The sequence below is a fragment of the Lepidochelys kempii genome, chromosome 3 (assembly GCF_965140285.1).
Source record: "Lepidochelys kempii isolate rLepKem1 chromosome 3, rLepKem1.hap1, whole genome shotgun sequence".
Taxonomy (NCBI): domain Eukaryota; kingdom Metazoa; phylum Chordata; order Testudines; family Cheloniidae; genus Lepidochelys; species Lepidochelys kempii.
The window spans coordinates 10110362-10171309 of record NC_136382.1 but is presented as its reverse complement, the minus strand read 5'-3'; the positions used below and the strand labels follow the sequence as shown (position 1 = coordinate 10171309).

The 60948-nt window shown below is 47.1% G+C and overlaps 1 protein-coding gene across 1 annotated transcript; it reads right to left on the bottom strand.

Annotated features, from left to right (window-relative positions):
* Window positions 1–3505: 3505 nt before the first annotated feature.
* C3H8orf74 (chromosome 3 C8orf74 homolog) lies at window positions 3506–38065 on the bottom strand. The gene is made up of 4 exons (XM_073335345.1): window positions 38018–38065; window positions 35892–36084; window positions 15561–15961; window positions 3506–3727 (listed from the first exon to the last, which is right to left on the bottom strand). The coding sequence occupies exons 1-4, from the start codon at window positions 38063–38065 to the stop codon at window positions 3506–3508; spliced, it is 864 nt and encodes a 287-aa protein (XP_073191446.1).
* Window positions 38066–60948: the final 22883 nt, after the last annotated feature.

The following is a 60948-nucleotide window of genomic DNA, read 5'->3' as shown; positions in this document are numbered from 1 at the left end:
TATCAATAACTAAGCTGGGTGGTGTGGGGTGCAGAGGGATTAAAAACATCAGAAAGCCAGGAAACAAGTCCAGGCAAAACTTAAAGAACTAAACATAAAATGTGGGAAAATAGGAAATTATAACATTATACTCAGAGATATAATTATAGGTGGCACTGGTAGCGCCACCCACAGGTGCCGACTTTCTCATTTCCCCGGGGGTGCTCAATCCCCACACGGCCCCAGGCCCTGCCCCCACTCTGCCCCTTCCCCCAAGGCCCCGCCGCCTCTTCCTGCCTGCGCTCCGCCTCCACCTCACCTCTTTCCACCCCGCTCCACTCTTCCCGCCCCGTTCCACCCCCTCCCCTGAGCATGTCCCACCTTCGCTCCGCCTCTTCCTGCCCTTGCTCCTCCCCCTCATCCCCCAGCGCCTCCTGCCTGCCTGGACAGACAGCTGATCAGCGGTGGGTGGGAGGCATGGGGGAGGGGGAGGAGCTGATTCGCAGGGCCTGCCAGCGGGTGCCAAGTTCCCACTATTTTTTTCCCGTGGGTCCTCCAGCCCCAGAGCACGCATGGAGTCAGCGCCTATGACACCACCTATTATGAAGGTTACCTGACATTTTCCATTATAAGACCCTATTTTCAATTGCTGATAATTTTGCAAAACTTTAACCATTTGGCCTGAACTTTCCCATACTGGGTATCTGCCACAGTCTGAATTTTTTGGAATGTTTCAGCCAAAGCTTGAATGGCACTCGCGCGAGTCTGTCCAGTGAGGCTGAGAGGCTCACTCCCAGCTGCAGTGTAGACATACCCTCTGTGACTCACCTCCCCGTCTATAAAATGGAGCCCGGGCTCTGAGACCCTCCCCAAGGGGTCTCAGAGCCTGGCCCTCAGCCTGAGCCTGAAATCTGCACTGCAGTTTTATAGCCCTGCAGATCAAACCCCATAAGACTGAGTCAGCTAACCCAGGCCAGTCACTGTGGGTCTTTTATTGCAGTGTAGAGACATACCCACAGGCACCGTGAAAGACAGCGATAAGGCTGCTTCCTGGGTCCTGCCTTGCAAGGGCAGGAGTAGGGGACAGGCCGGGATGTGACCTGGGGGTGTGCTGGGGCTGCAGCATGCATCACTACGCAGGTTCTGGGCAGTGCTTCAGTCCAGGACGGCTGCTGTAATGTAGACAGGCCCCCAGAGGTTTCTAAGTCACACCAGAGGCCTCTCCAGCGGCCCAGACTCAGGGAGGCACAAAGGTGTCTCGCAGCTACCAGAGTCCACATGTCCCCGTGGCTGAGTTCTGTGCTCTTTGTATGTCTGTAGCACCTCCGGGTCCCAGTCATAAGTATTGCCAACCGCGTGAGAGCAAAAAATCCCGAGTCAGCCCCTCCAACATCATGAGATTGACCCTCAAATCACGAGATTTTTCTTAAAAAGTCAAACCATGGTTTTTAATCTGTCTGTTGACTCCCCTCTGTTCCTCTGCCAAAGTCTCTGTGATCGTTGCAAAGGCAGGCCTGGTCTGCACTAGAAAATTCGGTCAGTTTAAGTATGTTGGTCGGGGTGTGAAAACTTCACACGCACCCCGAGTGGCCTAGTTAAACCAACCCAGGTCCCCATGCAGACAGCGCTAGGTCGCCAGAAGAATTCTTCCGTCAACCTGGCTGCCACTGCTTGTGGAGGTGGGTTACCTACAGCGACAGGAGCACCCCGCCCCTGGGTGTCCGCACCGACTCACTGCAGTGCCACAGTGGCAGCATTTTAAGTGAAAACTGAGGGGATGTTTAATGGCACTCAAAAATCCTCACCTCTCCCTGGCTGCTCAGATGGAGTCTCCACTTACCCTCGCCTCACCCCTGAGAATGGGAACTGCCATGCGTTTCTTATTCCTGTCTTGAGCCTGCAACAACACGTCTCTCCCTCCTGCTGCCCCAGAACGTCTCTGCTTGGGACCCAGTAGCCCCAACTTCCCCCTCGTCCCCTGCCTCCCGCAGCCCCAGGACCCTCCCTCTGCTCTAGGGACATACATGAAGGCAGGGCTCAGCGGCAGGGCAGGTCTGTGTCCTCAGCCCTGAGGCTGTTGCAGTCGCACAGAGCTCTGGCCACGTGCCCAGCCCCTCTGGTGTCATCACGACAGCTCCTCCTGTAGGCGCCAAAATCCTGTGACCTGCGATCAGTTCAGGAGAGTTGTCAATGCTGCCTTCCCCTGGCTGCTTGGAGGGGACTCTCCTTCCCCACCACAACCCCCAGGCTGCGGGAGCGGCCATTCCATCCCCTCTTCTCCCAGCCCATCACTGTCTTCTGCAAGCCCTCAGCCTCCCACATTCCCCTGCACCCCTCAGCCTCCCTCCTGCCCCCCATCCCTCTGTAGGTGCCTCCACCTCCCTCCTTCCCTCCCACATTCTCCTGCCCCCCCTCAGCCTCCCTCCTGCCCCCCCATCCTCCTGTAGATGCCTCCACCTCCCTCCTTCCCTCCCACATCTTCCTGCACCCCTCAGACTCCCTGCTGTCCCCACATCCTCCTGCAGCCTCTAAATCTGCCTCCTGCTCCCCCTCACTGTCTCATCCCCCTTTCACAGCATCTCTACTGTTTCTCACACTCCCTGTGTCCTGTCCAGGCCCCTGAACCAGAGTGTGGCAGCCATCTTCTCCGGGCCTGGCTTCAATCTCACTGAAAACAGTGGGAGATGGCAGCCAGCTCTATTAAGGGCTGCCTGCGTGTGCAGATAGGCTGTAGGTAAACAGTGCCCTTTTGCTGGCTTTAGTCCCGTTGACAGTAATTGGGGACAGTGGCCGTTTTGAATATAGGAGTATTCATACACCGGGGCCTTTCATCAGGTTTCATGAAATGGACAAAAACACCCATACTGAGTCATGGACAAGGACCCGTCATGCACCCCTAGAGGGCAGAGTTTAACAGCCCTGAGGCTTCTAGAGATTAAACAATTGACGGGAGTGAGGAATACTAATACTTTGCTCACCTTTCGTGTGAGGGTCTCAGAGTTCCTGCACTAGGTCTCATGTCACCCCTAGCGAGTGGGTATTATTATGATCCTTATCAACCCTCTTTTACAAATGGGTAAGGTGAGGCATAGCAATAGTGAGTGACTCATGCAAGGTCATGCAGCCAGGCCCAACCAGAGGCACTAGATGACCCCCAGATTGCCCGATTCCCATGCCTCAGGGAAGTCAGCGGAATAATGTCAAGGAGAGTCAGGCCATACAGTTGTTAGACGGGTCTCTTGGTCTTTATTGCCAAATTCAGAGGGCCAACGTTGCACCAGGAAGCTGTTAAGAGGACAATAAAGTTGTAGCTCCCAAAGCTATGCTCATTCCATATTAATAGCTCATCAGTCCCACTGACCCATTCCAGCCAGGGAAAGGTGAACTAACAGACCAGCATCAAGCTATGGATCGAGCGTTTAAAACCCAGGGCAGGTGATATGGTCTTCAGGACTGAAAAGCACAATCCACGGTTATTACAGGTCAGTCAGGGATTTCTGCCAAGTGCTACACCAACCTGCATCCCTCACTTCTTCTTTGTTTTCTGCTGCTGAGCTTTGGGTGACTTCTTTGCTCGTTCTTCAAGAGAGGGAGGTGGGGGATAGGGGCTAGGAGGGCTCAGGATCAGGGCCCTCTTCTGGAGTCTCAGCTCCAGGATCTCGAAGGTGGTCTGGATCTCAGTCTGCAGGATCTCATGGAGAGCTTGGATCTGGATCCCGATCACTTCTTTCACTAGGGTCTCCAAAATCTGAAGAGCAAACGGAAGAGGAGGAGGGCAGTGGTTCATTTCATCTCTCTTTTTACTACCTGTATTACATTACAAAGGGGCCATTCCCTTTGAACTGATCCTGGGCCAAGCTGGCAATGAATGAAGGAGGGGGCAGGGGGAGCAGAAAAGGTGGTGAGGTGCCTCCTGTGTAGCAGCATTACCCTTTCCCCAGCCTGGTGGAAAGCTCTTCTAGGCAGCTCGGTGAGGCTTTGGATCTGCTGCTGGAGAAGGTGCGGGCCTGGGCATGCCTGGGAGGTGGCCATTCTCCAGAGCAGCACCCTCCACTTACCACTGCAGAAATTCTCTGCATGTGTCACAGATGACTCTGAAGGCAGGTTTCCCTCTACACTCTGAAACCCCAGGGTGGGGAGGGGAGGGCAAACACATGGGCATACTGCTTCATCGAAGCCACGCTGCCAAGAAGGTTGGGGAGGGGCTCGGAGACAGCACAGAAGGACAGGGTGTTGCATTTATTGTCAGTATGACAGAGGCCTCCATGCAGATGACCCAGACCACCAGATCTCCTGAGATCTAATCAGATCTGTGGACCAACTCCCCCTCACCCCGGCTGATTCCTCAGAGAGGAGGAGCAAGACCCCCACCCCACTGAGAGCCATGAGGAAAATGTGGAGGGAGTTTCCAGTCCTATATTTGGACTGACCCATGTAAGGGACTTGCGGTGCTTAAAGAAGCAGTTAGACCTGCCTTGTTGCTTTTTTCTGGTGTTTGCATGAGTTCAAAAGGTGATTTGGGAAGCTCATTTCTGCTTTACTTGAACTTGCCAACGGAGCAGTTAGCCACCTGCACATTATTGTACATTAATTCCACGAGACAGATGGCCCAATAATAAAAGTGCCTCGTTAGAGTTTAATTAAATTTCCAAAATGATTTGCTCCTGGGCTGAGAACCTGAAGTGCAAGCTGAGGTGGGTTAATGTGCTTTCCCCCCTAAGTGTTACAAACTCTTCACAGCTGGTTATGGAATGAGACGAGAAGTGGCAGCCCAGTACATACCCTAGCCATAAAGAACCTAATTCTGCATTTTTTTGCACACCCAAGACTCCCATTGACATCAGCAGGAGTTCAGTGCTTGGGTGGGAACTGAATGCTCTTGCACCAAAAGACGTGAATGTGATGAATACAGGGTGGGATCAAGAATTAAAGTTGTGGACAAAGCCTCAGGACCATCGCCTCTATTAAAGGGTCACTCTCACGTAGTTTAGTACCCACCAGTTAAGCTTGGTTAAAAAGTGGGGTTGGGACATTCTAACACAGGGGCATTGTGTGAGGGCAGGAAAACAGGGGAGTTGACTCTGATCTCTCCAGATTCACTGTCCAAGCTCAGTAAAACGCGAACAAGCAGCATCAGTGGTGAAATGTACTTTTCTTTTAGCTTTTTCCAAATGGATTTAGTTTAGTGAGGGGTTATCGTTAATGCAGGAGAAGAGGATCTGCTTGTTTAAATACAATGAGCCCAATTCTGCAGCCTTTACTCAAGCAAAACTCCCACTGGGTACGGATCACAGACTTTGGTCCAAGGCTTTTCTCCCTTCCGTGAATACACAGGTCACTGAGGTAGGGAGCTGAGGGCAGCCTGACATAGACCCGGGAGATGCACCACTCCATGCTGAGATGACAAAGTCACTGGAAGATAAACAAACCCAAGTTCCATCACCTCAAGTGCAGACCTCATTCACTCAGCAGTGCCTGGAAAACAATCTGCATGAATATGAGTCAGTGCCACCAGAGCAAGTGGTATCTCAATCTTTTGCATCAGAGCGGATCAGGGTAATATACGTTTTGTTACCTTTGCGTTTCTTTGCTGTGTGCTTTATTTAAAAAAAGAAAACCCTACCATTGCCCCAACGTGTAGAATGCCCTCCCGAGCTCACTGGACCAGTCCCGCTTGTTACTTCTTCAGAGCACTGCACTGGAAGTCAGGTGCCCTGGTTTCTATTCCCTGCTCTGCCACTGTCCTGCTGGGTGACCTCACTTTCCCCATCTGTAAACTGGGGATAATGACCCTGCCCTCCTTTGTAAAGTGCTCTGACTGCCACTGAGGCGAAGTGCTATACAAGAGCGAGGTGAGATTATTCCCATCCTTATTAAAGCCTCTTTTCTCCTGCCAAGACATACATGGTGTTGTCAGCTGAGTAACTGTGTCATCACATCCGTAACTCACGTCCTTCTTTGCCACGTCCCGTCATCGCGCATGTTATACCCTCGCTGGGCTGTCACGTCCGTCCTTTGGGGCTGCATTCTCAAACCCTCACTCACGTTATTATCTTACTCTGTGAGCACTCCCACTGACAGTTGCAAAGGAGCTCATGCAGTGACATATTAGTCAGCAGTGGGAAAGGTGGCTTGTAGAGTTTAAGATTTCCGGGACAGGGACCTGCTCTTTGTGTGTTTTGTATGAAATGACTAACATGCTGTGGATGCCACAAAATAATAACGAGTGGGTCAATAGCATGGCTGCCCCTTTTGGACCCAAGCTGCTGGACAAAGTTTGGAGTGCAGGGGGTGTTCCAGTTGGGAGTAGAAATTGATGATCATCAGGTGTTTCTCTGAGATAGTCTTGTTGATCTACAAAGAATGCAAAGAGTCCTGTGGCTCTGAATGCAGAATGAATCAAATAAAAGGAAACAGCTTCTTTTGTTCACAGCACCAAGCTTTTCAGTCTGCACCCCGACCCGCAAACCCAAAAGGTTTCTTCCAAAGTCATCCAGACACTTACAGCTGCTCCTTCAGGCTCTCTCTCTCTCTCTCTCTCTGTTCTTGCCTGCCTCAGTGTCTTGTGTGATCTCTCTCTCCACACACACACTAGGGTGACCAGATGTCCTGATTTTATAGGCACTGTCCCGATATTTGGGGCTTTGTTTTATACAGGTGCCTATTACCCCCACCCCGTGTCCCAATTTTTCATACTTGCTGTCTGGTCACTCTAACACAGTACCCAAAACAATACTCAGCCAAAAGCTCCTGCATGAGTTGGCATACACCTTTTGCCATAGGTGGGGCTTATATTTATAGTTATGTTAATTGAAAGGTGAGCTCACATCTACAAATCTCCATACAAAACTCAGCCCATAACAAGGTTTCACCCAGCTCATAACAGTACTAACAATAAAAAGGCTGGGAGAAAGTCCCCTGTACCATGCTCTGGTCTTCCATGAGTCCTGGCTTCTCGATGTCTCTGTTTTTGGAGCAGGGAATCTAAGAACATAAGAATGGCCATACTGGGTCAGACCAAAGGTCCATCTAGCTCAGTATCCTGTCTTCTGATGGTGGCCAATGCCGGGTGCCCCAAAGGGAATGAACAGAACAGGTAAGCCTGGGGACTGATGGGAGCCAGCAGCAGGCGCCGAGTGAAGCCAGCAAATTGATTCTGTTGCTGAAACTGGTCTCAGAGGAGGCTTTTCTGCAGGAGCAGCAGTTGCACATCCTGGGGCTGTACTCAGAGGGGCTTTCTAATGTCCCTCCCCCCGAGGAACAGCCCACCGGGGAACCGGCAGTAGACACAGAAGCTGCCCCAGAGCCAAGTAAGCTTCTGGCTCCATTTTTAAGTTTATTAATATAGGAATGGGAGGGATTTCCGTTCTATGAACCAATGCGAAAGTTATTAGATGCTCCGGCTAGCAGCGTGTATCCTCTAATGTCGGATTGTATGCCGGCACCTTGGAATCCCCCTCACGTCTCACCCCACATGGAGTTCAAAATGGTGACAGAAAATGCAAACAATAAAAACGCCTTGAGAGTGAATTTTTACTGGAAAGGCACAGACTTTTGCTCAGGCATTCTTGTTTCTTAAAAATAATAACCTTATGTTTCTAAGCCTGTAAGTACACTCCTCTATAACCACTCTATGGTGTAACAAACTGCCTGGAAACAGTGAACTGTGGGTTGTGGAAATGGGTCTCATTTACAAGTCCAGTTAATTTCAGTTAAAGGTAGTCCATGCAGTCCATAGGTGACAGAATCATTTGTCCCAAATATGACTGGGTGGGGTGGGGTTGGGGGGGTGGAGCTCTGCGTGTTTGCAAGCAGTCATAACAAGATAAGCCAGGTGGAAGCTAACACAGTGTCCTGTTGAGTCCCCCATGAATTCTGACCCAATCACCAGTGCTGAAAGCTGCATACTTTTCCTATAGCAGGAACTCCGGATAGGTAGCCAATTTCAGGGAAGGGTGTATTTTCCAAGGCCACCTCAGTAGCTTACCAGCCCACTCCACTCATAGATGTGCTGTTCAGTCACTACAGATTTGAATACTTCAGTTGCATACGCTGCTGGTTTCCCACCGCAACTTGGAATAACATCTCCCTTTGTCAATCAGGCACCACAAGAACTGTTATGGCCTCCAAAATGTGGAAGGCCTGAAATGATAGAAAAGCCATTGGCAGCATAGCCTCTGACAGCACCCCCAAAACCCAAGTTGATCTGCAATTTTTTTTTAAAAGCAGATTGTATTTTTTAATTCACTATTGTCTCTGCACTTCTTCACTTTGATGTCCAGGGCTCTTCTGTGGTCTGCCGCATCCTTCTCAAAATATACTGAAGTTCAGTTTGGAACAGCAACATTTTATGCCGTTGAAATTCCACAAGGGTTTTTTTCTGTGCTCCTGTGCTGAACTATTTGAGAAAATAACCGGCTATGCCTTGTCCTATTCTAGGTCCCTCGACCTCTACAGGCTGTTGGGTCTCCACAGCTCACCCTCGCTTCATCAAAAGCCTGTGTCAATGTACCTTCATGGACCATTCCAAGGAGAAGCGTTTCTGTGTTGAACTGATGGTCACAGTTCTGGACAGGGCCTTATGGCAAGAGGAAATGCTGAGGTTGGCTGCACAAGCTTGAGGACAGGGTTTCAATATTTGGTGATATTGAACTTTTGAGAGGAGGTCCAGTACAAATAACCTTAAGAGACAATGCGGAACCATATAGGGTATATATACCTCTGAGGATTCCTATCCCATTACTTCATACAGTGGAAAGGGAGTCTAAGAGAATGGAAAGGATTAGCATAATCAAGAAAATCTCTGAACCAACAGCATGGTGTGCCCCAATGGTAAGAGTTAAAAAGAAAACATCAACCTGTGTGGATCTTAATGAAGCACAACGGTGAGAGAAAAATCTAGACTCCCAACACTGGATGATTCCCTCCCCAAAGTGAAAAGAGCTACAGTATTCTCCAACCTAGATACCTGGAGTGGATTCTGGCCAATTCCTTTAGCCAAAGAAAGTGCTAAACCGACTTCACTTATCACATCCTTTGGGAGATTCTGCTTTTGAAGATTACCTTTTGGGATTACCAGTGCTCCTGACATTTTCCAAAGAAAGATTCCAGAACTGTTAACAAACACAAATGGAGCTGTAGTTTTCATGGACGATATTCTGATATATGGCTCTTCAGTGGAAGAACACACCAAAACCCTCAGTGAAGTCCTAAGCCTAATCAGTCAGTCTGGTCTGCAGCTCAACAAGGGAAAATGTGTTTTCTGCCTACCCAAAATCAAGTTTTTGTGACAGACAATAAACAAAGAGGGAATCACTCCTAGCCATGAGAAAGTAAAAGCAATTTGAGAATTGAAAGCACCAACTACTGTACAAGAATTGAAACATATACTGCGGATGGTAAATTACCTTGGTCAATACCGACAAGACCTTTCTACAGTGACGAAACCATGGAACAAACTGGTAAAGTCCAACACATCTTGGCTATGGGAGTCAAATCAACAAATTGCTTTCAAAAAAGGTAAAATAAATTATCTCAACAGCTCCAGTTCTCAAGCACTATGATGTGAACAAGCCCACCACCGGTCAGTGCAGATACAAGCAGCAATGACCTAGGTGGTGTATTGTTCCAGCAGCATGACTCTGTGTGGAAGCCAGATGCATTTTGCTCTCGAACAGTCACAGAAGCAGAAAAACGATATGCACAGATTGAAAAGGAGTGCCTGGCAAGTGTAGGGGCAGGTGGAAAGTTTAACAGATATCTGTGTGGACTGGATTTGTTTACACTGATAACAGACCATAAACTGCTTGCAACCCTCATTATCAGAAAAGACTTGGATCAAGCACTGCTGAGATGCCAGTGTCTGTTGCTATAAGGTTAAGGCAACTTAAACCAAATTGCTAAATACATTTCTGGGAAAAATCTGGTAGTAGCAGACTCTCTGTCATGGAGCCCAGCGTCACAGTCAATTACCCATGAGCTTGAAGGTGATGTAAAGGTGTATGTGGACACATACAGACCAGTGTCAGAAAAGAGATGACTCCAGCCACAAAAAGCAACCTCAATGGACATGCAGCTTCAGGAAGTTCTAAGTTACATCGGGGCTGGCTGGCCCAAGTATCTAAAGGACACTAAGAAAGTGACAATAGACTACTTTGCAGTGCATGGACAATTAAGTGAGTCAAATGATTCATGATTAAAGGCAATTTCATTGTAATTCCAAATGATATGAGAGGAGAAATCCTAAACCTCATCCATGAAGGACATCAAGGGTTATCTAAATGCCATGAACAGGCCAACTAGTGAGTGTGGTGGCTGGGTATCAGTCCAATGAATGCATCCGAAGAAGTGAGCTGTAGCTCACGAAAGCTTATGCTCAAATAAATTTGTTAGTCTCTAAGATGCCACAAGTCCTCCTTTTCTTTTTGCAAATACAGACTAACACGGCTGCTACTCATAAAGAATAAGGTACCTGCATGTGAACATTGCAGAACTAATAGATCAACTACAACACAAAGTACCTTTAATAACAACACCTCTACCAGACAGACCTTTGAAGATACAAGCTGCAGATCTATACAAATTCAGAGGGCAACATTACCTGGTTGTTGTGAACTATTTTTGCTCACTTTGGTATTCCAGAACAACAAGTGAAGGACAATGGATCATAATTCACTGCAGCAGAATTTGTCATTCCAAATAAATGATTTTGATCATATTACTAGCATCCCACATTATCCACAAGCAAATGGAGAAGCTAGAGGTTGTACAAACAGTCAAGAAATCCTACAGCAGGAAGATCCATTCCTTGTTCTTCTAAGTTACAAATCAACACAAATAGTGGCTACTGGATATAGTCCAGCACAATTCCTGATGGGATGACAACTCAGAACTACTGCTCCAACTTTGGAAAAGAACCTATCTCCAAAGTGGCCAGACACGAGAAGAATAGCCAAAGCAGATAAAATGGCTAAAATACCTTATGAACATTTTTACAACAGATGTCACTCAGAGGACTGCCAGTCTAGAACCATGTTCATGTCAAACTGGATGGAGAAAAAAGATGGACAACTCCAGCTGTCATAAAGAAAAATAATTTAGCTCCCAGATCATATGTGATAGAGACTGACAGTGGAAAGTTCAGCATAAACAATTGAAATCTACAGTTTGTTCCTCAGGAAGAATAATCAACAGAGCAAACTCTAGAGATGGCAGATGCAGAACAAGAAGACTCAAGGATTCCAAAGCAACAACATCCAGTTGTTGCACCTAATGGACAGCCCGATGACCAAGTTATGTGTTTGGGTCATGTACTTAGAAAACCAGTACAATTCAGAGACACTTAACAATCTGATATGTACTGAATTTCAGTGATAGTGTAAAAAGAAAAGGAGGACTTGTGGCACCTTAGAGACTAACCAATTGATTTGAGCATGAGCTTTCGTGAGCTACAGCTCACTTCATCGGATGCATGCCGTGGAAACATGAGTATGGAAACACGGCATGCATCCGATGAAGTGAGCTGTAGCTCACGAAAGCTCATGCTCAAATCAATTGGTTAGTCTCTAAGGTGCCACAAGTACTCCTTTTCTTTTTGCAAAGACAGACTAACACGGCTGCTACTCTGAAACCAGTGATAGTGTAAATATCGTAAATGGTAGGAAAGTAGAACTTAAAGGGGGAGATGTAATCAAATGCCTACTGTATTAGGCTGTTCTACCATTAGGTGGCTTTGTGTGTAACATTACCTTATTTAAAGCTAACTTTAGCCATACCTGGCAGAGCATTAAAAGATCTTATGATGAATACATCTGCTGTGTATAAACAAGCTCTGCAGTACAGAAGTAAATGACACACACCATGGTCTAAGTGTCCACCACGGAGCCCTGTGCTGTAGTCCAGACACAGCTTGGATAACTCCATGGCTGCGTGGCTCATGCAATCGGGCCCTATGAGTGGCTGGGCAGAGCAACTTTGCCCCCTGCAGTTCTCCATATCGACTCCCCTCTTATGTGGATGCTTCCACCCCATTTTCCTGGCGCCAAGGGTGCAGCAAATATGGAAGGAAGGCAAAGGACAAGGGCGGGAGGGGGAGAGGAGAGACATGAAGCAGTAAGTGGTTTCTATCTTATATATGGTTTCACTGTTTGCACTTGTTCATGCACATTTTAAAAAAAGGTTTGTTGTAACACTGTGTTGGCAATGGATTAATGTACTCTTCTAATATGTGTGTCATAAATATAAAGGGAAGGGTAAACCCCTTCAAAATCCCTCCTGGCCAGAGGAAAAATCCTCTCACCTGTAAAGGGTTAAGAAGCTAAAAGTAACCTTGCCGGCACCTGACCAAAATGACCAATGAGGAGACAAGATACTTTCAAAAGCTGGGAGGAGGGAGAGAAACAAAGGGTCTGTGTCTGTCGGTATGCTGCTTTGCCGGGGATAGACCAGGAATGGAGTCTTAGAACTTTTAGTAAGTAATCTAGCTAGGTATGCGTTAGATTATGATTTCTTTAAATGGCTGAGAAAAGAATTGTGCTGAATAGAATGACTATTTCTGTCTGTGTGTCTTTTTTGTAACTTAAGGTTTTGCCTAGAGGGATTCTCTATGTTTTGAATCTAATTACTCTGTAAGGTATCTACCATCCTGATTTTACAGGGGTGATTCCTTTACTCCTATTTACTTCTATTTCTATTAAAAGTCTTCTTGTGAGAAAACTGAATGCTTTTTTCATTGTTCTCAGATCCAAGGGTTTGGGTCTGTGGTCACCTATGCAAATTGGTGAGGATTTTTACCAAACCTTTCCCAGGAAGTGGGGTGCAAGGGTTGGGAGGATTTTGGGGGGAAAGATGTGTCCAAACTAAGTTTCCCAGTAAACCCAGTTGGAGTTTGGTGGTGGCAGTGGTTATTCCAAGGACAAAAGATAAAATTAATTTGTACCTTGGGGAAGTTTTAACCTAAGCTGGTAAAAGTAAGCTTAGGAGGTTTTCATGCAGGTCCCCACATCTGTACCCTAGAATTCAGAGTGGGGGAGGAACCTTGACAATGTGTTTATAAATAAAGCCTTTTCTTTCATCAAGAAGTCGTACGGCTATCACTGCGTCACATCAGACAATGTATATTTCAAATAATAAAGGTAAACACATGGCTCATCTCTGCCTTCACAAAGATTGCGAAGAGCACAGCAAGCCACAGTAATGCACACAGCATTGATGACACTGGCATTCAAATGGGTCTGGAGACCTCTCCAATGAGATTTCAGTCTGCCAAATGCACAGACAACAACCATTCTACACCAGCTGAGCATATAATTAAATCTTCTTTTGCCAGAGCCTCTGATACCAGGATAAGTTTCATAAGCCAATGCAAAACGGAGTATGCAAGATCCCCCAGAACAAGGATGGGAATGTTGTTTTTGACAATGCCATTTGGCGGGAATAGCATCCCAGCTTGTCCGTGAATGTTGACTCCCTATTGGCAAGAAATCCTGGTATCATGAACTTTTCTAGTGCAGTCCACGTTAGCATTCATAAATCAAGTGCTGTCATCTATGAGGACCTGCTTACTAATGGAGTAGTACCCTTTGAGGTTTATGTATTCCTGTGCTCCTTGATGAGGGCAAACGATGGGCACGTGTCCCATCAGTGGTCCTGGTTTGGACACCCTATTCTCTCAAAGCCAGCAGTTGCTGCAGGAATATCTTTTATGCCGGCCACCTTGGGGTAAACCACACCCCTGGTTGCCTCAGAAACTTCCACCACTGCTTTACCTACAGTCGACTTTCCAATACCAAACTGGTTGGCCACAGACCGGTAGCAGTCAGGGGTAGCCAGCTTCCAGATGGTTATAGCGACCCACTTCTGAACTGGCAAGGCTGCCCTCATGCGGGTATCTTTATGCTGGGGGTTGGGGCAAACCACTCATAAAGCTCCAAAAAGATAGCTTTCTTCATGCAAAAGTTCTGGACCCACCACTGGTCATCCCAGGTCTGCCAGAGAATACAGTCCCACCAGTCTCTGCTTGTGGCCCTGCTCCAGAAGTGCCAGTCTATGTAGGAAGCATGAGCGTCTCTACCGAGTGTGGTGAGCAACATCACCAGTGCAAGTCAGCCATGTCTGTGTTCTCCTTCTCCTCCTGCTCCATCAGAAGGTCCGTTAGGTGCCTTCGGTAGGTCAGAAAACTCTGCCAAAACGTCCACCAGCATCTCATGGAAGCCCTGCCTGTTTCCTGAGCCAGGAGTAAAGCGCAAGCGAGACGACTTCTTCACATTGCCGGCTCTGGTGGGTGGGAGCACACAGACCAAAATGCCTGCTTGGCAGTATGTGTTGGCAGGCTGTTCAAGCTCTCTGTAAAGTGCAGGGTGGACTGCCAATTTTTATCACGTGGCACCATGGTCAAAGAGCTAGAGCGGCTAAATTTTGGGAGGATGCTAGGGAGTCTGGGATATGGATGGTTTGACTCAGGGCTGCATGCTGCAGTGTAGACACCAGAGCCCCAGGTTCAGTGTGAGTTAGAAAATTCTTAACCTAGGGTTGACAATCAGTGGAGACACTCAAGCATTGATTTCTCTAACCCAGGATCCACTGACTCAAGTCCCGCTAACCCTGGGCTTGCATTGCAGTTTAGACATACTCTAAGTGAAGCCTGACCTTGTACTGGGATAGGCAGGGTTACTTTGCAGGAGCAAGTCACGTGCCCAGCACCTCTTGCGCAGGAGTCAACTACTCAGAGGAGTAGAGGTAACTCCACTTCCCATAGTGCATTACTCAACTCTTGCTCAATCCCAACAGCTCCTGCTACGCGTCAGGTTGCAGGGGAAAGGCATGCAATGTGGGTAGACAGTAGGTGTATCAAGGCCCAACAGGAATACTCTACATGACATAGTCCCAAACCATCCGCTCTGTAACCGTTTGGGATTCCAGCTCTTACCTCACCTCCAGGCCAGGGGGAACTGTTACTATTCTTTGTTAAGATCCAGTAACATACTTGTGATAGGACCAGGGAGAGGTTGACAGGAACACGAGAAGAGACTGCCAAGAATAAGGGGCATCGTGCACTAAAGCATGAAGAGGATAACATCTATGCAGGGTTTTATAAGGTTGCCCATCAGTGTGGTATCTGGATGCCTTCCACTAATCATCCTTTATAACGGATACATTGAATCCACATGCCAAATCCGAACTCCCCCAAATTAGAGGTCTGGATTATAAAACCCCCATGCTCAGGAGGGTTTGGAGATGGGGTTTTGGTTTGCGCCCATCTCTGTCACTTGCAAAGTGCTAGAAATAAAACTTCCCAACTCATGTCAAAATACCTAAGAATCATCATAAATAGGAAGAACCTCCATGCATGTGCCACGGATTCCTGGCCACCCCAGACATGTCTCTGGGGAACACTGTCCCCGGGGCAGGTGACAATTGAGGCCACAGAAGAGGAAGTGACATGCCCAAGGTCACAAAGTGAATCAGTGGCAGAGCCAGAAGCCGAACCCAGGCCTCCTGACTTGTAGTATCCTCGCGTGTGGAGCACACTGCATCCCTTTCAGTATGAAGTGCCCATTTCTCTACAGCTACTACAGAGTTACCTGTCTGTCTAGGATCCCTGCTCGCGATTTCAGATCATCATCCGCTCTTTGCAACATGTGCTCCCTCTCCAGGTGTAGCATCTCTCGGAGGAGCAGCACGTTGGTACGGTTTTGGACCTCAGCGGCTGAGAGGGCAGCCAGCTGCTGCTGATAGCGCCAGACTTCAGCATCAACGCCTGCCACCAGCGGCGGAGGCTGCGGTGGCACACAGATTTCTAGGTGGGCAGACGCCTGTTCAACGTCTCTCCCCCGACACAGCACAAACTGGTACAGCTCGTAGTGCCTGATGAGCGTGTTATAGAAGTATTCAAACAAGACATACGGTTTGAAAGGGCTCAGCTTTGGCTCACACGCCACGAGTTTATCCTTTAGGAGACAGATGGCCTGAGAAACGGGCAAACCTGGAAAGAAACAAAATGAAAATATTTCCTAAGTAACCCCTACCAGGTTCTTGTAGCAATCAGAATGCCATTTTGGTACCATGCTGTTTAAAGGATGAGGTGATTAGCACCAACCCTTGTTTGTTTGGGGGGAAAATAAACTGATATTATCCCACACTGTTCATCTTTAACCTTGTCACGGGGGAAAGATGGGAAGCCACTGTTTCTTGAGGGCTGTTGTTTAGAAAGATGTGTTAGATCCACGTGGCTGCATTTTACAGGACATAACAGCTAGGGTTGAAGGATTATACTGAGTTTTACAAGAAGGGCTGCCACTCAGCCCGGAAGCTTACAACAAATGAAACTGTTTGACAAATGTTTTTAGCAGACAACGATCCTATTGGGATAACCCCACTCCGGTATTTTACACTGTGATGGTGTTGATATGCACTTGAATCAGCTACATGAGGGAAGGGGAATTTTTGTGACAGACGCATATAACGGCTCAAGGGCTGGTTCTGCACCTACTGATTCTGCAGTGCACACTCACACCTCTTGTTGAATTGCCTTTGTGGTCACACTGAGTGCTGCTGCTGTTGTTATTTATTACATGTGTTACCATAGTGCCTAGGAGCCCAGCCAGGGACCAGGGCCCCATTGTGCCAGGCGCTGTACAAACGCAGAACAAAAAGATGATCCCTATGTGATGTTATTGACCTGAACTGTAACCTTATAGATCATTGTTGCAACCGAGGTCCTCTAGTTGCACAAAATCTTTTACAAAGTAGGTCAAGTAAGGTGTCTACGAGAAGGTTATGATTTGCTGTTTATGATTATGCTATCTGTATGCAGGTATAATTTTGTATTTAAAGTTATAAGTATTGGCTCTATACTGTCTGTAGTTCAAACTTGTGCTATGCTTCTGGCTGACACCCCAGACAGTTTGGCAGCAGCACTGCCTAGCCTGCTTGATGGCCCATTAAGGACCATCAGCTATACAATTGACCCATTGAGAGAAGGCAGATACACCTTGTGACTCAGCAAGGCATGAAGGGACATGCCTACTGAGAGGACTCTAAGGCTTTCAGGCAATGTGCTGGGCAGCTTATTTTTGGAACAAAGGAAGCACAGGCCACATGTCAAGAGACTATAAAAGGCAGCTGCATCTCCTCCATCTTGTCTTCAGTCCTGCTTCTTACCTTTGGAGGAACTTTGCTACATTGAAGCTCTGAACAAAGGACTGAATGACCCATCCCAGCTGTGAATGTGCTCCAGAGACTTGATTTGAACCTGCAGCTTATTCTATCACCGCTACAAGCCTGAACCAAGAACTTTGCCATTACTGTATGTAATTGATTCCATTTAACCAGTTTTAGCTCTCATCTATATTTCTTTCTTTTTATGAATAAACCTTTAGATTTTGGATTGTAAAGGATTGGCAACAGCGGGATTTGTGGGTAAGATCTGACTTGTATATTGACCTGGGTCTGGGGCTAGGTCCTTTGGGATCAGGAGAACCTTTTGTCTTTTACTGGGGTATTGGTTTTCATAACCATTCGTCCCCATAAGGAGCAGTGCCGGTGGTGATACTGGGAAACTGGAAAAAAGAAAAGGAGGACTTGTGGCACCTTAGAGACTAACCAATTTATTTGAGCATGAGCTTTCGTGAGCTACAGCTGAGCTCACGAAAGCTTATGCTCAAATAAATTGGTTAGTCTCTAAGGTGCCACAAGTACTCCTTTTCTTTTTTGCGAATACAGACTAACACGGCTGTTACTCTGAAACCTGGGAAACTGGGGTATCTGAGGGAATTGCTTGTATGATTTATGGTTAGCCAGTGGGGTAAAACTGAAGTCCTCTCTGTTTGTCTGGTTTGGCATGCCTTAATAGTAAAGGAACTCCAGCTTTAGGCTTTAACTGCCCTGCTCTAAGCAATTTGTCCTGAATTGATACTCTCAGTTGTGTCCTGCCAGAGGCCGCTTCGTTACACCCTGCCCTAGAGAGTTTACAATCTAAGTATAAGACAAGAGACAACAGAAGGAGACAGAGATATCGAGGAGGGAGAAAAAGGAAATTATGACACAATATTGGTCAGCAACATACACAGTGGTCTCTGCACACCAGTGGCCTAACTGTATAGGCCTAATGTTCGTGCCAGACTGCTAATATTATATAAGATGACTACAGACTTATCTGGAGGGATCTATTTCTGTGTTTACTTGTCACAATGCTTTGGAAGTGACAATCTCTTTGAAGACTTTTTAGTTCCTCTTAGACCATTTAGACCCTGAGCCTGCTCACACCAAAATCAAAGACAAAACTCCCATCATCCTCCACTGGAGTAGGACTGGGCCCATAATACTCTTGTGACTGGATACAGAGGCTCTACCTATTTCCTGCAAGCGGTAGGGTTGCCACCCATCTGGTTTTTGGCTACTGGGTCTGGGTGCCATTTAGGGTTGACAGGTGCCCAGTTTTTGACTGGAAAGTCCAGTCGAAAAGTGGAGCTGGCAACCCTAAATGGCACCTGCACCTAAAGTCTGGTTACCATGGGGCGGGGGGAGGAGCCGAGTCATTAACCCATGCCAGCCTCTGCTCAGCCGGGGCTGTCTCCTACCTTCAGGCAGGCACCTTGAGATGATCCAGCAAATGATGGGGGATGGGGGAGAGAGGAGTGAGTGATGGGGCGGGGCCTTTGGAGGAAGAGGCGGAGAAGGGGCGGGGCCTCAGGGATCCAGTTACCAGCAATTAGAAAGGTGGCAACCCTAGCAAGCAGGTAGTTAACTGCCTGATCATACCCCCTATTGGGCAGAGTAGTCAAGGCTGGAGACTAAAGGCCCAATCATCGTCTCAGAAGGAATTCAGGAAACTCTGGTAAAACCTTAAAAAAGGCAACAGTGAAACTTATAATAAGTGACCCTCTCCAGGTGCCCACTCAAATGAGATGGTTGACTGAGATTAGGCAGAATTTTTCTCACCCTGTTGAGCAATATTTTGGGGGCAGTCTCACTGGCTTAAAAGGGTGGTCTCTTCTACAGTTTCAGTTATTTGTGTTCAGAATGGGGAAAAGTCTCTGAGAAGGCTGTACCCCACAGCTAAGAACATAACAATGGCCATACTGGGTCAGACCAAAGGTCCACCCAGCCCAGTATCCTGTCTACCGACAGTGGCCAATGCCAGGTACCCCAGAGGGAGTGAACCTAACAGGTAATGAATGATCAGATCATCTCTCTCCTGCCATCCATCTCCACCCTCTGACAAACAGAGGCTAGGGACACCATTCCTTTCCCATCCTGGCTAATAGCCATTAATGGACATAACCTCCATGAATTTATCCAGTTCTCTTTTAAATCCTGTTATAGTCTTCGCCTTCACAACCTGCTCAGGCAAGGAGTTCCACAGGTTGCATGTGCACTGTGTGAAGAAGAACTTCCTTTTATTTGTTTTAAACCTGCTGCCCATTAATTTCATTTGGTGGCCCCTAGTTCTTATATTATGGGAACAAGTAAATAACTTTTCCTTATTCACTTTCTCCACACCACTCATGATTTTATAGACCTCTATCATATCCCCCCTTAGTCTCCTCTTTTCCAAGCTGAAAAGTTCTAGCCTCTTTAATCTCTCCTCATATGGGACCCGTTCCAAACCCCTCATCATTTTAGTTGCTTTTTTGAAGCTTTTCTAATGCCAGCTGTTGGTGAAGGGCTGAGCTGTAACCCAGGCTGTCTGTTTCTCTTATTGTAGCCTTTGAACTCTATAAACCTTAAGAAGGGAACTTGCTGACCAAAAAAAAATCATTCATTGTTTGCAGAGCCAGATGACTCTGATCCGGCACAGCCGGGACAATGATGGTAGGTGGTTATTGAGAGGCACTGTAAAGTTAAACCCCAGCAAAATTATTAAAAAGGGAGAGATTCCACTAAACTCCTTCACTCTTCAATGAATATTATTAATGTCTTTTTTGTGGGGGTAGAGGGAATTGGCAGCAAACAAAGACAAATATTGAAATACACAATCATACAGAAGTAAATATTAAATAAAAATGCAATCCCCCAAATTACTAGAGAATTTGGGAAAAGCCATGCATTGGATGTGGTTATAAACAGAAGAGCAGAGCTGGTCAAAAAATGTCCATTGAGTCTTTTCCCCAAAGAAAATGTCTTTTTGACTAAAGCTAAAATTATCCTTTTAGTAAAAATATGTTAGGGGTTTTCATGAAACTTTTCTAGACAAATATTTTTGTTTAATTGCATCAGGAAAATCCCCACTTTCTGGCACTTTTTAACTTTTCTCCCCTTTTTCCAAGGAATAAACACAAAAAAGAGAGAGCGAGAAGGGGGAGTGTAATTTGCACACTAAAATGAAAGTTTGGGGAATTCTTAAAAAAATGTTTCAAAGTTCAAAAATTTCATATTTCACTGAAAACCCTCACACTTTCACAAACAAATATAAAATACAATTTCTTTTGATTTTTGTGTGTGTAAAATATGCTTCCCTTTTTTCAATCAGCTCTAGCGAAGGGTTTCTTAACCAAATGCTAATGCTAATAATGTGGTTCCCTCATTTTGGGGGACAGTTTATTTATAGTGTGTAAAGGAGAAATTCCACAAAAAATATAGTGTCCAATTATCAAGCTTTCTGGTCTGACAAACACCCGCCAGCCCTCAGCAGTAACATAAAAACAAATGGACTTTAGAGTTAATAGCCTGTGCTAATTCTTTATGGATCCGTTCGTACATGTGATGAAGAATATTTTTGTTATTATTACATTACCATTATGCAGAATCCCACAACACTGGCCACAGACTCAGGGGAGACTGAGTTCAATTCCTAGCTGTGCCATAGACTTGGTGTGTGACCTTGGGAAGTCACAAAATTTCTCTGTGTCTCAATTTTCAGTGTGTAAAATGGGGATGCTTCCCTGCATGAGAGATAATGAGCATACATTGAAATAATGTTGGTGAGGTGCTCGGATACTATTGTGATTAAGACCTAGCTAGCTAGTTCGTTTCTGCCAAGCTGCACTATGCATGAATCCTGGGAAGCAGTGACTGTGAAAGAAATTGGGGGGGTCATGGTGAATAATCAGCTGAACATGAGTTTACAGTGCAAAACTGTGGCCAAAATGGCTAACGCAATCCTTGGATGCATAAGCAAGGGAATCTCAATTAGGAGTAGAGAGGTTATTTTATCTCTTGTATTTAGCACCGTTCTGATTGCTACTGTAATATTGTATCCAATTCTGGTGTCCACAACTCTAGAAGGATATTGAAAAGGGTTCAGGATAGGATTCAGAGAAGAGCCACAAGAATGATTAAAGGATTGGAAAACATGCCTTATAGTGATAGACTCAAAGAGCTCAATCTATTTAGCTTAACAAAGAGAAAGTTAAGGGGTGACTTGATCACAGTTTATAAGCACCTATATGGAGAACAAATATTTGATAATGGACTCTTCAATCTAGCAGACAAAGTTATAAAAAGATCCAATGGCTGGAAGGTGAAGCTAGATAAATTCAGACTGGAAATAAAGTGAGGGCAATTAACTAATGGAACAATTTGCAAAAGGTTGGGATTGGTTCTCCAAGACAGGCAATTTTTAAGTCAAGATTGGAATTTTATTATTTTTAAAGAGATGCTGTAGTTCAAACAGGAATTATTGTGGGGAAGTTCTCTGGCCTGTGTTGCACAGGAGCTCAGACTGGCTGCTCACAGTGGTCCCTTCCAGCCTTAGAATCTAAGAATAACACAAAGAGCCTGAATTTTAAGTGCTGTAACCTGGCCTTCAATTTTGTCAGTAGAATTTTGCACTCCCAAGTAACTCTTCCCACAATTTTGCACCACAAAAATATTTGTGGGTTCAAATGATTCCACCGTCAAGTCACTAAACTACCTGACTAGAGCTCCTAAATCAGTTTAATGAAAAATGTTGAAAATTCAACCTTGTCTTCCTTTTGAAGATTTTCAAACAGAATCTTTTTGTTTGTTTGTTTTACCATGTTTTTTTTTTAAAAAGGAGGACTTGTGCCACTTTAGAGAGTAACAAATTTATTTGAGCGTAAGCTTTCGTGAGCTACAGCTCACTTCATCGGGTTTTTTTGTGATTCCGCCCCCCATTTTAAAAAAAAGTATTGAAAACACTATCAAAATGGTTACAGAATTTTTAGTTCTGATTTATGTTTACCAAAAAAAAGGTTTTCAGGAAAATAAAAAATTTAGTTAAGCTTTCCAAGCATGTTTTTGATCAGGGGAAAAAAGATATCAGAAAAGGTACAATATTTCACAAAAATGAAAACATTCAAGGGTTGACAATTTTTATAAACATTTTTTTTAAACGGCTTTCTTTTTAAGAAAAATTCTTTAGTTAAAAGTATTGCCAACCCTTCACCCTATACCTGACTGAGCATGCAAATCAGGTAGTTAATGGTGTAATACTGTCATTTGCACCTGTATTTAATTGTGGGAATAAATTATGCCTCAAAATTGGAGTCTGTTTCTGAAAATCAGGTCCAAAAGAAAAATTTCTGGAGAAAAAGCCCTCTAATAAATTTACAGTCTGTGCAAAGTTAACTGAAGACAATAACTACCATCAGACTAGAAGTTTGAGCCATCCTAGGCAGAAGTCATTATGGTCTGAGCAGGGGACTGGGAGTCAAGACTTCCGGGATCTATTCCTAGCTCTGCCACTAACGGTATGCCTACACTTAAAATACTACAGCAGTAACACTATAGTCCTTCAGTGCAGGCAATACCCACGCTGACGGAAGGGCTTTTCCCATCGGTGTAGGTCATCCACCTCCATGAGAGGCAGTAGCTAGGTTGACAGAAGAATTCTTCCATTGACCTAGCATAGCCTACATTGGTATGCTGCACCACTGCATCATTTTAAGGGAAGACCTGCCCTCAGTTAGCCTATCTGCAATACAAGGATGGTAATTCCTACTTTAGGGTGCTGTGAGGCTTACTTAATTAGTGCTTGTTACACTCTCTGAGATCTGGAGGGGGATGAATGCATGGCCTTATTATTTATTGGTACTTCTGTAACACCGAAAGACCCCGGTCGTCGGCGGGCAGGATAAAACCGGGGACCTTTGGAGCTTAGTGCATGAGCCTCTACCGCATGAGCTAAAAGCCAACTGCCTGTTAGCTAAGGCTGTAGAGCCGACTCATTTAACTCTCTCTCTTGAAGGGGTCTTGGTGCCACTAGATGGGACAGACCACCACACCCAGGATGTGTGTGGGATACACTTCCTCAAAGTCAACAATGACAAGTCTGAGAGTGAATGACACCATCTGAGGTAAAAGTAGGTGGAGCCCAGGGAAGTAAAGTCCTTGGGGTGAAGAGATCTGGCTCATGAGATTCACAGCCTCGCCAGCTGACTCAGGCACTGCACAGCAAGACTGTAGCCAAGCGCTTCAGGAACCTGAGGTGAGTCTGTGCTGAACTGGGGGATAGGGAGATTAAATACACCATTGGCCCAGCACTTAGAATGAGGAGTGACTGCGCGTTATTCCTTGACAAAGGTTTGAATTGCAGTGGCGATAATACCAGCAAGGGCTTTGACTGCCCAGATGCCTCATGCACCCATGAATGGGGCCATGTGCAAAATTGGCTCTCTTGATAAAATGGCCCTAATGGGAGTGTATCGACCTAGATCATTTGTGATAGTGATTATATCTGTCAAGGGAGAAGCCAAATAATGAAGAACACATCAAACACAGAAGCCCTCGGCATAGATTTCATTCCACCGCAAGCAGGGAGTGGGCAAAATGTGTATTAATATGACAGTAGCAACTAGAGAGTCCAGCGGTAACGTTAGGGGCTGCATGCATGTTGAGGCCTGCGCTATAAAACGTAGGTTGACCTAGGTATGTCGCTCAGGGGGGTAAAAAAAATCACATGCCTAAGGCTATGGCTACACAAGAGAGTTTACAGCAGCACCCACGGTGCCGTTATAAGCTCTCTAATGTAGCCGCTCTAAGCTGACGGCAGGGAGCTGTCCCATCAGCTTAACTACTATAGCCCCTGCGAGCAGCACTCGCTATGCAGCCGGAGAAGCTCTCCCGCCGGCACGGCACTGTTCACACCGGCGCTTATGTTGGTGTAGTTTTTGTCACTCAGAGGGGTGATTTATTCACTCGCCTGAGCGACATAAATTATGCCGACATAAACTGCAGGGTAGACATAGCCTAAGGCCTAGTTAGGCCAACCTAAACCCAGAATAGCAGTCTTCCATTGACCTAGCTACTCCCCTAAGGAGGTGGATTTACTACAGCTACTATGGCATGGCGGCATTCTAGCTGTGTCGCTGTAGTGCTTGTAGACAGATCCCTAATCAGTGCCATAAAGCACTCAGAATTTAAATAGACAAGACAGACAACAGGTGAGAGAAAGGAAGCATTGTTGTTATGCCCATGTTATACAGGCATAGAGGGCCTAGTTCTCATTTACACTCAGACCCCTTTACCCAGTTCTGGCAGGCAGCTGGTAACGTGACTTAAAAACCACTTTCCACTACCAAAGTGGTGTTAAATGCTCCCAGTCTAAATGAGAACCAGGCTCTGTTGGAGAGGTGTGGTCACTTGCCCAGCATCACACAGGGAGCCTGTGACAAGGTCTGGAACTTGAACCCAGATCGTTGATGCCCCGATCAGCACTTTTACCACAAGATGATCCTTCCTCTCAGAGTGACCATTATTATGACAATTATTATTATTTGTATTGCAGCAGAGTCTAGCACCACAGTCATGGGCCAGGACCCCACTGTGCAAGGTGCTGTACAAACACAGAACAAAGAGACGATCCCTGCTCCAGAGAGCTTACAATCTATGTATTCATGAAGTTGAAATAACATGTAAATCAGGCCTGTGATCTTCTTTTGGTTTCATACCAGTATAACTCCATTAACTTCAGTGGAGTTACTCCTCACTTACTTACACTGGTGTAAATGAGTTCCGAATTAGGTCCATCAACTTCAGTTAAAGAGTGGATTTAGGGTTATTTCACAAGCACATAGGGGGCTCAGTTACACCGCTGTAAATCTGGAGTAGCTAGTGGAGTTACTCTGGATTTACATGAGTGTAACTGAGAATAGACTCTGATCACATCGTTTCTGGATCAAGACCTTCAAGAAAACAGCAGGAGTGGAGAGGCCAAAGTTTTACTGTAAGGGAAGTCTATATTTAGGGCCAGGGATTAATAGCACCAAGATGCTACCGGAAAAGGAAAGCTGGATTGCAAAGAGAACGGGAGTCAGCACTGACCCTCCCAATCATCCCCCCTGCCACATCTGCCTGGGCAGTCCTGCTGCTACCAAAGTTCTCTCATTTGGACTCTCAGAATCTGGGGGAACTAGCAAGTTGTGGAGTATCAGCACCTGTCCATAGAGGATCTGGGCTATTCCAGCTGGGATATGCAAGAGTGGCAGCTCCCTACGGACACAGAGGAGAGAGCACAGCATGTCTGTCTATGAGGGGCCAAATTCGGCTGTATGTTAGGTCTGCGTTGTTCTTCTCATTAGGGCATAGACAGCTCGTGTTTAACCATGCTCTGATTTCTATTTAAATGTTCCATCACTCCAGCACAATAGCAATTACAGCCAGGCGCTGACTGCAGCCTGCTGCTACCTTAAGTCCGGTGCCCCCCCATGCACGATGGAGTCTGCCCACTGGTCTCTGCAGCCCCATCCAGCACCCGTACACCACATTAGCAACCTCTCCACACAGCACCCAGGCACATTAGTGGGTATCGGGCACCCGGGACCGGATTCTGATGTCACTTACATGGGTGTAAATCTAGAGCCACTCCAGTGAAGCCAATGGAGTTACACTGGAGTAAAACTGGAGCGAGAGGAAACCACCACCACCTCTGCCACCATCTCTTCCTCCTCCTGCGAGTAACTACTTAGGAACCTGAGTCCAGAAGATGGGCTCCTCTTCATGGATTGCAAACAGAGATAGGCACTTCCTTGCAGCCTGGACTTAGGTGCCTATCTTGGTGAGAGGGGAGCAGCTTAGGACACACCTCTGGTGTTGGCATCTCTCATCGGCTAGCAAGGTGGCTCTCTGTCTAGCATGCTGGCTTTTGTGGATCGCATTCTCAGGCTCCTCACTCTGGCCATTCATTATACAGGGAGCCTAGGTCAGTGCCTAACTCAGGCTTTGTGGATTGCATTGTTGTTCCTGTGATTAGCAAGGTGCCGTGGTGGTCAGTGCTGCAATGCCGAAGTCCCCTTGTATGTCTGGGCCCTAGTTCTAGCCATGTCCACCTGGAGAAATACATCCTTGTACAGGGAGCAACCACTGCCTGCGCAGGAGGTGTGATCTGGAGGAGAGAGGGAGCCATGCAATGCACGGCAGGCCTGGGGGCAGAGGGAGAGCTGCAGGTAAGTGGAGAGCTACGGAAAGTGTGGGGCTCTCCTGGAGAGCTGCAGGGGAGCAAGCTGCAGCCATGGTAGAAACTGGGAAGGGTAGAGGATCCTTAGAAGTTCTGAGCTCAGAACATACCACCTGATCCAAAGCCCATTGAAGTTGATGGGATTCTTTCCATGGACTTCAGTGGGCTCTGGCTCAGGCCCATACTGGGGTGGGGGATTGTAGGGGAGAGATGGTCACTGTGAAGTGGCAGCAAAGTGACACTTACAAGGTGCCAGGTGGCCAGGAGTCTGCCCTGAGGAAGCCTAGCCTGCCTTTGCAAACTGTGCCTTGGTGTAGGATGGTGTCTCTGCCCTTCTCTCTCCTGCAAACCTTCTCTCCTCGGGTTTGTGTGCACAGCCCTAACCTTTGTATATACAAGAAAACAAATAAGCCTTTGTGTTTTTCATTTCAGAGGTTAATGGGGATTTGGCTGGGATCTCAAAAGAAGGCAGCCGACATTCCCTTTCCCCTAGCTACCGCAATTGCCTCCTCTCTTGCCACCCCAGCTCTCCCCTTTTCAAAGATTCATCGATTCCCAGGCCAGAAAGGGACCATTGTGATCATCCAGTCTGACTCCCGTCTAACACAGGCCAGAGAACTGCACCAGAGTGATTCCCAAAGTATATAGTTAATAAAACATCCAATCTTGATTTATAAATGGCCAGTGATGGAGAATCCACGACGACCCTTGGTAAGTTGTTCCAGTGGTTAATTACTCTGACTGTTAAAAATGTATGCCTTATTTCCAGGCTGAATTTGGAATTTCCAGTCTAGCTCCAGCTTCCAGCCATTGGATTGTGTTACACCTTTCTCTGCTAGACCGAAGAACATATTATCAAATATTTGTTCCCCAGGTACATACTGATAGACTGTAATCAAGCCAACCCTTTGCCTTCTCTTTGTTACGCTAAATAGATTGACTTATTTGAATCTATCACTATACAGCAGGTTTTCTAACCTGTAGCGGGATGGTCACCCCGCTCCAGCCCCGAGGGGGTTAAAAACAGCTCTGGGGAAGGGCTGCCCTGGGGAGCCAGTCATGGGTGGGCTTGAGGCAGCCAATCAGGGCCCGGCTGGGCCAGTATAAGAAGGGCTCCTGGGGAGAAGGCAGAGAGTCTCACTCTAGCCTTGGAGGTGGGAAGGACCTAGCTGCCTGGGAGACAGGATACCTTAGACAGAGCAGTGCTGGGGAAGGGCAAGAGGAGCTGGGGAGCTCCAGCCTGGCAACTCCCCGAGCTGAGGCCTTGTTAAAGGCCCAAGGAGGTACTGGGGCCACAGAGGTGCAGCCCAGGGATAGGCAGAGGCAGCTGGTCCAACCCCTTTGCCAATGATGAGTGGCCATTATAGACTGCAGTTTGCCCCAGAGAAAGGGGGCTAGATGATGACTGGCAGTAGCCACTGAGGCAAGGTGAAAAGAAAAGGGTGACTTGTGTCACCTTAGAGGGCATAGGGGGTGGGGATTCCCATGGGAGGGGAGACCCAGAGTATGGGGACTACTGTGGGGCAGAATCCCAAGATAAGAGGGCACTGGGGCCTGCGGCAGACAAGACACCAGCCAACAGGGGGTGCTCCGAGGCTGGAAAAGAACTAATTCCTGGATGAACAGCAGGAGGCGCTGTGCTGGTGAGTGCTTGATCTGCTACATAACCCTTTAATAATTTTTATGGCTCTTCTCTGAACCCTCTCAAATTTATCAACACCCTTTTGGGGGATTCTCCCAATCCATCTTGTATGCTGTCTCCACAGTCTTTCCTCTTGCCAAGCACATCACATCCCATCCCTCTTCAGATCTCTCTGTTACCTTCCCAACCTTCCACTCCAAAGGTATGATCCAAAGTCCAGTGAAGGAAAGACTCCCATTGACTTCTGTGGGCTTTGGACTGGGTCTCTAGTCCTTGCCTTATGGCCATGCACAATGTAACACCTCCCTACCTCTCTGCTCTTCTCTCTTTTCACTACCCCTTAACCACTCCACTCTGCCTAAGGCTGCGTGAGGAACCAACCCTTCACTTTCTTCTCCCACTCCCATCTGCGTGCCTGAGTCCAAGAGGCCTGCTCTGCCTCTGACCCTGTTCACCGTACCTCTATCTTTTCCTTCATCCGACCCCATCCACCACACCTCCACCTTCAAATCCCCCCCAACCCTTCTTCCAGGTAGCCCATAATCCTGAATCCCCCTTGAAAGAAAAGTTAAAAAGACAATAGAAAACAGGAACAAAACATATGCAACTAACCAAACAGGCATGAAACATCATTGCTTTGCTTTTTAATGTACCATCCTTGGCCAGTAAGCTGGCTATTTAGATCAGGGCAGAGGACCCTGGGCCTGCTTCTCCACTGCCTTGCACCTTGAGCAGTCGTTTACACCTGTGCAAACTCGGCAACACTCCCATCTCAGAATTCTCCACTCACACCAGCATTTTACACCCATGTTGCCCGGCATTGGTGACCTCACAAAGGAGCAAGGCAGTGCGGAATCTTCTTGCTGTCATGCACATTGCACAATATTGGCACTGTACAAATAACAACAAATATAGTTAAGCTTTTGCAGCTAACATACTGATGGAAATGGTTTGAACAATATTTCTCAGTCACTAACACAGTCTGAGTTTATAAAAGCAGCATTTTCCATCAGTGTCAAAGTTTGGCTCCTCACTCTGAAATGAGTTGTTTGGGTTTTTTTCCACAAAGATTTAGTTCTGGAGATTAACTCCTGGTGCACTCTGGCTCTTTTGAAAGATTTCAATCTATCATTAGCTCCCCATCCATCATGCAGCAGGGCTGATTGTAAACTACACAGCATAGCTCCTTCCCCTGTGAATTGGCAGGGCAAACTGAGAATGGGTTGCTACTTTATTATAATATTCCCCACCCTGCAAAGGAAAATTTAATTTCTTTGTGATGTTTTAATTAAACTTTAAACTAATTGCTAAGAAGCAATGGATGTCTCAAATAGATTCTGTCTCATAAGGCTCGCTTGAGAATCAATATGATCCTGGGTGTTGTGTGGCAATAACTAGGACACCATTGAAAGGCAGCGAATTCTGAATGAATTACTCAAACTGGAAACTCCTTGGGGCAGGGACCATCTTTGTATGGCCTCTAGCACAATGAGGTCCTGGTCCATAACGGGGACTCGCAGGTGCTGCAGTAATACAAATAATAAAATTCACTCATGCACAGAGGAATCAGAAATGGTCTATGTAGTTCTTAAGTCCTCAGCATATGTGGGTTGCAAGCCATGCATAGGCCTGGAGCTGGTCCCTGCTCGAGGTGAATTTCACCTTCTGTGTGAAATGGTTTTGCTAGGCTGTCATTCACACTATGCTACCCCAAAAGTCCAAACCCGGGTGGCTTGCAGAACTTTCTTCAAGCCCAGAGCAAATGTGCAGAATAAACCTGTAGTGCAAACAAGTTGGCTACTATGACAATAACGGCGAGGCCTTCAAAACCAGCATTATACAAACATGACCGACCTCAAATGATGTGAACCAGTTTGATTAGCTCATAAGTAAACAGCTAGCAAACTCTGGTTGTCCCCATACTCCCTGTCACATGGGGATGTGCAGCGCACCCAGAGCTCCCACCTGCTCATTGGCGAAGGAGGCTGCTCAGCTACTTACTATGCTCCTTGGAGGTGGTATTCAGCACCCCGTGGGCCCTAAATGCCATACACCCAGAGGCATCAGCTTTACAGTCAGTCGTACAAACAGGCAATTATTTAGTGAGTTCATTAAAAACATAAACATTCTAACGCCCAACATTGCAAAGCAGGGAACGCAACGGCCATGCTTTGTAGCTGGTAAGGGGAGGAAGGGTTGTATCCTATCCAGGCATCCCCAAGGGAGCTCTGTTCTCTCTTTCATCCCAAGGCATCTGGGTGGGCTCTGATCACCTTGAACGGAGGGGAGAGGGACTATAACTGACTGGAAGGTGAGGTGAAACACCCAGGTGCCCCCTCCCCAGACCCTTACCGCTGCACTTCCCAGAATGGAAGGTAGGAAAATTGTCCCTTTGTCTGACTGTCATGTAATGACATCCTCTCGAACTATGTCACTGTGGCTTTACCACCCAGGAACACTGGAAGCTCCCTAAAAGTGCGGGGGGGCAGGGTAATGGTGCCCAGACTGTGGCCCCACCCCTATGTTGCCCTTCCCGCCAAAGTCTCGCCACTGCACCATCCCTTCCCCTGAGGGCCTGCCTCCATGCTGCCTCTTCCCTTCCCCCCTGCAAGACCCTGCCCTGCACTCGCTCCTCTCTGCCCCCCCATCACCCTTACAGCTGGTAAAAAGTGGGGGGCATGGCCCCCAGCCCCCCATTCTGGCACCCCTGTTACCATCCTTTCCTTCCTTCATCTGCTGCTCTTCATTACAGGGGCATGAAGGAGGAAGGGATCTGACACCTGCCCCTCTCAGCTTATCTTAGATCTGATTCCCCTTCTTACGTATGCTGATGTGAATCAGAAGCAACTCGACTGAAGTCAGGAGAGTAAGACTGGTATAAAATCAACATGTGAGGAGAATCTGGCCCTTTACAGCCTCCAGAGTGGGAAGTGGGGGATCACTCATCGTTTACGTGGATGAGTGTAGGACAAGCCCTAGAACTAAAAGGGATGGAATTCAACCCTGAAACCCCAGAGATAGAGAGGATTTGAGAAAGTTCAAATGAGATCCGGATCCAAACTTTGTGGCCCGAGTCCATCTCTGTTTAAATCTTGTGCTAAATAAATATGACGACACGCCTAAATGGCGTGAGCTGAATGTATTATCTTATAAGCAAACAAGGACAGTATTAGCTCTAATTTGTTTCTTGGCAGCAAAGTGGGGGCAAAAAAAAAAAAATGATGTCACCAAAATAATGCGTGTAGCAAGAGGCACCGTGCACCTTTCAGGGCAAGGTAGCTTGGCTGAAAAGCTCTGCCTGAAAGACATGCATTTGCATGTTAAAAGCAAGGTGGGCAATGGATGGGACTGACAGATGACAACAGGGCTTGATCCTGCGAAGAGCTGAATGCCCTCGGAGCACACGGACGTCCATGGCAGTTGAGGGTGCCTTTTAGGCTCAGGTTCTAGAGGTCCAAGCCGAAACCCGTTGTAACACCTCATTGTCTTGGGTGGAAGATGCATCAAGCCCTAACATGGTATTTTACATGCACTGGGGTAAATTCTCCCCTCAGCTACACCAGTGCAATGCTGGTGATCCTAGAGGGGACCCCCAGTGGGATTACACCCGTGTAAATGATGGGACCAAATGGACCATTAGCTGATTGATCTTCACTCTTCTTGTTCGGTCAATATCCCTGTTTTCCAGATGAGGACTCAGACAGGGTGACTTGCCAAAGGCCACCAGAGGGGGCCAGCACCAAATCTAGACACTTGTGTGGGAAGAAAAATAGTCAGGCAATGTTTACACTAGGGGTTTGTGCCTGTGAGGCAGGAGTAAAGACCCGCAGCGAGCTCGCTAATCAGAGGCAGTCTAACGAGTTCAGCAGGGCCCCACCTGAGCTGCTTGATTGGCTAAACCCCCGCTTGGCTGAAGGGGATCGGCAGACCTGCTCTTCAGCTCAGCAGGGCACTGGCTGCACAAAGCATTCGCCCACGGCTGCAGTAAGCCTTGCGTCTGCTTGTTCCTGGCCTCATTCTAGCCTTGGACCCTGCCTCACTCCGGTTCTGGCCCTCAGCTCTGATTCCTGGCCTCTGACTTGAGTTCTGCCTGGGGGCTCTGATTCCTGATGTCTACCTCCTGCTCTAAGTACTAGGCATGACCGTCCACGTCCCAGTCCCTGACGCAGTGCAGCGTTGGTGTAGCTAGGCATGAACAGCCCCTTTTCCAAAGTGCAGGCAAGCCCCTAAACACAGGGGTTCCTGGCTCCAACTGCTCAGCAACACCTTATTTCTGAGGGGTAGGGGGCAGATTACGGTTTCAGTATCGCTGGTGTAAAACAACGGCGACTCCAAGAGCTTTTATGGGAGTTAGACTGGTGTAAATCCGCAGTAACAGAATCTGGACCGAGATCACTTGACTAGTTTTATCTCCGCATGTGGGCCCCCTTAACCAACTCCTTCCCTGTGCCTTTTATTCTCAGAAACTAATCTCAGTGGGAGGAAAATTACAATACCTGGGAGAAGGGGCTACTGGCGATCAATGTGGCTTTGAGGAGTAGCACCATTTCTTAGAAGGAGCCCAATTCCTGTTCCAAATCCTGATGGGCCACAAAAACCTGGAGTATCTATGGGTAACTAGATGCCTTAACCAACTTCAACTTTGTGATAACTTATCACCCAGGGACAAGAAACAGGAAGCTGGATGCCCTATCCCACAAAGGTGAATATCTCAAACCTGATAGAGATGCACATGCTCAAGGTGCCCAACTTTATCCATGAGACGATCAGCAGTGGTCTGGCATCCTCCATCCACTCCCTGATGATCCGTACACAATCCAGATCTGCCAGACTCTGAATGATGTGGGTAGCCAACCTGACTCTGAGTTCCAATTACAGAATGGCCTTCTCTATCACAAGGGTTGTATTTATGTTCTGGAGGGACAACCTGGGCTTCAGGTATTGAAAATATGCTGCAATTTGCTGTTTGTGGGCCCTTTTGGTCAATTCAAGATCTGGAACGTGGTCTTGAGGAGCTTTGGGTGGCTAGGCCTATAAGAGTATATACATCAAGGAGTATATACGATTCTGGAACCTCACCAATCATACCAAGAACCCACGATCAAACCCTTAGGTCTCCTCCAGCCTCTGCCCACATCCCCACAGCCTTGGTCTACTATATCAGTGGATTTCATCGTAGAACTGCCCCGCTTGTAGGGACACTCAGTAATCCTGGTTGCCATTGATGTCCTAACAAAGGTGGCACACTTCATCCCACACTGTACTTTTCCTAACACATGTGTGACGGCTCGGCTCTTCTTGGAAAATATCTATCACTGCCATAGGTTACCGCCAGACATTGTATCGGACTGGGGACACCCATTCACCTCTCAATCATAGCAGGACATTCTCAGACTCCTTGGCATCAAGTCTAGCCTAGCACCCACAGACAAATGAGAAAACAGAGAGAGACAATCAAATCTTGGAGCAGTATCTTCACTGCTTTCTAAATTTACCACTAGCACAGCTGGCTCCCCCTGCTGTGCTACGCTGAGTTCACATATAACAATGCAATCCATGCCTCAACCCAACAGAGCCCATTCTTTGCAAACTATGGATTTCACCCTCACTTCCACCCAGACCTAACTGTAAGGTCTCCAGTACTAGTTACCACGGATTTAGTGTCCCACCTACTCTGGGAGCTCAAGGAACACTTGCAGTCTGCCAGAGAAGCCTATAAACACCACGTGGACCAAGACCATGAGGCTGCCCCCAATCTGTCTGTAGGGGACCAGGTATGGCTTTCTGCTCAGAACCTTAAATGGAGTCAGCCATCTGCCAAACTAGACCACCAATTCCTGGGCCCCTTCAAGATTAAAGAATGGGTAAATCCAATTGCCTTCAGGTTATGGCTACCCTTGAAGATCCACCCTGTCTTTCACATCTCACTTTTAAAGCCCTACAAAGAAAACCCATACCCAGACCATTCCAACTTGCCACTGCCACCCAGTCTACGGACAGGAGGAGTGCTTTGTCCACCTAATCCTCAACTCTTGGAGAATTAGGGGAAAGCTCTAATACCTGGTGGACTGGGAAGGCTGTAATCTGGTTGAGCAGTCTTGGGAACCGGTAGAGAAAGTCCAGGCCCTGGCCATATTGCAAAACTTCCATCAGAAGTACCCAGAGAAACTGGGCCTTGAGGTCCCCAGGAGATGCCCTCAGGGTGTGGGGGTTAGTGTCAGGAATCGGGGCCTGCAGAGGAGCCAGTCTCCAGGCAACCTAACAAGTGCAGCTGGGCTGTAGTAGGCTGCCTGATTTGGTGGGAAGAGTCAGCAGACCGGCTCTTAAGCCCAGCAGTAGCAGTTCAGCATCTGCTCAAAACATTCACCCATGGCCGCAATAGATCCTGCACCTGCCTTATTCTAGCCCTGCTCCTGCCTCAAACCCAGCTTTGTCCCTGGCCTTGCCTCACTCCAGGTAACCTGACTCTGATCCTCAGCTCCTGTTCCTGACTTCGGACTCTGGCATCTGGCCTTTGATTCCAGCTTGACCCTGAGCTGCTATTTCTGGCTACTGGTGCTTGCTCTAGCCACTAGGCCTGACTCCTTGTTCGAACCATGAGGCAAGATCACCCATGTCCTGATCTCCAACAGTCACACAGGAGACCTGAGGTAGAGTCCTTGACTGCTAGTGGGGAATGCTCAGAAAAGTATGTATATAAAGCTGGTATGAATTCACAGCTGGGTTTGAACTTGAGCCCATAGCAGAGATCTATCCCACTTGAGCTAAAGGAGTAACTCCATTATCTTGTAGAAGCAGTAGGTTATTATCCTCCAGGCTGACCACCCACTAGAGGGAGCTGTGACAAACTGTGGGCTGCATGTGTTGAACCTTAAATGGGTGTTGCAAGAACAAAGTGTTACTTACACTTGCACACCTAGGTGTTAGAAAGTTTAAAGTGGGCGTGCTGGTGTTTTCACCAACAAATCATAGGCACACCTACATCACATGGGAAGTTTACAGGGACAGTCCTGATATTTGGGGCTTTTTCTTATATAGATGCCTATTACCCCTCACCCCCACCCCAGCCCCATTTTTAATACCTGATGTCTGGTCACCCTACATGGGAGCCTAGTTTTACCTGTAAGGCCCAGTAATGTTTGTTTGGGGGCTGTTGTGAGGGGAAGCTCATAAGTGTTTATCCAGTGCTCTCAGATCCTTGCATGGAAGGTGCTCTATACATGTGGCTGCTGTTATGACACCAAGATTCAAGTGTTCGCTTCTCACAGTCTCTAATAGAGGTAGGGCAAGGGCCTGATTTCAGCTCTTGCAAACGTGATACATATGCAGACCTCAGAGTAACAGCCGTGTTAGTCTGTATTCGCAAAAAGAAAAGGAGTACTTGTGGCACCTTAGAGACTAACCAATTTATTTGAGCATAAGCTTCCGTGAGCTACTGAGCTGTAGCTCACAAAAGCTTATGCTCAGATAAATTGGTTAGTCTCTAAGGTGCCACAAGTACTCCTTTTCTGTTTGCAGACCTGTGTCACTTGGTCTGCGGGGCTGCACTCAGACAGGTCAGCCCACAGTTAAGTGGAGCGCATCTCCTGTGTGCGTCCCCACTCACTACAAGAGCAGGGCTCTTTGCATGCCTGGACAGATCTTGAAATAATGGGCCTGATTCTGCTCTCCCTTACACTGGTGTAACTCATGCACCCTCTCCTGGAACGCTGTGTTCATGCCTCGTCATGAGGGGGCTGCATGGGGACAACTGACCCACTGACTATTAACATCCCTTCCCCCGAACAGTTAGGACTTGATTCTCTTTGCACCAGTTTTACCGCAGTGTAACACCATTGCCTTCCATGCTTCTGATTTACACTGAGGGGAGAGAGAGAGGAGAAGCTGGAGGCAGTTCCCATTGCTAGGACGCACCTTTGGTTTCGTTCAGCAGCTCTTCCGCAAGCTTTCCCGCTTCCACGACTGCAGGCCAGGAGAGCCCTTTCTCCACGGCGAACACAATGCTGCTGTAAAGACTGTCGAGCTCTATGCTGCGCCTGAGATCCCTCACGTCATCAAACTCCTCCCATCGCAGGAGCGCTCTCAGACACTGGCGCCCTTCTTCCCTCTGGCAGAGACATAAACACGAGTGACATGGGAGTGGTGGGGGATGCAGGCACTTCGCTTGCAGATGCAGCATCTTCTCCTGAACAAGAATGGGCCAGATCCTCACCTGGCTGAAGTCTGAGTAATTCCCTGGAAGCCAATGGAGTAATTCTGATTTATGCCAGCTGAGAATCTGGGCCAGCAAGTGTCTCAAAATATAGGAACCTCGGGCCAGATTCTGATCTCATGGTTGTTTTACTCCATATGGTTCGTAGCGCCTGGTTTTCCCAGGCGTGAGAGAGAGCGGAATCAGGCCCTTAAGCGTTTCCACTGGGTCCATCTCATGCAGTGTCCTGCTTGGTCTGTCATGTCTGATATCCCGCATCAGAGGGGAGCAAGCAGCTCTCAAAAAGTGACTGTGGGCTTTACTGGGCCAAGTGGGGGAGTCACAGCCACCCACCCCCATGTCTCCTCCAGACCCTTGCTTGGCCTAGCTGGGTTTTAGGTCTCAGTCTGGTGCAGCTCACAGCCTCTGCTCTGTGGAGGGGTTGGAAGTGAGTAGAGCCTTGGCTCCAACCCGCATCCCTCCTGTAATAGGTCGGCTTAGCCAGCCTGGTACAGGTTTCAGAGTAACAGCCGTGTTAGTCTGTATTCGCAAAAAGAAAAGGAGGACTTGTGGCACCTTAGAGACTAACCAATTTATTAGAGCATAAGCTTTCGTGAGCTACAGCTCGGCTGTAGCTCACGAAAGCTTATGCTCTAATAAATTGGTTAGTCTCTAAGGTGCCACAAGTACTCCTTTTCTTCCAGCCTGGTACAAGCACTCTTTCAAAACTCTGTGAGGTACTTTCTCCCTGGAGTGGGGTAGTAATTGTGCCTCAGGGCGATCCCTGGGTTGGTGCAGCTTCCACCCCACTCCTTGCTCAGGAATATGTCTAAAGGTGCAATCATGGAGGCGGCAAAGTTCCTTCCTGACCTTTATAGGGTTGGCCCTGCAGCATAAGAGATTTGCCTCATCACTGCAACCACCCAGCAACAGGCTGCATCCCAGTGACTTTGTGGAGTCAAATCCATGGGACCTAATTCTGCAGGGTGCTAAGTGCCCAGTGGGAGTGAAGGGCAGGATCAGTGTATTTCCTCTTGTCATCTCAGTTCTACCTGCCATAAACTGCCCTGTGGTTTGGGGCCAGGTGTACAATGGCCAGTCATAAACTGCCAACAGCTGATATAGGCCATTTCAGCAACCCTTCTAATTCCCAAATGCTTAGGAGGAGGTGTGGGCATTGTAAAGGTGTGGCAGGCAGGGATCTAACCTATTGTTCCCCTGACCCATGCCATGTGGCTGGGGTCAGTACGTGCTTACTCACTATTGCAGTGGGAACGGGGTATAAACCCTCATCTGATTCTGAAGGTGAAAAGAAGAGAAAGAGAGCAGGCCTGGGGGTCAGAAAGAGGCAGAGGGAAGGGACTGTCAGCATCACAGAGATGCCTGCTGGGTCCTATGCTGAGGTTCAGAGCTAACTCCGCCGAGCCCCAGCTATGCTGTGGCGTTAAAGACCCAGCTCCTGAGCTCAGAGAGGTAAATCTGGAGTTGCTCATCTAGTGTCAATGAGGTTATCTGGAATTTCCACCAGTCTCGGGTCAGGTGATGCACTATTCACCAAGATCTTAAAAATCTGTCTCTTTGGAGTCCTATGTTTTAGTGGGGGAGAGGGATAGCTCAGTGATTTGAGCATTGGCCTGCTAAACCCAGGGTTGTGAGTTCAATCCTTGAGAAGGGCCATTTGGGGACTGGGGCAAAAATTGGGGATTGGTCATGCTTTGAGCAGGGAGTTGGACTAGATGACCTCCTGAGGTCCCTTCCAACCCTGATATTCTATGATTGCCTAGAGTAGGATTTGACCTAATGGCTCTGACCTCTCCCTATTTCATGAATGAATGATAGCTATCTTTACCTGAAGCTGACAGACTCTCCTTACCCCCTCTGCTGATAAGGCCGCCATCCTTATCAGAACCCGTTACTAGGGGGCACAGCTTGTCTTATACAATCACAAAGGTGGCAAAGTTCCATTGCGTGGTAATGTTCTAGGAGCCAATCCAAGCCCTCCCAGCCCAGGCGGGACTCTCCCCGACAGCAGATTCCCTAGAGTTGTATCATTTGCTGTTAAATGTCCCAACTGATGGGGCTGCTATCCCCGCCCCATTGCACAGTCTAATAGATCTCACTGCCAGGAAGCTTTTCCAGTTATTGGATGCAGCCACTGAGGTTGCTAGAAAAGCAGCTTGACTGTAGTGTGGGCAGAAGCGGGCCCCTTTCTGCATAAATGGTCCTTCCCTTTGTTTCGTTCCAGGCCTCTTCCTTACAATACCCATTTGTATTTCACGGTTGTGACCGATACCTCTGCTGCCTAGCAGCTGTGCACTCCCAACCCATGGGCTCTGTTTAGCCAGAATGTACAGAGTCAGGGCCAGATTGTGATCAGTCCTCATGCGGAGCCTGAGGTGCAAGAAACCTGCCCTCCCTGCCTGGACCACTAACGGGGCTGATTGCAATAGCAGCCCTTAGGAGCAGGGGCTGCTCAGTCCCTCCTCCCACCACCAAGAAAATTGCTCGAAGGGTCAGGGCAATGGGGACATGAGGCCATAGCCCTGCCAGCCCTCTGCACTGGCTCCTGGGGCAGGGCCAGTGCACTAAGGGGAGCATCCACACACGGGAGCTCCAGGAGGGCACAATGTGCCAGGGCTTTCCCGTGAGCAGAGAGGCTCTGCACCATCCTGCACACAGGGATGGGGACAAACTGCACAGTCTAGCACTTAGCCATGTCTGTCGATTTTTCTCTTAACTGCCTCCCATTTTTTAGCCTACATCTTTCTCCTACTGAGAACTGGGCCTGGTGTTCCAGGTAGAGCATCACTGAAGGGCTAACCGCCTTCCTGACCTCTGACAGCATGACATGGCTTCCTCAACCAGCAGGGCATGTACACAAACTCCTCCTGGTGCGTGAGTCACGTTCTGCCATTGCAGCTGCACCTACTCCTCTCCCAAAATAGTAAATGCAAATGTTTGTGAGAGCAACTCAGGGATTGGTAACCACCAATCAACCAAAGAGTCAGTGGCTGGTTTATGGCCTGAAGCATGAGGGAATAATCCTGTCTCTCTCGCCCACTCATACACACGCTCCACTGTGTAGAGCTGCAGCGGGGGTTGAAAACGCATGGTCCTGGGTCATATACAGTATACTCCTGATTTTCGGAAACCCTATTGTCTGACCAGCCGCATTATCCAAATCGCTTCCTTGTCCCGCAGCATGCTGTTAATTTTGTTGATGCAGAAGCCAGACTATGATAAAACATAGTTCACTCCCCCATAGCATTATCGGCTCTGCAGAGCCAACAGGACAAATTAGTAACTTTGTCTTTACTCAGATCCTGGACCGTAAACCACCCAGGAAGACTATTATCTTCAGAAGCATGTGACGGTCACTTTACAGAGCAGAGGCCCATTAAGGATTTTTGCAGACCCCCTTCATTTGTCCAACATTTCCTCAATGGAAATGTAATGCTGACGTAGGCCATCAATGTTGTTCCCAGGGGCAGAATCTCAACAGCCCCAGGAGGGCTGGAACAATTTTTATAGTGGGGGTGCTGAAGATGGAAACCGTGTGTTTGGTGTGTGTGATTACTACCTCAAGCCAGTGGGGGCGGAAGCACCCCTCCTTCCAGCACCACTGAACAGCCCCACATCATTTAGGGTACACACATTTTTACAATCTAAATGTATTTCGAAGATTCGGCTGAGGCAAAAAGACCAGGAGTCGCTAGACTCTATGTGTAGAAAACTAGTGCAGGGAAGGGTCTGAGGCTTCTACACAAGGGAGATAAGCTGGCACACTGAGGGTTTCTGTCTGTGATAAGGGTAGATAAGAAAATCAGAACAATGCAACTCAGCAGCTGCAGTGGTGAAAAATGTCTAGAGGCAGAGACACGTGTTTTCATTTGGGGAAGAACAACATTCGTACCATTCCGGGACTGCAGCCTACCTCAGCCCCGCAGAAGGACTGAGGTTAGAGTGAGAGGGTGAGAATCTGCAGTCAAGAGGCCACACAGCAGAGTCAGAGCCAAGTGGAGCTGCTGCTTGCTTTTCGCTCCCATCTGATAAGCAAGGCAGATTGCACACCCAGACAGGTCTGAGGGAACTTGGGCAGCTGTATGAGACAAGGAATGCATTGGGATAATGCAGAGGTTCGGATAATAGAGCAGAGACCTCCTGGCTGTGGGGGAGGCCACCCCGCTGTGCCCTTCCCTGCTCCTTGCCCCTGCAGGAGTAGGGTTTTACCTGCCGTGGGCAGCACAGGGAGCCCTCTGCATCCCCGCTGTCACGGGAGGGAGGGAGCGGGGCTGTGACAGCCGAGCTGCAGAGGGCTCCTGGCTGGGGTCTCTGCTCTGCCCCATCTGCACCATACCCTTCCCCTGCACCTTGCCCCTGCAATAATGGGGAGGACTCCCTGCACTGCCATTCCTGCCCTGGCAATTCTCTAAACTCCCTATTATTTGAATAAAACCAGAGTCCTCATCGCTAGCTGGATACTCGGGGGTACGCTGTGTGTGTTAAATTCTCCGCATGCTGGTCATTTGCTGCCATGAGTGTCTGTGTGTGTGTAAAACGGTGCCTGGTGCTTTAGGTGTTCAGGCCCTAGGTCTTCCGGCTAATCGGGATTTCCGCAGAGGTGAGCTGGGTCGCTTGGTAAACTGAGCACAGCACACCCACTGCGTTGGATACAGCTAAACGTAAATGGGTACACCTGGGAGCAAAGAACGTGGGCGGTACTTACACGAGGGGGGACTCTATCGTGGGAAGCAGCTCACCTTGAGGTCCCAGTGCGACGCTGTGGCCAAAAGAGCTAACGTAATCCTGGGATACGTAAACCGGAGCATCTTGAGTAGAAAGAGAGAGGTTATTTTCCCTCTGTATTTGGCTCTGGTGGAATCCCGGGTCCAGTCCGGGTGCCCACAATTGAAGAAGGATGTTGATAAATTGGAGAGAGTTCAGCGAAGAACCACAAAATTTACAAAAGGATTAGAAAACCTGCCTTGCAGGGATAGGCTCAAGACGCTCACTCTAGTTAGCTTAACAAAGAGAAGGTTAAGGGGTTCTTCATCACAGCTCCCTAAGTATCTACATGGCGAAAAATAACGTTTAATAATGGGCTCTTCAGTCTTGCAGAAAAAAGTGTAGCACGATGCACTCGCCGGAAGTTAGATTCAGTCTGGAAAGAAGGGGCGAATGTCTGAAAGTGAGAGTACTTAACCACTGGAACAATTTTCCATGGGTTGTGGCGGATTCTTCATCACACGCAGTTTTAAAATCACGATTGGGTGTTTGTCTAAAAGGTCGCGAAAAGAAAAGGAGTACTTGTGGCACCTTACAGACTAACCAATTTATTTGAGCATAAGCTTTCGTGAGCTTAAAAGATCTACTCTAGATCTTATTGCGGGGAAGTTCTCTGACCTGTGTTAGACCGGAGTTCAGACTAGGTGATCAGAATGGTTCATTCCGGCCTTGGAATCTATGATGCATGATTGTGAGGGAGAAATTCCAAGCCTGGCAGCAGGGGCATACATTAATGCATTCAAAGCACCTGACAGGGCTTTCACACAGCCTGGGGATAGCAGTGACTCTGACATCAGATTCAGCAATAGCCCCAGCCACAGGAACGATGCTCTCTGCAAGCACTTTGCCATAGGAGAAGGCTGCTTTGCTGCTTGAAGAGTGACTTTTGTGTTGCGTGTCTCACCCTGTGCTGTTCTGGCTGGGGCCAGGTCCTGAGCTCCTAACTCAGGGACAGGTGGATTGTTCCTCGGATTGCAGGGGCCTTCTGCGCTCAATTCCTCCCCCGCACTCCACTCCCGTTCTGTGAATGCTCTGTGTGTGACTGTGTGCAGGAGAATGGATCAAAGCAGGGGGTAGCCTCCCAGCAACCCCTGCATTCTCTCACCGTTAGGACTGCATTCACTTTTCCACAAAGCCTCCCTGCTCTGCAGAATCCACGTGACAATGGCTGAGCTGGTGCACATTGCCACCAAAGCAGTGTTATTGCGTGGCCACAAGAACTGGCAACGTCTGTTTCCAGAGCCCCCTGGTTCCAGGCCAGAGCATCCCTGCTAGGAGCATGAATAATCGAGGTGGGAGTGAGGACATAGCCCCGGCTCAGCAATGAGAACTGTGTACACACTACCCCGCTGCACAGGTGTCCCTGGCCCTCCTGTGTCACCCTGCCCCAAACCTCTGTGACTCGTGTCTCACGGGGTCTGTAGAGCAGCCTTTCAGCCAGGTGCCAGGGGAAGCTATTACCAGGGGAGGACATTACTGCCCCATGCTCCCCCTCGGCCCACAGGGTTTCTGGCTTGAACTCGGAGCTGCAGAGGCAAATGTGCAGGTGGTGGTCTGCCTCGCTCCGCCTGGCCCCGGCTCGTGTGCTCTGTTCTGAGAGGGGAGATGGAACGCAAGTATAAGTAAGGAGACCTGGTGCCTGATTTTGAAACCTGTCAGCCTCACGCCACTGAAGTCAAACCTGCTGCGGAGGTTGGAGGCAGGAGAATGAGGCCTTCAGGGTTGCTGTGCATTAGCTGCCTTCCAATAAAGGGCCAGATTCTAATCTCAGAAGCTGATCCTAGCTCCACGGTGCAGACAGCAGGGTAGCGGATTTTTTTCAAGCTGTGCAGCGATACCCTGCTGTGCATCTGCAGTCACGCTCTGGCTCTGGGTGTTGAACTGCTGAGATGAACCTGTCAAGATATGCAAGAGGGCAGCTTCCAGCAGAGATCAGATAAGCTCAGCACAGCTCCCGAGGCTGCAGTTCGCCTTTGGGCTCACCTGGGGAGCTGCTGTTCATGGAAGGGTTCCGGTCAGATTCTCAGCTGTGGTAAACGAGCTACCCTCTGTTCATCATCAGAGAGGCAAAACTTTGGCTGGGGAAGGTGTTTCAAAATCTGGCTCACGATTTCACAGCCGGCTCTTATCTCTATAACAGCCCAACCAAGACACACCTCCCCCCATCCCTGCCACTAGTCAAACCCGGCTGAGCTCTGGGTGGTTTGAAATTCAGACCTCGATCTGAGTCTTGTGGTTAGAGCGCCCCTCCATTAATGCTGGGGAAAGGTTGGCAGAACTGGGCCTGTGTAATCAAGAGAAGAGAAGGCTGAGGGGGAACACGAAAGCAGATTTCAAATATGTAAAAGATTGTTATAAAGAGGACAGCAATCAATTGTTCCATGTCCACTGACAGCAAGAATCATCTTACTCTGCAGCAATGAAGATTGAGGTTAGATATCAGGAAAATATTTCTAACTGAAGGCTAGTTAAGCACTAGCCCGGGTTACCTAGGAATGCTGTGGAATCTCCATTATTGAAGGTTTAAGAACAGGTTAGACTAACACCTGTCAGGGGTGGTCTGGGTTTACTTGGTCAGTGCGGAGGAATAGATTAGACGACCTCTTGACGTCCCTTCCAGCCCTACATTTCTATGGTTTCCATGTTTTATTTTTCCATTTATGGCACAGTTTTCAAGCGTTCCTTTTTTATTATAATCAATTATTTATTTTACAATTTACAGACTCGTAGGTCACCTTCACGCAAGACCTTCCCCCAGAAAACAAAGTCAAGATATATTCATCTACCTCTATCTGTAATAGAGGGCCCCATCGCTGTAGTATCTCAGACCTTCCCAACTATTCACAGATTTATCCTGTGTGGCAGGGCAGTGCTATTATCCCCATTTCACGGAAGGGGAACTGAGGTACAGAGAAGCGAAGCTCCCGCTTCAGCAAAGCGTGACCTGAATGGGATTGAAGCATGTGTCAAAAGTTAAGCATGTGCTTATGGGCTTTGCTGAATGGAGGCTTAAGGGACTTGCCCAAGCTCACATAAGCCTTGAACTCTGATCTCCTTGTCATTGTTAGATCTATCAAGCTGGGCAGTTTCGGTTTTAAAATAAAAATGGGTTAGAAAAAGTTGACAATCAATAATCCTTAGGGAGAGATAATGGGAGCTAGATCTCTAATTGCCCTTTGTGCCTCAGAAAATCTGGCCCTTAGCTCTTATAGAGCACTTATAGCCAATAGAATGATTACTTTAGACTAAGGGACAGTGTGTTGTCTAGGAGTTAGAGACGGGGACTGTGAGTCTGGACTTGTGGGTTCTGTACCTGGCTTTGCAAATGGTGGAATGTTGAGCCCCTCTTTCCATATATATAAAATGGGGATAATGATACCTCCTTATGGCACCAGGGGGTCGTGTGTCAACTTCCGTTAATATCTTGAAGTGCTTTGAGATCTCCAGATAGATGGGCTCCAGAGAACAGCAAAGTGCCATTAATAATAGTAATACCTAAACTATTAAAAGGTCTCTGAAGAAGGCTAGAGAAAAGGACTGGAAATCTCCACTCCAAGCAACTTGGCGTGTCATCTCCTTTTGGAAAAAAACACCAACCAAAAACAGATACTTCTGCAGCGTAAGGTAAAGCTGATTTTGTACAGCTTTAACTGACACAGCCCTCACTTCGTACAGGCTAAAACTTGAGGGATTCCCTTCTTTTCCTCATGCGGATCAGCAAGCAATCCCTCAAGAGCAACACCTGCTTACAATCACACATGCCATTATCCTGAATATCATTGTACACCTGCTTCAGATTCCATGGAGTGCAGAGGGGAGAGGGATGCTGGGGAGAGAGAGAGATTCCATATAATATAGGGCAATTCAGTTTGGCCAGGAGAAAAGCAAGAGGAAATAAGACAGAGGTAGATAAAATCACAAGGGATGGAAAAGGTCATTGAGATGTTCCTGAGTATCCCAGACCATCAAACAAGAACAATGAAAAGGCAACACATAAAAGGAAAACCTCTTTTCACACAATTATCCTCATGGTCCAGGGTATCAAAGAAATGGCGGGTTGGAAGGAACCTCGAGAGGTCGTCAAGTCCAACCCCCTGCACTCAGGCAGGACCAAGTAAACCTAGACCATCCCTGGCAGGTGTTTGTCCAACCTCTTTTTATAAACCTCCAATGACGGGGATTCCACAACCTCCCTTGGAAGCTTATTCCAGAGCTTAACTGCCCTTAGAGTTAGAAAGTTTTTTCCTAATATCTACCCTAAATCTCTAAGTTAGACAAATCACTTTGGATTGATATAGTTATGCACACTGAGTAGTACCTTACTCCATGAGTAGTCCCACTGAAACCAATGGGACTACTCGCATAGGCTACAATTTCCCCTGGAGCAAAGGATTGCTCAATGTGAGTGAGGGTGAGAGAACTGGGCTTTTAGCGAACACTTTTAAATAGGACACATCTGAAAATAGTAGCATCTGCAGACACCCTAGCTAGGAAAATAACTAAGGAACCGATACTGCTCCCTGTTACAGCACTGTAAATCTAGGGTAACTCCGCTGAAGTCAGTGCAGTCACTCAAAATCACTACTGTAACTTAGAATGGACTCGGTCTTTAAGAATTATCAACTCATGCTTCAGGGCATAAACTGATCAGCTGTAGGGCAAGAAGGCATTTGCCCTTAGTATGGTATTATACATTGCACTTGGATTGTAAGCTCCTTGCAGCTAGGACTGTCTTTTTGTTCTGTGTCTGTACAGCCCCTAGCACAATGGGGTCCCGGTCCATAACTGTGGACCTAGACTCTAGTGCATTACAAATAAAAATGATTGTACGTGCCTAGCAGCTTTCCCTCGAGCATATCAACATGCTTTAAAAATTTGTTACATATTATGACTCCCATTTTATGGATGGGGAATTGGAGGTACAGTGACTTGTGTGATGTCACATGCTGAGTCAATAGCAGAGCTAGAAATAGAAACCTAATCTCCAAACTCCATCCCCCTGGGTCGCGTCCTCATTTTAATGGGGTCATCAGGGCTGGCTTAAGATTTGCTGGGGCCTAGGGCCAAAGCCGAAGCCTGAGCCCCACCGCCCGGGCCCGAAGCTGAAGCCTGAGGGCTTCAGCCCCAGCTGGTAGAGCTCAGGTTACAGGCCCCCTGTCAGGGGCAGTGGGGCTCAGGCTTTTGCTCTGGCCCCCTCACCCGGGGCGGCAGGGCTAGGGCACCTCAGGCTTCATCCCCCCTTCCTAGGGTCATGTGGTAATTTTTGTTGTCAGAAGGGAGCTATAGTGCAATGACATAGTCTGACCTCCAGCCTAACACAGGCCATAGCATAAAACATATGGCTTATTTTCATCTAGCCTACGGAAGTTTTTTCCACTGCTCATTTAATAGGAAGGAGCCAACTCTTCCTCTGTATTCAGGCTTCTGGCTCCGGCTGAGGTGAATGAGATCTGTGCATCCACGACCCAGGGAGAATGCGACTCTCAGTCTGCATCTCTTTGCAGGGTGCCATGGCGGGGGAGACCAGGTAAATGCATTCTTTCCAGGCCTTCAGTGCAACATTGCCCCAGTAAAATGCATCCATGTGAACAGCAAGACAAACAGTCTTCACAACCTCATTATCTGTGCTGCAGATGGTGCCCAGTCCTAAGCCTCTTTGTGCTCATCCTAATCCAATTCACAGTGGCCACACAGGTGACCATAGCCCATTTATTCTGTGTCTGCAGAGAAGCGGTTCCCAGGGTGAGATGAGAAGGCTGCCCAAGGGAAGAGATGTAAAGATTTAGGAACCAATGCCAGGGCCTTTTTCCGGCTCTCTGGACATCCACCAGTTGATGGGAAAGTGCTTCATTAGCACACAAAAGAAGAGGGAAGGATCTTTATCTTGACCTTCGATTTTCTATGCCAGGGCTCAGGAGGGACGGGCACTTCTCTGGATTATTGGCCTGAGCAAAGCGATGTTCCTGGATTGCTTTCGGCGGGGTAAGTTGAGGAAGATATAGATATATATATATATATATATCTTTTTTTACTCTTAAGGCATATGCCTTTCCAACTGTGGAGGCCCAAATGTAAGGCTGAGTGTGGGACATGGAGCCAAAAGGGGAGACACATTCGAAAGGCAATAATGCAGGAAGCTGGAATGGATGCAAGATCAATGTCAGTCTCGGTCCTGTTTTTCAGTAGCTTGATTGTCCTCCCTTTGGACGCCCATCATTTACAGTAATAAAAGCGAGGCGATGATGGGGTCGCATGGGGCAAGCACGAACTTGCTTTTCAAATGAGGGCCGTGCCTCTGAGGGGAAGACGCTTGAGACGAATGATAGATTGGGCCAGAAGTATTACTGATGAATGTCTTTTGAGCTGTTTAGGGTCTTCAAGTGGGAAGATTTCCAAAGATTTGATCCAAAGCCCATTGAAATCAGTGGGCATCTTTGCCATTGAAATCCATGTGCTTTGGGCCACAATGCCCTAGTGAGGCATTTCAGATGCAAAGAGTTTTCCTGTTCACCTGCCACTGGGTTGAACTTTCCTGATCTAACCTGTCACAGCTGGTTGAAATCACAGGTGACATTCAGGGACAGAAGCAGATTAAGAGCAGATCAACCAGATAAGCTGATATGGGCTCCCATGCACTGAGGGAGGTGCCCAGTGCTCCCAACTGGTCCTATCTGTTTTTAATAGCATTCCCCTCCTTGATTAGATTGGCTGATCTTGGGATCCCTGCTGTCAAGTCAGTGTCTGATGGCCCACGGAGCATGTGCCTTTTTCACCAGCACCCCTTACATTACCTACAGAGGCTGAACCGGGCCTTCTGCTTGAAAGGGGTCTCTGTGTGATCTGACCAGACCTCAGAACCTTTTTCAGTCGCGACCCTCAACTCCCATCCCTGCCTCTAACTGGAAGCAAGTCTGTAGATTTTTGGCCTGTCCAAGCCACAGGTCATTAATTCGTCCCTGCACCTGGGTGACTTATCATGGAAAATGGATTAATTATTTGGACTGAACATAGACTCAGAGAATAACCAAATGTAAAGCCAGAAGGGGCCATGATCCACATTTCAGAGTTATGAACAACCTCCATTCCCAAGGTGTTTTGTAACTCTGAGGTTCCACCGTACTTATTTATTATTAGCATTTATCATCATCATCATCATCATCATTCTTTATATAGTGCCCAAAATGCATTAGGTGCTTTTCAGGGCAAAGAAAAGGTCATGATATGGTCCTTCCTCCACCTCCTGGTTTTCCTTGTTGTATTGGGCTGCCCTTTGATCCATTGTATCCGTGGGAACTCTTTATTGTTTTTTAATTATGTTTTATTCTGTTGTGAAGAGCCCTGAGATGCTTGGCCAAGTGGATGCACTTTATAAATACCATAATTAGTAGTATTTGTGCCTACAAAATGTGTTCACACCCCCTTTGCCCACACGCATGTTGAAAATGGGAAAACTGCACGTGTGAATTAGCAATTCTGTGCGGGTCTGTTCTGAGGGCACAGATGTTCATACACGCAGGTGCAATTTAGGCATTTATATTTGAAAAGGTGGCCCACTCCATTCCCCTGTTAATGCAAAAGTGTTCCCTCTGCTCTTGCATCCAGTCTATTCTCCACTCTTGCATCCAGTTTAATTGTATATGACCCACTTCATTTGGTGGATTATCCCAGTCCAAATGGCCTCAATTTCCCTTCACTCACCAATACATCATTGTTCCCTATCGTGCATTTAGCAGTTTTCTATCCAATCTAATTTTAAATGTGCCAAGTGATGCGTCTTCCATCTTTTTCCATCGAGCCGCCACTGGCACTTTTTAATACTTGCAGACTATTTTAGTTTCTCTTACACACTGGTAGGCCACGTAATGTATATTTAGTTCTTTTACTCTTTCTCATATGTACAACACCTTCATCTCCAATATGTCTCTCAAAGTCTTTCTGGCTTGCAGATAGCCTCCACTGTATGCAATATTCTAAGGCCTTGACCTTGCAAAGCACCTAAGTACACGCATCAGTTTACTCACATGAACATTTCCATTGCTGCCCGTGAGCAAAGCTACATGCATACTTCAGTGGCCTAAGTATACAGATGGAGCATAGCAAATAACTCTGTGCAAAATAGTCGGGGGAGGAGGGTTCAGAAAAAAACCCATTTGAAACCATGCGTGTATGTAGAAAATTGGCGATTTTGTGTGAGGCCATATTGCCAAGTGAAGAAGACACTGGGTTGAGACCTGGGAGACAGGAGCACTGGCTTGCGGGGTGGCCTTGGACAAATCACTTCACCCTCCTACTTTTATCAGTCCTGTCTATTTAGACTGCAAACTCTTTGGGGTCGGGACTGTCACTCATTATGGCAAATGCAGCACCTAGCACAATGGGCCCCCAATCTCAGCGGGAACCCCTAAGCAGCACTGTCATACAAATAAGTAAATAATAACGCTATATAAAAGGGCATCTTGCTCAACAGCGGTACTACATGGCTTTGTATTTTTGCCTTATGTCTCAGCAAACAAATTGTCAGCTAACTTCCCACAGCAGAATCTCCACTGGGGTGATCATGTAAGTGGCAGAGAGATTGTGGCTTGTGTTTCAGATCCCAGGCTGAGTGATAGAAAAAGAATCTCCTGGTGTATAAACTGAGAAAAAATTGATCTAGAAGTCTTTGGAAAAAATTAATACCTAATTTTACAGTCACCTTTTGGACTACAGTTGCACTTCAAAATTGCAAAATATCATGACTATAACAGATAGCAGCTGGTAGAGCTGAATCAATATTTTGTAACAAATAATTTAGTTGGTTAATTTGCCTTTCACCCCCCCACCCCCCATGGAACCTTCACGAACACATCACAATTGTCTGGAATTTGTTATTTGAAATGACGTGATTGAAAACATTTGCAAATTTCATTTATTCCGTGGCCAGACCTGAAATCTAAAAATCATGCTGGGCTGGTTAGTTGCGATCGGTCACAGGCCTCCTGTGATAGCGTTCCTGCTCCCTGACAGCACGAACGTAACTCATACCACCAGGATTTTGGTGTGAAATCCTGTGGAAAATGAATTCCGAATTGCTTTTTACGAGTACCTGTGCAATCTTGACATTCACATTCTGCAACGATTCATGCTAGTAGAAATGAGCGTTCATGCAAAGTGAATACAAATGGTTTGCAAATGCAGCTTGAAGCCAATTCATTTAAAAATTTGAACAAATGTTCCTCCATATTTTTGCTGTATTCTTCCAGCTGCATTAGTCACTGCAAGCTTGTGTGTTTACTTCCTAGACTCATAGACAGTATATTATTTTAAGCCTTTCCAATTGCACCCAAAGCCTCTTAATAACTAATCTCAATTTTTTTTTTTGCCCATCTGCCTTTGAAGTGGGTATAGGGAAAAGGGGGCAGTGGTCAAACCTGAATTCAGGTCAGGATCAAGTATCGGCTGGGGATTGGGGCCGAGGAAGATCCCTGAGATGAGCTCAGTGTTATTCAAGCTTCATGCTGGCTTCTATGTATGTTTTTTGGAAGAAGTGGGTTTTGAGGACAGGTTTACGGCAGAGAGAGGCTGCATGGTGCACTGGGTTATGGAGGACTATCTATCCACTTAAGTTTTTACAAGGTTACCCACAAACATGATATCTGAGCACCTTCCATTAACAATTCAGGCACATGAGAGGAGGTGTGGAATCAGCTAGTGTACATTAAAGAGTGCTGGCCAAGTACAGAACACATACAGGGAAGCAAGGGGCAACTAGAGATGAGGTGGAAGCCTGGACAGAGCTGTACATGGTGCTGGATGTGAACATGACATGGAAAGAGATCAGACTCAAGGAAGAGGGGTGCCTCTGATCTGGTGGCAGGCAGGGGATATAATTTTAGTGGCAGAATTTTCAATAGGAGTGAGGGGAGTACTATGGAAACTTGGGGGAACACAGAAAAAGTTTGCAGTAGTTGAGTCAAGATCCTCAAACACTGATCAGGATTTTATCAATAACAGATGGAGAGAGGAAGGAATAGATCTTGGAAAGATTATAGCGGAGGAACCAGTAGGAGCAATGACCCACATGTGTGAGTTCGGGGAGAAGGACAGAGAGGAGATGAATATGACACCAGGATAATGAACTTGGGTTGAATACAAGGAGGGTGGGCTGATTATTCACAATGGAAGAGGGTAAGTTTGTGGCGGGAAGATGTCCAAGCAATCTTCTCTGAGATCCTTCTGTCCTGTGAATGAAGGAAGACAGAAGGCAGAAGATTCTGGAAGTGAACCTCTGGCTAGGTAAGTGGTGTAGAGTAGAGGGTTTGGGTGTTGCAGAACACAGGTCCATTCTCTATTGAGAGAGGGGGCTGTATAGTTTAAATGGCCTCTGTAGGAGGGGAACCACTCTCCTTGGGGACAGGCTGGTTAGAGTAGTCAGGGGGGCAATAACTAATAACAAAAAGGAAAGGTAAAAAGAGGAAGGATATGAGTATTCAGCACAGAATCAAGATGTTAAGAACAAAATTAATCAAGGAACCAAAGGATATGAAGAGAAGAAATTCTTGAATTGCCTATACACCAATGCTAGGAGTCTGGGTAACAAACAAGAGGAATTGGAATTGCTCGTTCATGAGCATACATGTAATACAGTACTGAAATATGGTGGAATGGTTCACACAATTGGAATGTTAACATCAACGGTTATAACCTATTTAAGAAGGATCAACTGGCCAAAGGGGAGGAGGATTAGCACTCTGTCAAAAATGGCATTACCTGCTTCAGAGTCACCAATAACTAGAAGAAAATGATCTGGAATGTGTATGGATCAATGTCCTAATAGATAAAGCATAAGATAAGGTATTAGTTGGTGTCTGCAACAGAGCACAAAATCACACTAGGGAACAGAATGACCACTGCCATACACACATACTATAGTGTGTAGGAAAAAAAGCTGTGTGAGTGACATATGCTGGATGTCTCATGCTGCTAGAATTACATCATCCTTGGAATTTCTAAATATTATAGATGACAATTCCCTAACTAATGAAGTGTTGAAACCAACACGGGGGAATTCTATGTTAGATCTTGACAGCTAAAGAGGAACAGATCAATGGTAGATTAGGTACAAGTGCTCATGACTTGATCACATTTATAATGTGCAAAGAGAACAATATTCAAACCGGTAATACATATGCAAGGAATTGTAGAAAACTGATTAGGGAAGCAAAGGGATATGAGGAGAAATCTATGGCCAGCAGAGTTAAGGCTAATAGCAGTTTTTAAAGTATATTAGGAACAAAAATAATCCTAATAATTATATTGGTCCATTACTAGATGAAAAGGGTAAAATTATCAATTATAACGCATAAAAGGAAAAGGGTGATAGTGAATAATCAGCTGAACATGAGCTCCCAGTGCAATGCTGTGGTCAAAAGGGCTAATGAGGTCCTTGGATGTTGATAAATTGGAGAGGGTTCAGAGAAGAGCCAGGAGAATGATTAAAGGATTAGAAAACATGCTTTATAGTGAGCTCAATCTAAGCTGACTATCTAATCAGTCAGCTTAACAAAGAGAAGGTTAAGTGTTGACTTGATCACAGGCTATAAGTAACTACATGGGAAACAAATATTTAATAATGAGCTCTTCAGTCTAGCAGAGATAGATATAATATGACCCAATGGTTGGAAGTTGAAACTAGTTAAATTCAGACTGGAAATAAGGAGTAAATTTTTAACAATGAGGGTAATTAATCATTAATCAATGGAACCATTTACGAAGACTCATGATGGATTCTCCATCACTGACAATTTTAAAATCAAGATTGGATGTTTCTCTAAAAGATCTGCTCTCGGAGTCATAGGAGGTCAGACTAAATGATCACAGGTTCCTTTTTGTCTTGGAATCTATTAAAATACAAAAACTATTTTTTCAGTCACATATGTATAATTTACTTATGAAATACAAACCTGAGAGAAACTGGAGAGCGATTTGGTGGTTGCTGTGACATTCTCTAGGGCATTAGAGTGAGCCACGTCCAGAGGTAGACATCGTATACATCAATTTGAGGGAAACACTTTATCTGGTCTCAGGCGAAATGTGGACTGTGATTGCCAGAGCCACAGCTCAGGATGAGAGTCTGTGGAAAGTGAAAAGAAAAGGAGGACTTGTGGCACCTTAGAGACTAACCAATTTATTTGAGCATAAGCTTTCGTGAGCTACAGCTCACTTCATCGGATGCATACTGTGGAAACTGCAGAAGACATTTTATACACAGAGATATATAATGTCTTCTGCAGTTTCCACAGTATGCATCCAGTGAAGTGAGCTGTAGCTCACGAAAGCTTATGCTCAAATAAATTGGTTAGTCTCTAAGGTGCCACAAGTACTCCTTTTCTTTTTGCGAATACAGACTAACACGGCTGTTACTCTGAAACCTGTGGAAAGTGAGTAAGGTTTCAGGACATCATGTTCTCAGCCCCTATCACTAATTCAGGAAGAAGCTCAGAGCCCTAGATGGGATTTTGTTTAAAGACACCAGCATGGTGATCCTTAAAAGTATTACAGAAAAACATGTTAAAAAGGACATGTGAAGGCCATTTAGGGATTGAAAAGTCTACAGGAAGGGCTAGAGATGTATTATACTGGCCTCAAATGAACAGCAACATTGAGGCAGCTGTCAAGGTTTGTTGCATTTGCCATACATACAGGCCAGGTCAAACAAAAGAACCCATGCTGTTGGCACAGGAAAAGTAGGCATAGATTTGTTTACAGGGAAAAAAATGTACTCAGTCTAGACTATTATTCTCACTTCCCTGAGATAGCTTTACTGGCAGATACTACCACTAAACGGGTGATTGTATATGACAAGTCTATTTTTGCTATACATGGTATATCTGACATAGCAATGTTTGACAATAAGCCGCAATTTAGTAGACAAGCAGTTTGCAATGAAGCTTTGGTTTAGACATGTAACCACTAGTCCCCATTATCCCCAGTCCTGCAGGCGGGTGGGAAATGATGTTAAAATAATAAAGCACCTGCTTAAAAAGGTTACAGAGTCCAACTCTGATCCATATTTACTGTTGCTAAATTACAGGTTGGCACCAATGCAATATGGTTTGTCACCTGCAGACAATCTGTTTAACAGAAAACTGAGAACTAATGTACCTGTAATGGTGGGAGCTGATGTCAGAGGAACTGGGGATGTGCAAATGCATAAAGAGAGAAATATAGCTAAACAAAAAAGCAATATGATTTGGGAGTCCCAGGAGATGCCACCACTTCATGACCATGATGCAGCATGCACCTATGACGGAAATCAGTGGTGGCAAAGAGCGCTGATGTCATGTGAGTTTGCCCACAGTTTACTAGGTGGCCATCCCAGACAGATACAAGCTGAGGAAGAATAGGGGACCCCTTCTCCAACTTCCAGAAGGGAGGGAGATAAGGGGCACCGAGTCTGCCATTTTGCTTGAGAAGGTCTCAGTTAGGCAACAACTGCAACAGGTCAAGACAACCAAGCCCCAGGACACAACACTGCCAGAACAAATGGACTTGCAGTCTCCTAACAGTAGTATTCATATTTCAAGGGAAATCTGCAAGTCCAAGTGACAGCAGAGGGCACCTCAGGGATTAATTGAACACTGCTAATGAGCTTAGTTAGTAGTTTGGCTATAAATTGGCCATAAGTTTTTGGAAGGTGTGTTATATCAGAGTTATATCATTGTTCTTTAAGCGTTATTAAGTTATGGCTGGGAAAGGAAGATGTGGGAAGTGATCGAGCAGATCGAGGGAAGTGATTATTCCCCTCTATTTGGCACTGGTGAGACCACACCTGGAGTACTGCGTCCAGTTTTGGTCCCTCCACTACAGAAGGGATGTGGACAAATTGGAGACAGTCCAGTGGAGGGCAATGAAAATGATTAGGGGGCTGGGGCACATGACTTACAAGGAGAAGCTGAGGGAACTGAGGTTATTTAGTCTGCAGAAGAGAAGAGTGAGGGGGGATTTGATAGCAGCCTTCAACTACCTGAAGGGGGATTCCAAAGAGGATAGAGCTCGGCTGTTCTCAGTGGTGGCAGATGACAGAACAAGAAGCAATGGTCTCAAGTTGCAGTGGGGGAGGTCTAGGTTGGATATTAGGAAAAACCTTTTCACTAGGAGGGCGGTGAAGCACTGGAATGGGTTCCCTAGGCAGGTAGTAGAATCTCCATCCTTAGAGGTTTTTAAGGCCCAGCTTGACAAAGCCTGGCTGGGTTGATTTAGTTGGTGTTGATCCTACTTTGAGCAGGGGATTGGACTAGACGACCTCCTGAGGTCCCTTCCAACCCTGCTATTCTATGATTTGATGTGGCATTGGGAACTGGACCTTTAAGTCCGGGGGAGGATCACTGCAAAAGCCTATGTGCTGTTACACAGAGGCAGTTGGAATTTCATCACTGGGTACAGAGAATCTCTGTCAAGCACCCAGGTCCCAGAGTGGTCAGTGGACACCACACCAATTCTCAAAACACAAAAGGAGTCTACATACTATACTTTGTAAAGTAATGGAACAAAAAGTTCACTGAACAGCTGTAGGGTAATGGAATTATGAGCATTAAGCAATACTGCTTTAATAAGCAATAAATCTTTCCAGACACACTTGCTCGCGTCTTTTGTTTTTGAATTAAAAGATCAGCAAACAAGGGGAGCTCAAAAGATGTAATTTTTGTGGATTTTAAAGCATTTTGACTGTGTTTTATGAAATCTGGATTGAAAAATTAATTCAAAAGTCTTGGATAGGAATGCTGTCATGTGGATTCAAAACAGCCCAAAAGGCCACGAACAAAGGACATTGAGATAGTCGAGAGAGCCCTGAGCTGCAAAGCTTAGATTCAGATTTGGGTCCAAACATCTTCAGAGTTCAGGTTGTTTATTTCCAGTGGCTTGGTCCAGGCTCATCTTCCAACAGCTGGTCCATGAATATTCCCTTTAAAACACTGCCCCAAGCCCAGAGGTCAAATATATACCTTTCACACAGATGTCTCCTGATAGAGACCATTGTAAAATTGCCTAAATTTCCTCATGTGCATAGGCGCTGACTCTGTGGGTGCTCCAGGGCTTAAGTACCCAAGGAAAAGAATTAGCAGGTGCTTAGCACCCACCAGCAGCCAGCTTCCCCCTACCTCCAGCGCCTCCCACCCGCCATGGATCAGCTGTTCCATGGTGTACAGGAGGCACTAGGAGGGAGGGGAAGGAGCAAGCCTGGGGCTGGGGGCAGAAAGAGGCGGGGTGGGAAGAGGCGGGGCGGGGGTGCGGCCTTAGGGAAAAAGGATGAAGTAGGGGCAGGGGCCAAGTGAAGGTGGGAAGAGGTGGGGTAGGGTGGGGGTTTTGGGGAAGGGGTGAAGTGTGGGCTGGGCCTGGGGCAGAGGCAGGGAGTCGAGCACCCACGGGTAGAGAGGAAGTCGGTGCATATGATCATGTGGCTTAATCCCCACCACCTGCAAGACTAGGGGATGCACCCAATTAGATGTAAGAACATAAAAACGGCCATACTGGGTCAGACCAATGGTCCATCTAGCCCAGTATCCTGTATTCCATCAGCGGCCAGTGCCAGATGCTTCAGAGTGAATGAACAGAACAAGGCAATTATCAGGTGATCTATTTCCTGTTGTCCAGTCCCAACTCCTCTCAGTTAGCAGGTTAGAGACACCCAGAGGATATGGTTATGTCCCTGACCATCTAGGCTGATAGCCATTGATGGACCTATCCTCCATGAACTTATCTAATTCCTTTTTGAATCCCATTATAGTTTTGGTCTTCACAACATCCTCTGGCAAGGAGTTCCACAGGTTGACTGTTCATTGTGTGAAGATGTACTGCCTTCTGTTTTTTTTTAAACCTGCTGCCTATTAATTTCATTGGGTGACCCCTGATTCTTTGTCATGCTTTGCACTTGAGGAGGTGAGTAGCTAATTGGCTCCTGGCCACAGGAGGTAGAGCTAAGCCGTAATAAATAGATTGAAGGAGCTTAGTTGAGGGGGAGATGACAGAGGAGACAGGTCTCTCTGGCTGAGAAAAGTCCAGGATTAGGATACACAGCTAGTGACAATGGAGGCAGTGCAGACTCCTGCAAGCGAAGCCTTGAGATAGGGTTTGCAAGTGGAGAAGAAAAGACTTCAGTTAGCCCAAGAGGGCAGAAGAACTATGCAGTTTTATCTGGACTTTTGTTTGGACTTGTTTATGATACCCCAGAAGGGGTCTGAACTCAGGTGACTTGGCCAGATTGCTGTGCCCCAGAACACCTGGGGCCAGAGGCTGGCAGCCGGCAGGTGGTGCTGGAGCTGAAGATAGCAGCAACACCCCACACTGACACACGGGGGGTGTTCCGAGGGAGCGTGAGCCTGGCCACACTACTGTTAATGTTCTGTTTTCCCAGTGTGTACCTGTCTATACTTCATCTCAGTTAAACACGTGAACAGCTCAGCCAGGTCAGACGAAAGCATGTAATATCCCAGCTCCTGTCCCTTATCTAAGCATTGCGAAGAAGCGTTTGTGACTGTGTGACAAGTAACCTCCCAGGGCTATGGCTACCCCAGATATGCTCCTTTACAGCAATAGGGAATGATTTCTGTGTGCAGAGTTTCAGGAGTTTCTTTTCCTGCTCTGGCCCTAGGGCACCAGAGAGGAAGTGCAGCAAACTGTGCGGTTTCAGGGGTGATTTGAGGAGGGGATGGGAAGTCGGCCTTGCCTGAGTACTGGGGCTGCCCATCAAATTCTGCGGTGTGTGTTGCCTTCTGGAGTAACAGTGAACCAAAGAGAAGGGAGATGGGAGGCTACTGGGGGAGGGAGGGAACACAGAAAGAGAGTAGGTGAGGGGAGTATCCAGGGGAAGCCAGTGTGGAGGGCGTGTGGGGTTCAGGCAGAGAGGGGGCGGTCAGCAGTGAGGGAATCAGAGTCAAGTGGAGAGGGAATGGTCAGCGGCGAGGGAATTGGGGTCAGGTGGAGAGGGGGTGGCTAGAGGTGCAGGAATTGGGGTCTAGTGGAGAAGAAGTGAGGGACTCGGGGTTGGGCAGAGACGGGGTGGTCAGCGGTGAGGGAATCGGAGTCAAGTGAAGAACGTGTGGAGGAAGTTTGGGGTTCAGGCAGAGAGGGGGTGGATCGTGATGAGGGAATAGGGATCAGTTGGAGAGGGAATGGTTAGAGGTGAGGGACTTGGGGTCAGGCAGAGAGGGGGCAGTGAGTGATGAAGGTATCGGGGTAGGGCAGACGGTGAATGAGGAAAGTGCCAGGGGAAGCCAGAGGGGAAAGACATCAAGAATCAGTGCAGGTTGAAGGAGGATCAATATGGGTGTCGAGAGCCAACAAGGAAGGAGGAGCCGGAACTGTTGGTGTTCCTCTGCCACTAGGTGCTCCGGTGGGAGCATGCCCAATCTGAGTTAGACAAACCCAGAACATGATGGTAAGAGGTGAAGGAATCCAGAGGTTGGGGAAGAGGGATGGGGGTTAAAACACATGCAAGTAACATGAGTTGTATTACACAATGAGTGAACCTGATAAGTTCTCCAGCAGGGGACAGGGTGAGGGCAGCTGTGGAAAGCCAGAGGGAAGAATTTGGGGAGAGATATGAAGGAGGACGAATGGGACACACAGAGGGGAATGGGACTGTGGGACATGTGGGAGGAGAATGATGGAGCTGATGAGTGAGAGGAGATTAGAGGTGAGAGGTTGGCACAGCTTAGGGCCCTTTGTAGTGAGGCCGAGCACTTTTAACTGGGTCTGGAGAGAAATAGGGAACCAGAGACTCCATGTGGCCAGAGGGCTGGGAGAGGAGGGTTGTTGTAGTTGCCATGTGTTGCCTAGATAGAAGAAGTGAGAGGCAGGGAGGTCAGAGAGGAGGAGGATGTGGTTACCCAGGGCAGACTGAACCGTGAGGCTCCTATTAATGCTAATGGGATAGGAGCCGTTGGCTGACTTCTGTGTGCAAATTCCTTTGGCCCGATGAGGGTTGTTTGCACACTGTCCACTTTGATTGGTCTAGGTTCTGCACTCACTTGCCCAGCTGTGGGATTGGTCAGCTAAGATGCGCACTATTGTTCAACCCCCTCATTGGGTTACCTGGCCTTTACAGACAGGAGTTCGGACCAGCAGAGCTGTTCAGAGAAAGGTGATTCCATGTCCCAGAGGATTTCAATATTCAGGTTCAATATTCTCTGCGAAAGGCAATGGGGCCTCAAGGCTCTGGAGCACTAGATTCTGGAAGCCCTGGGACTCCGATCCTGGAGCAGTCCACTGGACTTGCTGCCCAGTATTAATCGACCTTTGAAGTCTGGGCCCCGCAGCAGTCTGCCAGGTTGGCTACTGGGGTTCCCGATGGGTGAGTTGGCAGGAAACCGGGCAGGGTTCTGAAGGAAACCTGCCTGGCTGGCAGGGTTCTGGTTGTATTTTTGTGAAATTGCCCCATCTCTGTGAAACATTCCGATTTTGCTGAGTAGGCAAATTCAGATGAAACAATGTTTGCTCTGAATTTTTCAGCTGAACGTCTTAGTGAAGCTTTGATTCTCTCCAGGAGAGGCTGATAGCACATCTTCAGAGGAGAGCAAGATCCAGGAGATAGCAAGCCTAGGGAATCTAGCTAGGATATTTAAAATCTTTTCATCTGAGCCAGGGTTTCTGTATTGTCCTAGTGATGCGGATACATTCACGTACCCTTGTTTGTCCCATGTGATTAGTACCAGGTCTCTGGCCTGGGGTTTTGGGAATAACACAGTCCCTGCCATGCTGTATAGTGTCCCTGCCAATATATAGCAATATTTTATATATCTCCCATACCCGCCTTACACAAATATGCATGAGCCCGTAGAAGAAAAGAGCAGTGCAAAATCGCTTGCACAAATATTCACAGAAAAGTGAATAAGAAGAGGTGGGAATGTGGCTGTATAGAACTGTGAACTCGCAAAGCGTTGATGGATAATTGCAGCACTTGGCAAAGGTCCAGCCCTCACAATGCTGTCATTAAAAGAAGCAGCAGCAGTTGTGGTCCAAAGTCAATCGTGCTTTTCATTCAAGGCTTCCAAAGCACTTCATAAAATGTACACGCCAATTTATTTACAAACAACTAGAGATGGGTCTGAACCAACACTGAATCTAAACACTCCTGAACTTTGGGAGTTCAAAAGCCAGATGTATATGTTGCTGTTTCAGCCCATTACAAACAAGTGTATAATAAGGGACGCTTCATATATTGCGGAAATGCAGTCACCTCTTGGGTGGTACACAGTATCTGGTTAGCAGTACACAACAGCCTTTACCCTACACTATAATTTAAGCCCATGATTTATTATCAAGGGTCAACACTGTGATTGTCGATCTAAATTGGAGCCCATGGTCTGTATTAGGGGTACATGAACCCCTGTTCCTCACAACACACACATGCCTCACTGGCATGATGGATGCTCTATTTACAGTATATAACATATTTTTATTATTATATTTCTCTCCCCCCACCGCTTTTCCTCTCCTCACAGTCTCTGCTAAGCAGAAAGTAAACCCCACAACTATGGATTCTGAATCAAAGTCTAGAACCCAGGATATCTTCGTGGGTTTAGATTTAGGCAAAATGAGCTGACCCACTCTGAGGCTCCGGACCTGTAACCAGACCTGTGTGGGTGAATGGTTGCACCCTGGAAAACCAGTGACGTCAATAGGACTCAACATGGGCACAGGGCTTCACCCACATAGATCCGATTTCAGCATCAGGGCTTGAGTTTGCAAAAATCATGATTCCTGGGCGGTGTGCTGTGTTTATTTTAAAACAAGGTTCCAGTTTATGGTTTAAGTTGATAAACAGGTCATACAACTAACCCAGTGCCACTTTCGACAGACCTAGTGTTTTAAAAACAGTAAGCATTGAAAAATAACCAATTTCAGCTCTTTTGTCATTTCAGGCGGGCGGGTTTCTGTTCTGCGGGATTATGCCCTCAGATTTATTGCTGAGGAGTTAGATAATACATCTAGAGCTGGAGGGAGGAGATTTGCAGT

Coding starts and splice junctions, on each gene's coding strand:
- C3H8orf74 (XM_073335345.1), bottom strand. CDS start 38,065: ATGGCGGCCTTATCAGCAGAGGGGGTAAGGAGAGTCTGTCAGCTTCAG. Junction 15,962..35,891: donor GCTGCTGAACGAAACCAAAG/GTGCGTCCTAGC, acceptor GTTTCTTTCCAG/GTTTGCCCGTTTCTCAGGCC. Junction 3,728..15,560: donor CAGGGATCCTAGACAGACAG/GTAACTCTGTAG, acceptor TTTGCTCTTCAG/ATTTTGGAGACCCTAGTGAA.